We start from the raw sequence: 72,089 nt of genomic DNA on the forward strand, positions 1-72,089 counted from the left end.
CCAAAAAGGTAACTGGGGGCCATAGTCTTGGGGATTCAAACAGACTGTCTCTGACCATTAATTCTCGTCATTTTTGTGTTTTTGAATTTTGTTCCACATTTTTCCTCCAATTCTATCCAGGATCCAGGATCAAAACTGATCTCTTTCTGAGCAGTTGGCATTGGTAGCCAGGCACCATCTAGTTCTTCTCGACTTGAGGTCCATCATATCCTTGGACTAATTGTTTCCAGATGCCTTTGATTTTCTTCAGTCTTCTTTGCTTCAGATGAGAGGAGGCCAATACTTACATCTTAGATGGCCACTTGAAAGCTTTTAAGACCCCAGTCATTGCTCACCAAAGCAGGCTGTGGAATGAGATTTTTATGTACTATGTTGGACCAATTCAGCTTGCTGTCCCCCAAGACTATGGTCCTAAGTCAGCAGGCTCAATGATTCTATCTCTCAAAGTGTTTGGTTGTCTCTGAGAGGTAACTCCAACCCTGTGTTCTGTTGCTTCTGTAATGTGTGTGGCTAATTTTCTAGCACATGTGTAAGATCATCTTCAGCTACATCTATCCTTGGTCTAAGGTATATTCCTGTTCACTAGCCTGCACCTGATCTTCATACTTGTCAATTCATTTATCTGTAGCCTGGTATTTGGTGATAGTGGTAATACAGTATTTATTGTGTATACACTATTATTTGCCTCTGTTGTCTATATCTTATGTGCATGTCCTTCCTTTCCCCATTGTCATCATGCTGGTCACAGATCTTTCTATATCATCCCTCCCCTCACCCAAATTAACATGTGACCCCCAGTTATCCAAGATTTTCCCTCCTGTTCCCTCTCATCTCTGGTACCTACAAAGTGAGTTTCCTTCCCTAAATAAACCTTTCCTTGACTTTTTACAATAATGGGCTCATACAATACTTGTCCTTCTGTGACTGACTTATTTCACTCAGCATAATGTTCTCCAAATTCATCCATGTTGTGAGATGATTTGTGAATTATTCATTATTCTTTAATGTAGCATAGTATTCCATCATGTGAATGTACTGTAGTTTGGTTATCCATTCTTCTGTACATGGGTATTTAAGTTGTTTCCATCTCTTTGGAATCATGAATTATGCTGCAATGAACATGGGTGCGCTTATGTCTGTTCATGTCCTGTCTCTCACCTCTTTAGGATATATTTCTAGCAATAGAATTGCTATATCAAATTTCTATTTTCAGTCATGTAAATTTTGGAGATAATTCTTTTGTCAGACATGTCATAGCCATATATTTTTTTCCGAATCTGTAGGTTCTCTTTTTACTGTTTTGGAGAAGTCTTTCAATGCACATAAGAATTTAATTTTTATAACGTCCCAGTCATCTAGCTTTTCTTTCACTGCTTATGCATTTTGGGTTATACTTAACAGTTTATTTATGCCACAAAGTAGGGCCTCTAGATTTGCACCTATTTTATCTTTGATGAGCTTTATAATTTTGGGTTTTACATTTAAGTTTTTGATCCAATTTGAGTTTGTTTTTGTGTATGGGGTGTGGTAAGTGTCTTGTTTCATTTTTCTGCAAGTGGATATCCAATTATCTCAGCATCATTTGTTAAAAGTTGTATCTCCCCAATTTAATAGGTTTTGGTCCTTTGTCAAAGATCAACTGTCCAGAAAAGGATGGGTCTATTTCTGGGCATTTAATTCTGTTCCATTCCAACCCATAAGCTCTTGAAAAAGGATAAGTGTTATTTCACTCTAATAAGTTTGGATGTGATTTGTTATACAGCAATAGATAAATAATAGGTACAAAATGCTATCAAATCTCTTTAAGGGAAATTATGGAAATCTGTGTCCTAGATTTCTTTTTTGTATAAAACTCACAAATTCTTGTTATAGAAATTAGAAAATTTCTATTAGACTGTAGATCCTGACTTCTACTATTCTTTTGGAATTAACTCAACATAGTTTTCTCAGGTTTGCCAACTAAGGTGTAATATTACTGTTATTACTAGAAGAACACACCCACTCAAGACATTGCTAATATTTCATGCTATGATCACTGAAAATATCTTCCAGAGTTGGGTTCAGTGTAATGACACAAAAATTTGTTAGCAGCTGTTGGGCAGTAAGGTGGTGAGATGAGGAATCTGAAGTCTGGTTGAATTGAAAATAACATGATGAATATATTCTGGTATTTCTCACCTCAAGCAGTAAGAAGGGCTGAGCCAACTCTCACAATAAGTACTAACATGGGGACCATTTCACATTGAACCACCTTTCTAACTTACTGCCCCTGGAACTTTATTGTTGGTGCTAGGCTTCTCTTCTATGAGAAAGAAGGTGCAGTCCAACTATATTTGCCTTTATATTAGCAATTCTACCTCCTTTGTTGAGATCTGAAATTATAATCAGGAAGGGGAAAGACAACTGTCAGCAACCAAATTAAGAAGTTGGTATTTTGCTCAAGAATTGTGATAAGGATTAAAATGTCAAGCTGAAAGTCAATGTCAAACCAAGTGACATTTGTTAATGTTGAGCACTTCCTCTTGAAGAACTCTTTCCTCCTTCAGCTTCTACAAACATCTCTGACAATTATGATGTCCTTCCCACTTCTCTGGCCATTCTTCTAAGTACCTGTATCTATCAAGTACTCTTCTTTAAATGCTCATCCCAGAATTGTTGGTGTCAGTCAGTGTCTATTCTTCTATCTCTACACACTCTTTTTCAAGGGTTGAATTTGCTGCTGTGGTTTTAATTACTGGTGCATTCCCAAATTACATCTTGAGCCCCTGAGTTCCAGAAGAAAAAGTCATTTTTCTTTTCTCTCTCTCTCTCTCTTTTTTTTTTTTTTTTTTGGTTAGCACTTCCTTTTTTGAAATTATTTTTATTTTCTATTGTGATTTAGGTGAAAGTTTGAAGAGCAAATTTATTTTCCATACAGCAGCTCATACATATTTTATTTCATGACATTGACTGGAATTCCCCACAGTGTAACAACTCTTTCCCACTTCCTCCCTATAGCTACCTGTTCCCTGTGCCCTTCACTCCTATGTGCTTCTGCCTCCCCTCCCCCAGTCTCCCTGTGCAAACACTGCCCTCTGTTCTCCCATGATTGATTGAGCTGAGGAGTGTTACCTAATGTAAATATACACCCTCTATGCCTGTCTATGGGAGCTCTGGTAGCGTAGTGCCTAAGGCACTTGACTGCTTATCAGAAGGCTGGTAGTCAAACCCACCAGCCACTCCTCGGAAGGAAGATGGGGCAATCTACTTCTGTAGTGATACTGCCTCAGAAACGCAAGGAGAGGTTGCTATGAGTTGGGTCTGACTCGACGGTACATAACAACAACCACATGCCTATCTATTATATGGCTGGAAGCCATAGGATTGATTTCCATTCCAGACCTGAAAGGTAACCAGGAGCCATAGTCTGGAGGCCCTCACCATGCTCTATGAGACCAGCAAACATGATCTTTTTTGTGATTTGGAGTTTTGTTCCACATTGTTCTCACATTCTACACAGGATCTTCTGCACTGTTCCCTTTCTGAGTGGTTGACAGTGGCAGTTGGGCACCATCTAGTTCTGATGTCATGGTCATATAGACTGGTGATCCCATGGTCTACTAGTCCCTTGGACTAATTGTTTCCATGTGTCTTTGGTTTTCAGAAGAATAAGTCTTTTTTTTTTTTTTTGGTCTGTCTTCCTTTCTAGAACTATGCATCTTTCAAGAGTAGAGATTGCTTTTTGTCTAAGTAATTCTATTACTTAATTTAATGCTTACATCCTAATAGGTGATTAGCCCATTGTGCTCAGCATCCAAATTTCTACTGGATATCTTCATCTAGATCTTCCATAGGTTCCATAAACTCATTATGGTCAGACAAAATTTGTTAATTTGTTCCACAGATCCATTTCTCTTCCATTACTTCCACACAACTCTTCTTCTCAAACTTTTTCCCTCATGTCTATTTAACTTTTATCCATTTGTACTCCTTATTATTCTAAGATAACCATCAAGTCTGTTCCCTCCTGACACAGTACATATGGCTGTTCACAGTCTATGGCCTATTGCAGTGTAGTAAATTACTTAGTGTGGCTTTTCTACCCATAAGTCTTTGTAAACTCCAAGGTGGGATTTTCTATGAGCAACTAAGGAGCTATCCACCTGGGTTATTTCTGTTGGGCGTGGCACAATACAATGTTCTGGGAGGTTCCCACTCTCTCTCATGTGCTTAGAGTTCTGATGCTGTGATTGGCTAGTTTGACCACCCTTCCAGGCTCAAAAGGAGGCCTCCTGGAGGCAGAACTCTCTCTGATTGCTGGTGGAGGAAGATGTGCTGCTGAAAGAGACACGCGCCCCTGAAAGAGACACATGCTGCTGGGAAAGAGACGCGAGAGACACGCATTGCTGAGTGAGACACCGAGGGACCAGCACTGCTGGGAAAAAGACTGTGAGAGACTATTGGCTGAGGGACGTTGGGCTGGGAGAGAGACTGAGCGTTCTTCCTGAACTTGAGTTGTAGCCTGGTGCTTCCCTAATAAACCCCATAATCTGTGAGTTCTGTGTGGCCACTGCAGTGAATTACCGAACCCAGGAGAGAGGTGGTGGGTGCTTTGGGAGGAACGGTTGGAGAAAGGGCTGGAGGGAGCAGCATGTCTGGCCTTGCAGTAATAGGCCTTGGGTTACTGCTGGTAATCCTGTCTTCCTCTCGTGGGATTAGAGGAGGTCGGAACATGTGGCCTCTTTGCCATTTTTGCACCTATGTACCTCTACAGATACTATCTGAGATATAGTTATATCCCTTGCATTTCAGACTGTAGTGTGTCTTCATGTCTTCCTACATTTGTATGTACAGCACCCCCTAAGCAAATGGTCTTCCTTCTAGGCAACACCATCTCATTTTACAAAATTCAGTTCAGAGAGATTTATTGGAAGAGATTTTCCCAACCTCTCTTTCCTGTAGCTGAGGGAATTAGGTGCTCTCCTCCCATAGTGCTTTATGCATAGCTCTGTCATTCCATTTTCCACACTGCTTTGCAATTTTCTCTTTTCCCATTTGTCTTCCTTTTCACAATTCACCATTTTCCAAGGCCAGACACTGTGTTTTTTTAATCTAAATAACTCTATTACCTAATTTATTACTTAGTGCCTAGTAGGTGCTCAATACATTATTGACAGAATAAATGTATGTGCTGTAGCCAATCCACAGGACAGATATCATTGTGAAAGCAGGAGAGAGAGGTATTACATGAGTGTGAGTATACAGCATAAGCAGGATAAATCACAAAGGTTCTAGTGTAAGACTAAGTGACTCACAATGCATAGAGTTCAGTCTGTGTCCAATCTAGGGACTTCTATCCTTGGCCAAATAAACACATGAGTATGACTGTGCTAGTCCCATTCAAGATATGACAAAGGGATACTACCTTAACACCCCATTGTAGGGTCAGATGCCTCATTCCTTTCAAGTCACTGGTTTTGCACCATAGCAATACCTACCACTGCTATGCATTTTTATGACATCAATTCAACAGAGACACTTGTCACTTGAATATGTGGGAACCTGCTGGTCACTACTTCTCCTCATAATCCAGAGACCCTCAGGTTTTCATTCCAAGCACCTATTAGGAATTGTCCTGGATAGCTTCATTTACTCAAATAAAAATAAAAATTTGTATGCACAACATCACGAGGAGAGTTCTTCAAGGCATACTAAATCCTTTCACTTATGGTCTTAATCTCTTTCCATCCTGAAAAATTTTCTCCTTCTGGCCTAACTGTAGGGACAGCCATCTAAATGGGAGGAGTGCCAGAAGAAAATATCTTCCAGTACTCAGTGTTTCTCCTCTCCACTGCATGTGCCACATTGTGATCACATACCTGAACCAAAAAGATATAGCATATGTTTGTTGTTGTTGTCATTATGTGCTGTTGAGTTGGACCTGACTCATAGCGACCCTTCTTTGGGTTTCCGTGGTGGTATCACTAGGGAACTAGATTGCCCAACCTTCCTTCCAAGGAGTGGTTGGTGGGTTTGAACTGCCAGTCTTCTGGTTAGCAGTCAAGTGCCTTAGGCACTATGCTACCAGAGCTCCTGCATATGTTTGTAGGCTGCACCTAACTCTAGGACATGGCTCTGCCCTTTCCACCAAATCCATTTACATTGATTAAAACATCAAAATAATAGTCTACACTACCTGAGCAGCTAAGATTTGCAAAATATAAATATAGGTTTTATAAGGTATGCTGTTATTAGGTGCTGTCAAGTCATTTACACTTTTTAGCAACCTCATCTGACAGATTAGAACTTCCCTCTATGGTTTCCTAGGCTGAAATCACAGGTTTAAGCCTAGGAAACCATAGGGGGAAGTTCTAATCTTCAAAGATCACAGGTCTTTCTCCCTCAGAGCCACTAGGAGCTGGGTGAAAGTTTCTAGGGGCTGGATGAAAGCCCCTCAACCTTGGGGTCCAGCTGTGCATCGTGCTCATGGCCCACTGGAGCTAGAGGCATTTCTTCACTCAGACAGCTGCTAACTGCTGAGGCTAAGAAGCCCAAGGTTGACAAGTAAAAAGGCACAGTCCCAATGTTACCAAACCACATGGCAGGCCATTAATTTAAGTCCATTTTAAGTCCCAAGGTCGGCAGAGCATAGCAGGCAGCTGAACAATGACACGGCTACATGCAGGGTCCAAGCGTGCCATAGGCTCGAGACCATTCCCCAAGGCTTCTGCTTACATGCAGGAAGCAGACCACATTCCCTAAGGCAGCTACTCAGCTGCTCCCAGTAGATTGCACCATGGAGTTGATTACCAGTCTCATCATGGAGAATACTACATCCAACATTTTGGTTAGCAACCAAATGCTTAAGCTTTACAACCCCAAGGATCCCTGTTATGTGGCACAAGCACAAGGAAATAAGACACGTGACACTGATGGAACTCAAAGGAACCCAAGGATAAAGAACGCTGAGTGAGTTAACATGCTTTGCTATTAACTGAAAAGTTGGAGAGTTGAGTCCACCTTGAGGTGCCTAGGAAGAAAACGGTGACAATCTACTTCCAAAATATCAATCACTGAAAACCCTATGGTGCACAATTAAATCCTGACACACATGGGATCACCATAACACATATAGGATCAACTAAACAATAACTAGTCAACTGAAACCAGATAGGACAGCATATGATAAATTGTTTGAGCATTTATGGCTTAGGTCTTTACCCATGACACACATTTTAAATTTAATCTTTATAACAATGTTATGAAATATATGTGAGGAAATTTAGAAACAGAGATAGAAGATAACATTACCAGCAGCACACAGCCAATATGAATCACAACTGGAAATAAGGCCTAAGCCATGATTTAGTCACTGTATTTTGCCTCCTGGAGTCTGAGGAATTCCAATTCCAATTCCTGCAAATTGGAATACTCAGCTGCATCTTTACTGAGGAGGTGAAACAGAATCTAGGCCTTAAAGAATTGTTAGCATTTAGAGAAATGGAAGGAATTATAAGAACATTTGGGAAATATTATTTATAGCACCCTCTTTTAGAACTAAGATGTCCTAGAATTCCCTCTTCCAAAAGAAGGACTCCCTTCAAGCTGTAAACCAACCAACAGGCTTGTGCTTTTGTCTTGTGTAGAATCAGGTTCACCTGGAAATCCTGAGGTCCATAAAATGAGATGATATTTGCAACTTACCTTCCCTATGATAACTCTGTTTACTTTTGAGCCTGTCAATTTGACATCCCCCACTAACCCTGAGCAGGATTTAAAATAAATGTGTCAGATCGCCATTGCTTCATGTTTATGCAGTATAAAAATAAAATCCTCTTGAAATAACACTGGCTGAAGAGACCAGCCATTAAATAAATAGAAATGCTTCTTTCTTGAACAACAAACATGGCATTGAGCTATGAGAGAGCTTCATTAACGTGAGTCCAAACTTGACTGATGGTGAAAGACCTAATATTTAGCTGATGAGACTTTTGTCCATCATGGAGGAGGTCTGAAAGGGTTACCCTGTGTTGAGCTATTACACCATTTGTTTGGTGGAATGAGTTCAGTGGCAATATCTTCCTGTGAACCCTTTGACAATGAATCTGAGTTTTCTTCAAATACAAGTTGTGGCCAAACTCTACCACACACTGCTGATACTCTAGGTGGTAATGTAGAAAGCTGACAAGGTGGTTGTTATTATTTAATTGCCACTGAGTTGATTCTGTCTCATGGTATGTCCATGTGTGCAGAGTAAAACTGCTCTATAGGATTTTCAAGGCTGTGATCTTTCATAAGCAGATCAGAGACCTGTTTTCCCAAATGTTTCAAGTTGGCTTAAACCACCAAATTTGCGAGTACTTAACCATTAGTAACACCCAAAGACTCCAGTTAGGTGGTTAGGGAATTAGAAGGATTAGTGACTTAGGCTGGCCATGACCTTTATCTCTGTGATAGTTGGAGCTGTGTGTCAACTTGACTGGACCACAATTCTGTGTGGTTTAAGCAATTGTGATGTGGGTTGTTCCCATGATGGGATCAGATGTACATCTTTTGAGCAGCCAATCTGTTGAAAGGGAGTTTCCCTAGGGGTGTGGCCTGCTTCCAGTATATTTATGGACATCCTGGGAAAAGAGACTCTCTTCTGTGGATTGGGATTCTGTTGTGCTGTCTACAACTGTCCATAAGCAAACAATCCACCATTCATCCTTGAGATCTTGGATTCATCATAAAGTTGGACTTGCACAACAGCACTCCATCATTAAATGGAAATGGTATATCAGAGACAGGGCTTGAGGAGGACCTGATGGCACAAATAAGTTGCATGAGGAAGTGGCCCAAATGCCTATGGTCTCCTCTCCAGTCACATTAGCTTCCCTGTCCCACTCTGCACCTATGGCCTCATGGGGAGTTCCTTATGATCAGTTGACTGAGGAAGAGAAAACTCATGCCTGGTTTACAGATGGTTCTGCATGATATGCAGGCACCACAAGAAAGTGGACATCAGTAGCACTGCAGCCCCTTTCTGGGACTTCCTTGAAGGACAGTGGTGAAGGGAAATCCTCCCAATGGGCAGAACTTCGAGCCGTGCATATGGTTGTTCACTTTTCATTGAACACGAAATGGCCAGATGTGCAATTATATACGGATTTGTGGGCTATGGCTAATGGCTTGGCTGTATGGTCTGGGACTTGGAAGGAGCATGACTGGAAAATTGGTGACAAGGATATATGGAGAAGAGGTATGTGGGTAGATCTCTCTGAATGGCCCAAAGGAGTAAAGATATTTGTGTCTCATGTGAATGCCCAACAAAAGGTGACCTCGGCAGAGGAAGACTAACAATCAGGTTGATAGAATGACACGTTCAGTGGAAACCAGCCATCTTTTCCCCCAGCTACTCCTGTCATTGCTCAATGGGCTCATAAACAAAGTTGCCATGGTGGCAGGGATGGAGGTTATGCATGGGCTCAGTAACATGGACTCATAGTTACCAAGGCTGATTTGGCTACTATCACTGCTGAGTGCCCAAACTGTCAGTAACAGAGACCTACACTGAGTGCACAATATGGAACCATTCCTCAGAGTGATCAGCCAGCAATGTGGTGGCAGGTTGATTACATTGGACCACTTCTATCATGGAAAGGACAGTGTTTTGTTCTTACTGGAATAGATACTTATTCTGGATATGGATTCACCTTCCCTGCACGCAATGCTTCTGCCAAAACTATCATCCGTGGACTTAGAGAATGCCTTATCCACTGTCATGGTATCGCACACAGCATTGCTTCAGATCAAGGGACTCACTTCACAGCAAATGAAGTGTGGCAATGGGCCTTTGTACATGGAATTCACTGGGCTTACCATGTTCCCCATCATCCTGAAGCAGCTGGCTTAATAGAATGATGGAATGACCTACTGAAAACACAATTACAGCACCAGCTAGGTGGTAATACCTGGAAGGGCTGGAGCAATGTTCTCCAGGAGGCTGTATATGCTCTAAACCACTGTTCAGTATATGGTTCTGTTTCTCCAATAGCCAAGATTCACAGGGCCAGGAAATGAGGGGTGGAAATGGGAGTGGTATCACTCACTATTACCCCTAGTGAGCCACTCAAAAAATTGTTTTCTTCCTGTCCCTGCTACCCTATGCTCTGTGGGTCTGGAGATCTTAGTCCCAAAGGGAGGAACACTCCCACCTGGAGACACAATACTGGTTGCATTGAACTGGAAATTAAGAATGTCATCTGGCCATTTTGGCTTCCTTATGCCTCTGGATCCACAGACAAAGAAGGGCATTACTGTACTATCTGGTGTGATAGATCCTGATTACCAAGGGGAAATTAAATTGACTTTACATAATGGAGGTTAAGAAGAATATGTCTATAATACAGGAGATTCTTTAGGACAGCTCTTAGTACTACAATGCCCTGCAATTAAAGTCAATGGAAAATTACAGCAACCCAATTCTGATATGACTGCTAATGGTCCAGACCCTTCAGGAATGAAGGTTTGGGTCACCCTACCAGGCAAAGAACCATGACCATCTGAGGTGCCTGCTGAGGGAAACGGAAATGCAGAATGGGTGGTGGAAGAAGTTCTCAATATCATCTATGACCACTTGACCAGTTGCAGAAACAAGGACTGTGATTGTTATATTTCTTCATTGTATATGTGCATCAAATATTTTTGTTTCCTTCTGTTATGAACTTTGAAATGCAAATAAGGTTAATGCATTTCAGCCGTATGTGTGTTAGTGTAGCTTGTTAGGCACAAATATGACTTTATAATTATCCTTATTTAGAGATTATATATGGTTAAGAAGATGTGTACAACTGCCAAATTGACAAGGGGTGGACTGTGATAGTTGGAGCTGTGTGTCTACTGGGCTAGACCACAATTATGTGTGGTTTAAGCAATTGTGATGTCAGTTGTTCCAATGATGGGATCAGATGTATGTATTTTGAGCAGCCAATCTGTTCAAAGGATGTTTCCCTAGGGGTGTGGCCTGTTTCCAGAATATTTATGGACATCCTGGGAAAAGAGACACTCTTCTGTGGATCGGGATACTGTTGTGCTGCCTACAACTGTCTGTGAGTGAACAATCCACCATTTGGCCTGAAGATCTTGGATTCATCATTTGTTGGAGTCAACAACCTGCCAACCTTGAGCTCCTCAACCCCTGCGGCTGCATGAGTCGGGAAAAACCTCTAGCTTGACGTTTGATCCAACAACTTTGGACTTGCTAGCTTCTATAAGTGTGTAAACCATTTTCCTAAAATAAAATTTCTCTTTCTCTCTCTATATAAGCTTTACTGGTTTTGTTTCTCTAGAGAACCCAGTCTAGCACAATCTCTTAGGAAACTGGAGTTTCATCTTACACGTGCCTTTCTTTATCTCTCTTTGCTCTGTTTTCCAAACTTTGCTTCAGTAAATGTTTTGTTAGTTCTAAAAACAATAATTGAGAATATCCTTTATTCCCTGTTCAGGTAAATAAGAAACAAAAGACTTGAACCCTAAGTAGTTTATTTCACTTTCTCTCCAAAACTCTTGAACTTGGCTGCCATCTATCCTTACATGCCTTCATGTCTTTTTCCTGTGTAGAAAAAGTCATCAAGAGACAAGATTACAGGGTTTGTGCTGTCTCAAGTGCCTGTACTGACTGAACCCATGATACTTGTGCCACTAAGGTCTTCCCAGACACAAGTACCACTCTGATTTTCTCTCAAGCCAGTCTTTCCAGTCACACAGGCAAACATCCCATGAATATGAGCATAAAATATGAGATTGAACCTTGAAAACTTCATGCTGAATGAAAAAATCAGTTATGAAAAGAAAAAATATTGTATGATCCCACTTTTATGAAATATCTAGAATAAGCCAGCATATAAAAACCTAAGTATATTAGTCATTACTGGGAGTAGATAGGAGGGAGGAAGGAAGATGTATTGCTTAGGGGACACTGAACTTCCCTTAAGTGTGATGGAGAACTTTGAAATTGGATAATGGTAATGGCTGCATAACACGATGTATGCAATTAACATTTCTGAACTGTATATGTGAAGAATGGTTAAATGCAATACTTTTGTTATTATTTGTGGTGAAATGCCTAAGGCATTTACTGCTAACCAGAAGGCTGGCAGTTCAAACCCACCAGCCACTCCTTGGAAGGAAGACTGCAATCTACTTCTATAGAGATACAGCCTTAGAAACCCAAGGAGGGGTCGCTATGAGTCAGATCTGACTTGACGACAGTGAGTTTGGTTTGGTTCTTTGGTATTGTGATTTTGGTGAAATTTTACAGAATGAATTCATTTTCCATACAATATTTCATACATGTTTTGTTTCATGACATTGATTGTAATCACCATCATGTAATGTCTGTCTTCCTATTTCCTCCCTGTGTTTACCTTTTCCCTATGTCCTTCTTTTCCTATGCATTCCTGCCCTCTGAGCTATCTCCCTGTATAAATACTGTTCTTCTGATGCCTCATGGTTGATTGTTCTAAGGTATGTATCTACCTGGTGTAAATGTTCACCTTGTATATATCTGTCTATTGTTTGGCTGAAGCAATGAGAGTGAGTTCACTTCCAGGACTAAAGGATGACCAGGGGCCATAGTCTCTAGGGTTTCACCATCTCTGTCAGACAAGTAAGGCTGGTATTTGTTACAATTTTGAGTTTTCTCCACATTTTTCTCCCACTCTATCTAGGCTTTCCTACACTGATCCTTTCTGAGTGGTTGACAGAGGTAGCCAGGCACCATCCAGTTCTTCTGGTCTCATGGTCATGTAGGCCATGGTTTCCATAGTCCACTAGTCCCTTGAACTAATTTATTTCTGCATTTGGTTGTCTTCATTCTTTTTTGCCCTGGACAGGGAGACACCAACTGTTGCATCTAGATGGCTGCTTGCAAGATTTTAAGATACCAGTTGCTACTCACCAAAGCAGGAAGTAGAACAATGTTTTTGTTATGCCAGTTGAGTGTGATGTCTCCCACAACCATGGTCCCAAGCCCATGGGCCCAACAATTTGCTCACTCAAGTTGGTTGCCTGTGGCTAACTTGTTCCCCTGTTAGCTCTGTTATGTATATGAACATTTTTATAGCACATACAAATGCATGTGAAGAAATACTGTCTCCCAAAGTTTTATGTGGTCATGGGTATACTCCCTTTTGCCTAGATGCAACTGATCATTCAGCCTGTCTACCTATGCATCCACCAGTAGATTAATATTTATTATTACTGATCATGAAATGTTGTGTATATAAAAAAATTTATCTTTGTTGTCTGTCCCTCTCATGCACCTCTCTGTGTCTCCTTTTTTCTTAGCGTTATTTATTGGTTACTTGTTTTTGGTATATTGCTTTTCCATTCACCCAAATAAATACTTCTCTTAATTATCTAGCAATTCCCCCTCCCATCACTAGTAATGAACAAAGAAAGTTTCCTTCCATGTGTAAAACTTTCCTTAATTGTTTGAAATAATAGACTAATACAGTATCTGTCCTTCTGTGACTGACTTATTTCCCTCAGCATAATGTTCTCACAGTTCATCTATATTATGAGGTGTTTCTTGGAGTATCCATTATTCTTTAGTGTTGCATAATATTCCATGGTGTGTATGTACCTTAGTTTGGTTATCCATTCTCCTGTTGATGGACATTCGTGTTATTGTCATCTCTTTGCAATTGTGAATAGTGCTGCAATGAATATGGGTGTGCATGTTGTTGTTGTTGTTATGTGCCGTCGAGTCAGCCCCGACTCATAGCGACCCCTCCTTGGGTTTCCGAGGCAGTATCACTACGGAAGTAGGATTGCCCAACCTTCCTTCCGAGGAGTGGCTGGTGGGTTTGAACCGCCAGCCATCTGGTTAGCAGGCAAGTGTCTTAGCCACTATGCTACCAGAGCATATGGGTGTGCATATATCTATTAATTTTCTAGCTCTCATTTCTTTATGCTATATATTTAGTAATGGGAATGCTGGATCAAATGGTATTTCTATTTCTAACATTTTAAGGAATTGTCATCCCGATTCCCACAGTGGTTATATCATTTTACAGTCTCACCGACAGAGCATGAGAGTCCCAATCTGTCTACATCCTTGCACACATTTGTTATTTTCTGGCTTGTTGAACTTTGCTGTTAGGGCTGGGATGAGATTGTATCTTGTTGTTTTGATTTGCATCTCTCTAAGGGCTAATATGTGCAAACATATCTTCATATGTTTCTTGGTGGCTTGAGTATCTTTGGTGAAGTATCTGTTCATGCCATCTGCCCATTTTTAATTTGGATTGTTTGTATTTTTGGTGCTGAAGTGTTGGAGTTTTATATAAAATTTAGACATAAGTCCATTGTCAGATATGTTGTTGCTGATTTCCCCTCCCAATTTGTAGGCTTTCTTTTTATTCCTTTGAAGAAGTCTTTTGATATGAATAAGAATGTAATTTTGAGAAGGTCCCATTCAACTAGTATATCTTCTGCTGTTCATCCATTTTCACTTATGTTTAGTAGTCTATTGATGTCATAAATTAGGGCCCTATGTTTGCTACTATTTTTTCTTTGATGAACTTTATAGTTTAGGGATTTACATTTTAGCCTTTGATCCATCTGTAGTTAGTTTTTGTGTATGACGTGAGGTATGGATCTTGCTTCATTTTCCTGCAAATGAATATCCAGTTTTTCCAGCACATTTGTTAAAGAGACTATCACTTCACCATTTAATGGATTCCAGCCCTTTGTCAAATATCAGCTGACCACAGGTGGAGCTTGATTACATCTCAGTGATTTTCTTTTGGGGTCTATCCTGTTGGGGGTTCATTGAACTTCTTGGATCAATATCTTCTGACCTTTCATTATTTTAGGGGAATCCTCTTCCAACAAATCTTTGACAATTTTCTCTGTGGTTTTATTTATCTCTTTCTCTTCTGGAATTAGGGTCACATGCAAATTATTCCTCTTGATAGCATTCCACATGAATCTTAGTCTTTCTTCATTTTCTTTTGATATTTTTTCTTGATTGATCCCTTAACAAAGTAGTATTGAGACATTTTTTTTTTCAGTCTCCTGAATTCTATCTTGCATTGATTCGATTCTATTCCTTTGCCGATTCAATGTGTTGTCTATTTCTGAAAGCTTATTAATCTTCTGCATTTCTATTTGCTGTTTTTGTATGATTTCTTATTTTTCTTTTTTTTTTTTTTCAAAAAGCAATAGGAAAGTTTATTAGCTAACTTAAGTTAGGGTCCTTGCTTTCACCCTCGCAATGGGTTGAGCAAAAGACCGATTTCTTATTTTTCATATGTTTTGTCAGTTTTTTCTTGTATTGTTTTCCTAAATTGCTCTCCAGTTTTGTCTTTGTTTTCCTTAATTTCATCAGTGTTTTCCTTGATCTTTCAATAAGCTGGGAGAAAAACAAAACAAAACAAAACAGAACTCACTGTTGTTGAGTCGATTCAACTCATAGTGACCCCTCCTTGGGTTTCTGAGGCAGTATCTTTAAGAAAGTAGATTGCTCAGTCTTCCTTCTGAGGAGTGGCTGGTGGGTTTGAACCACCAGCTTTCTGATTGGCAGTCACTCAGGCAGTTCCAATGCTGCATATAGCTCATTGAGGTTTTCTGGGCCTGTATCATGACCCCTTTTTTATACTACTTTATCTTGCTTCTTTGTGTGAACTGGAATGATCAGTTGTCTTTGAAACATTGTGATGTCATTTTATTTATATTTAATTAATGGCTTTGTGTTAGTGTGATTTGTCCAGTTTTTTTTTTTTTTGGCTTTATTCTGTTTCGATATATCTCAATTAGCAGGGCTAATACTTTCCTCTGTTTGCTTGTTTGTAGCAGTTAGACACTCACTATCTGTGTCCTGGTGAGTGTGATTAATATTTGCAATGTGTGCACAGATCTTTGTTAGCTGTTCTTGAAGAGCAGTTGAGGGTGTGTTTGGCTGGCTTTAGTCACTGACTATCATTGATCAGTTGGTGCAGAAGCAAGAGGTGGCACTTACACAGTGGTGAAGTTCCAGGAGGTGGGGAAATTGTTGGCTCATGTGCCTCAATTGCTGTCTTCCTCTCAGTTAGACCAAAAACAACAACAATAAAAAATAAATAAAAAACAAGAGAATAGAAACACAAACCACAGCAACAAAAACATAGAAGGCAACAAATGAAAAGAAATTAAAAAATAAAACAAAGCATACAATAGCAAAAGAGGAAAAAATACACCCCACAATATTAGGGGAGAAGGGAATAAGAGAAAAAACAAGAGAAAAAGAATAATTTTTAAAAAATGAGGGGGGGAATAAAAAACAAGAGATGGGAAGAACCAAAAGAGAAAAGAAAGAAAGTAGAAGGGAACCAGGAAAAGGGAAAAAAAAAAAAAAAAAAAAAATGAACCAGAGAAGGGAAAAAGGAAAAAGATAAAGGAAGAAAGGAAGGAGAAAGGAAGAATAACTTACAAACAAACAAAAACTATACTGGGGTGTGGACAGGGCACCCAGGCTATGTCAGGGCACCCAGACAAGGATGGAATTACTGCTGGACTGGAAGGTGGGTAGAGAAGGGAATACCTCTGTTCACCAAGAAGGTGTGGGTGTAAGAGTAACAATGGGATTTTTGCATCTTTTTAGTCATCAGCCTTCAGTGAGGTTGCCTGTGCTGTCCTTGGCAAGTGTAGCCTATTCTTAGATTACTTCCCATATAGAAACACCACTTGCAAATATTAAAAGTGGCTGTGCTCTCTTGAAAATTCTCAAAATGGCCATGCCTTCAGGACAGCTGAGAGTCCACAACTTTGTTTGTCTCCTTCACTGTTTTCCTTTCTAGTTGTCAGCCACCAGTGTGGTTGCCCACACAGTCCTCAGCAAACAGAGCCAATTCTTAGAGTGCTGCTCAGAACACCACTAATAAATATTCAAATTGGTCGTGCCAGTACAGTTGACAGTCTGCAGCTCCATTTGTTTCATTCACTTTTTTTTTTTTTCCACTCAGAATCTTCTACTAGTTGGTGTTTAATCCACTTCTTTATTCTTCCCTTCAAAGGTGAGGGTTCCAGGACTATCTTCTGTATCTGTTTAAATCGGTTTCTTATTTCTTTGTTGCAGAGTGTCTGTGTGACTTGTGTACTTATTCCACAATCTTGGCCACAAATATTTTGTTAAATATGTATTTACCACACACAAAAATATAGGATGTACTTAAATAAGATAGCATTTATCCAACATTTAGCACCAGATCTAGTGCATAGATAGATCCTACTTATGAGGCTTAGATGTTGCTGAGAATTACTTGAGGAAATAATGCACGTGACCCCACAATGAATGTAAGATTCCATCTGCATCCACCTGCAGCCTACACTTACTTGCCTATCTTATTGTATGTTAGTTACCTCAGGTCTAGAAAGTCTTATACTATTCTCAAGTCTCTCTATAGAAAACTCACTTCCAGACATGCAAGAATGATGACCAGAATTCAGCCACTTGAACTTCCTTAAGAGGCAGACAAACATCAAACTCAATTTATAAGACCTATGTCCCTTAAAATTTCCAGTGTTATTTCTATCACCAAGGCCATATTTTGTCACTACCAGTGATTCTTCTTTGTTTCCAACTTTTGGATTCCGATCACCAGTAATAATCAACACACTTGATTGAATAATTGGTTAAATTCAGACTCCAGAAGTTGGTAAAAATCTTCAATTTCCTCATCTTTGGTTTTGGTAGTTTGTGTATTCATTTGAATAATAGTAGTGTTGATTGTAGGCATATGGATATTATCTTATCACTGACTGCATTGTACTTCAGGATAGATCTTGAAACATTATTGGTGAAGATGAATGCCATGCCACTCCTCTTCAATTTATCATTCCTGGCATAGTAGATCATATCATGTCTGATTCAAAATGGCCAAAAGCAGTCCATTTTAGCTCACTATCTTCAGTCAAAACAAGGCCAAGAGCTGACTGTGGAACAGACTATCAACTTCTCATAAGCAAGTTCAAGTTGAAGTTGAAGACAATTAAAACAAGTCCCCAAGAGCCAAAATATGACCTTGATTATATCTCTCCTGAATTTAGAGACCATTTAAAGAATATATTTGATGCATTGAACATTCTATCCAACAAAAGCACAGTTCATTCTTCTCTAGTGCACATGAATACTTCTCCAGAATAGATCATATGTTAGGCATAAAACAAGCCTGAATAAAGTAAAAAACATTGAAATACTGCAAAGCATCTTCTCGGACCACAATGCTATAAAATTAGAAATTAATAATAGGAAGATCCAGAAATAACATCAAACATGTGGAAGTTGAACAATATACTGCTTAAAAACTACTGAGTAATAGAAGAAATAAAAAGTGAAATAAAAATATTCCTAGAAACGAATAAGAATGAAGATACATCATACCAAACCTATGGGACAGAGCAAAACCAATACTTAAAGGTCAGTTTATAGCAATTAATGTATACATCAAAAAAGAGGAAAGAAATAAAATCAACACTCTAACTCAAAAACTCCAATAATTAGAAAAAGAACAACAAAAGAATCTTACAGTATCTAGAAAGAAATAATAAAGATCAGAGCATAAATAAATGAAACAGAAAATAAAAATAATAAAATCAACAAAACAAAAACTGGTTCTTCAAAAAGATTAACAAAATCGAATAACCATTGGCAAATCTAACAAAAGAAAAGACAGAGAAGATGCAAATTACAAAAATAGTAAATGAAAAGAGTGTCACCACAACAGAACCAACTGAAATAAAAAAGATACTAACAGAATATTACAAAAAACTGTACTCCAACAGATTTGAGAACCTAAAAGAGATGGACAGGTTTCTAGAATCACAAGACTTACCTAAACTATACCATGCAGAGACAGAATACTTGAGCAGACCTACAACAAAAGATGAAACTGAATAGCTCATTAAAAATCCCATCAGGAAAAACCCTGGTCCCGATGGCTTCACTAGAGAATTTTACCAAATATTCAGGGAAGAGTTGACACCTATACTACTCAAGATATTCCAAAACATAGAAAAGATGGAATACTCCCAAACTCATTTTATGAAGCTAGCATAACACTAATACTAAAACCAGGGAAAGACACCACTAGAAAGGAAAGCTACAGACCAATATCCCTCATGAAAATAGATGCAACAATCTTCAACAAAATCACTTCTATTTAACATTGTATTGGAAGTCCTGGCCAGGGCAATAAAGCAAGAAAGAAATAAAAGGCATACAAAATGGCAAAGAGGAACTAAAACTAACTCTATTTGCAAACCTTGGGACTTACAATGGACTTGAGGCCTCACACTCCTGGATCTTAAAACCTATTATACGGCCACTGTAGTCAAAACAGAATGGTATTTGTACCATTCTGGATATGATCCTGGACATAGAAAACCAAAGGACTCAACAACAACAACAACAACAAAACTACTGGATTTAATAAAGAGGTTCAGCAAAGTGGCAGGATATAAGGTCAACATACAAAAATCAGTTGGATTCCTCTAAACCAACAAAGAGACCTCTGGAAAAGAAAAAGGAAAACAATACCATTTATAATAGCTACTTAAAAAGATGGGAGTTCTGGTGGCATAGTGCCTAATGCATTTGATTGCTAACCAGAAGCCTGGTGGTTCAAATCCACCAACCACTTCCTGGAAGGAAGGTTGGGCAATCTACCTCCATAGTGATACTGCCTCGGAAACCCAAGGAGGGGTCACTATGAGTCAGATCCAACTCAACAGCAGTGTTTTTTTTTTTTTTTTGCATTACTAAAAAAGATAAAATATCTAGGAATAAATCTTACCAGAGACACAAAAAACCTATACAAAGAAAACTATAAAACACTGCTACAGGAACAAAAATGGTTCAACATAAATGGAAGAACCTGCCTTGTTCATGGATAGGTAGACTGAATATTGTGAAAATGTCAATACTACCTAAAGCAGTCTACACATTTAATGCAATCTCAATCCAGATCCCAACAAAATTTTTTAAGGAAATGGAAAAAACAATTACTAACTTCATATGGAAAGGAAAGAGATCTCAGATAAGCAGCGAACTACTGAAAGAGAAGTACAAAATGGGAGGCCTCACACTCCTGGATCTTAAAACCTATCATACAGACACAGCAGTCAAAACAGAATGGTATTGGTACAATGATAGACAGATAGACCAATGGAACAGAATCAAAAACCCAGAAATATACCCATCCATCTATGGACATGTGATCTTTGACAAATGTCCAAACCCCATTAAATAGGGAAGAGACAGCCTCTTTTACAAATGGTGCTGGGAAAACTGGATATCCACTTGCAGAAAAATGAAACAAGACCCATACTTCTCCCCATACACAAAGACAAGCTCAAGCTGAATCAAAGACTTAAATGGAAAACCCTAAACTATAAGACTCATCAAAGATAAAATAGGGGCAAATCTAGGAGTTCTACTTTACAGCATAATGACTATCAAACATATTCCAGAATGCACAGGAGGTAGAAGAGAACTAGATGACTGGGACCTTTTAAAAATTAAATTCTTATGTGCATCAAAAGACTGTCAAAGGGTAAAAGGAGAACCTACAGATTGGGAGGAAATATTTGCCTATGACATATCTGACAAAGGACCTACTTCCCCAAAATCTGTAGAAAAGTTCAACACCTCTACACCAAAAAGACAAACAGCTCAATTCAAAAATGGGCAAAATACTTAAACAGACATTTCACTAAAGATGACATGCTGGCAGCCAACAAACACATGAGGAATTGCTTGTGATCTTTAATCATTAGAGAGATGCAAATCAAAACAACAATGAGATACCATCTCACCCCAGCAATCATAGCAAAGTTCATCAGGACAGAAAATAACAAATGCTAGCAAGGTTTTGGAGAGATTGGAACTCTTGTGCACTGCTGGTGGGATTGTAAAATTTTACAACCATTGTGGCAAATCATATGACATTTCCTTAAAAAACTGAAAATAGAAATACCATTTGACCCAGAAATTCCATTACTAGGAATATATCCTAAAGAGGTGAGAGGTAGGGCATGAACAGACATGCACACCTATGTTCATTGAATCACAATTCACTATAGCAAAGAGATGGAAACAACCTAAATGCCCATCACAGATAAATGGATAATCAAATTATGGTACATTTACACAATGGAATACTATGCTACATTAAAGAACAATGGATACATGAATCATCTCACAATGTGATGAGCCTGGAGGAAATTGTGCTGAATGAAATAAGTCAATCTCAGGACAAATACTGTATGAGCCCATTACTATAAAAAGACAAAAAAGGGTTTGCTTAAGAAAGGGAACTCACTTTGTAGGTTACTGGGGTGGGGAGGGAAGGGGAGGGATTAATTTTGGGCTAGGTGGAGCCCACACATTGACATGGGTAAGGAGAGGGATATATGGAAAGAGTCTGTGACCAGCATGATAACATTAGGAAATGGCAGGACACTGAATTGTGCACATAAGATAAAGACTACTGATGCTAATACCAACCAGTACATCCATAACACTGCATTACCATTAACACCAAACACCAGGCTACAGATAAACACATAAACATCTGAGAAGATCAGATGCGGGTCAGTGAACAGGAATATACTCTAGACCAAGGATAGATTCAACTGAGGTTAATCTTGCACAGATACCAGTGATACAAAATACCCGCAATCCTTACAGAAACAATGGAAGATAGAGATAGAATAATCCTTCACAGACAGCCAGACACTGTAGGAGAGAGATCCAATGGATCTAGCAACTCAGGACCATAGTGCTGGGGGACACCAGACTCAATTGGCACACACACAAAAAAAACACATAAAAACCTTGTTCCTCATCCTACATTGGTGAGTAGTGACTGGGGTCTTAAAAGCTTTCAAGTGGCCATGTAAGATGCAGCTAGTGTTCTTCTATTGTTGGAAGTAAAGAAAAGTGCAAAAAAACCTAGGACATTTGGAAGCAATCAGCCCTAGGACATGAAGGACATGGAAACCAGAAGAACTAGATGATGCCCAGCTACAAATGCCAGCCACTCAGAAAAGGATCAAATCTTGAGATCCTGAGTAAAGTGGGAGGAAAAACATGGAACAAAATCCAAACATGCAATAATGACCAGAATTACTAGTTGGATGGAATCTGGTGAGGCCCCTGATACTATGAACCTGGGATACATTTGGGGCCTGGAATAAAACTCACTCCCAGGGGTTATCTCTCAGCCCAATAGTAAACAAGATGTACATGCAGACCACTCAACCCAGGGTGATGCTTCCACATACTCTATGGAGATGCATCCCTTGAAGCAATTGATCACAGGGCCCCAGAGGGGCAACATTCGCACAGAGACAATGCAGGACACACAGGAGTGCATAACTATGAGTAGCATGGTGGGGTTTACTGGGCAGGGAGGGGAGGAGATTGGGTTAGGGTTGGGGATGGTAAATGGGGAGTGAAATTAAATGTACATGAGATGTTAAATGTAAAAATAAAAAAAATAAAAAAAAAAATTGAATAAAGCCAGAGGAATTGTGGGATGACAAGAGAGCATCATATTTGAAGAAAGAAAAAGATCATTAGAAAGACAGAAAAGTAAGAAAAGACCAATATGGGTGTCAGAAGAGACTCTGAAACTTGCCCTTGAACAGAGAGTAGATAAAGCAAAAGTAAGAAATGACCAGATAAAAGAGCTGAACAGAAGATTTCAAAGAGCATCTAGAGAAGACAAAGTCAATTATTATAATGAAATATGTAAAGACCTGGAGTTAGAAAACCAAAAAGATGTGGAAGATGGCTTCATACTTGCAGCCCACATGTTGTTCCCTCTAGCATCTTAACTCCTGAAAAACTAGGTATAGCAGATAGAAAGAGTGATACTGGAGTTATGAACAGTTGAGGAGGAAAAAAGGTACCAGATTTAGTGGAGGTGGAGAAAAAGAGCAGATTAAGCAGATGGGAAAAATAAACAAAACTGCCTAGCTGGTGGGGAGACAGAGAGATGGAGAAGCAGAAACCTCATTAGCAATACAAAAGAGAGCAGTGGAGAGAAGGAGAGGGAAAACAAAAACAAACAAACAAACAAAGAAAAAACATGGAACCCACAGAGGAGGCAAGAGAAAGTCAATAAGACGTAATAATCAAGCTCTTCAAAACAAAGACAATGAAAGAATCTTGTGTACAGCTCAGGAAAAAAGAAATGTCACCTACAATGGACAAGCAATAGACTAAGTTCAGATTACTCAGCAGAAACAATACAGGGAAGAAGGTAATGGGACAGCAAATATAAAACACTGAAGGAAAAGAACTTCCAACCAAGAATTCTATATCCAGATAAATTGTCCATCAAACATGAGGATAAAATCAAAACATTCTCAGACAAACAGAAATTAAGGGCATTTGTGAAAACCAGACCAACCCTATAATAAATGCTAAAGGGAAACCTTCCAATAGAGAACCCACAACAGAGAACAACAAATTAAAATCAGTACACTTAACATCAACATTTGAAAACCAAACCAGGAAAAAAGAGAAAACAACTAATTGCCATCGAGTTGATTCCCACTCATAGCAACTCCTCCTTGGATTTCTGAGGCAATATCTACAGAAGTAGATTGCTCAGTCTTCCTTCTGAGGAGGGGCTGGTGGGTTTGAACATCCAGCCTTCTGGTTAGTAGTTAAATGCCTTAGGCATAAGTTCATAAAACATTGTACACAAAGAAACAAGGGAGTCAATCTGCAGATGACACCAGCAAAAAAGTAAATAGAGAGAATAAAAGTTCTAATTACAAAATTTCCAAATAGAGTGGAAGATAGGACAATACATTTATAGAACAGACTGTTCCAAAATTAGGGAAACAAGAATTCACTTCAGGGTAACCACAGAAAAAATTAACAATCCCACTAAGCAAACCCAGAAAGAAGAAAAGCATATGGCTTAGTATTCATAAAACCAATAATAAAGAAGAAAAAGTAGAAACACTTGATAACAAAATGAGCTCAGCATAGAAAAATATTTTGACCAATGAAAACACCACCAACCCAACAAACACAATAGAATGACAGCAATAATTTCATACCTGTCACTAATTACACTAAATATGAATGGACTAAATGAACTAGTCAAGAGAAAGAGAGTGGCAGATTGGATAAGAAAAGAAGAGCCATCCATATGCTGCCTACAAGAGACCTATCTTAGGCACAAAGATGAAAATTAATTAAAAATTAAGGGCTGAAAGAAATATACCAAGGTAATGATAACCAAAATAGAGGAAGAATGGCAATATTAATTTCTGATAAAATAGACCTCAAGGTGAAAATCAGCATAAAGCACAAAGAAGGACACTATACAATCCTAAAAGTGTCAATTGACCAAGAAGATACTACCATAATAAATATCTATGCATCCAATGGAAGTGTTCCAAAATGTGTGAAGCAAATATTAACTGAATTGAAAGGAAAAATAGACAACTCTACAAGAGTAGTAGCAGACTGTAACACACCACTTTCAAGGAGGGCCAGAACAACAAGAGAAAACTCAATGAGATGCAGAAGAACTCAAAAACACAATCAACAAACTCAAACTCATAGACATATACAGAGCACTCCACCCAACAAAAGCAGAATACGCATTCTTCTCCAGTGCACATGGATAATTCTCCAGAAAATACTATATATTAGGACATAAAACAAGCTTCAATAAATTAAAACAAACAAACAAACAATGAAATACTACAAAGCATCTTCTCAGATCACAATGGTATTAAGTTAGAAATAAATAATAAGAAGATCAAGGAAAAAATAGCAAATGTGGAAATTGAATAATACATCACTCAAAAACTACTGGGTAACAGAAGAAATAAAAAGTAAAATAAAAAAAATTCCTAGAAAGAAACAAGAATGAAGACAAATCTTACCAAACCTATGGGACACAGCAAAAGCAGTACACAGAGGTCAATTTATAGTAATAAATAATAATAAATGCATACATCAAAAAAGAGGAAAGAGACAAAATCAACACTCAACAACTCCAACAATTAGAAGAAGAGCAACAAATGAAACCTACAGTATCCAGAAGTAAGAAAATAAGAAAGATCAAAGCAGAAATAAACAAAACAGAAAACAAAATTAGAGAAAATCAACAAGACAAGAAGCTGGTTCTCCTAACAGATTAGTAAAGTTGACAAATGACTGGCAAATCAAACAAAAGAAAAGAAAGAGAAAACTCAAATAGCACGAATAATAAATGAAAAGGGAGACATTACAACAGAACCAACTGAAATAAAATAGACATTGACAGAATATTATGAAGAACTGTATTCCAACAGATTAGAGAACACTTCTAGAAGTCTATGACTTCTATCTCTTCTAAGATAGAAATTTCTAGAAACACAAGACCTACCTAAACTATCCCAGTCAGAGTTAGAATATTTGAACAGACCCATAACAAAATAAGAAATTGAGTGAGTCATAAAGAAACTTCCCACAAGAAAAAGTCCTGGCCCAATTGACTTCACTGGAGAATTTTACGAAGTATTCAGGGAAGAGTTCACATATGTACTACTCAAACTATTCCAGATGGAGTATTTTGAAATTTTTTATATGAAGCAAGCATAACACTGATACCAAAATCAGGGAAAGACACCACTAAAAAAGAAAACTACAAATCAGTATCCCTCATGAATATAGATGTAAAAATCTTCAACAAAATCCTAGCCAACAGAATCCAACAACATATCAAAAAAATAATACATCATGACCAAGTGGGTTTCATACCTGATATGCAAGAATGGTTCAACATCAGAAAAACAATCAATGTAATCCACCACATAAACAAAACAAAGAACCATATGATCAACCAATTGATGCAGAAAAGGCATTTGATAAAATCCAACACCCATTCGTGTTCAGAACTCTCAGCAAAATAGGGATAGAAGGGAAATTCCTCAACATAATAAAAGGCATATATTTAAAGTCAACAGCCAACGTTGTTGTTAACAGAGAAAGATTCAAAGCATTCCTCTTGCAAACAGGAACTAGACAAGGATGCCCTCTATCATCGTTTCTATTTAACATTGTACTGGAAGTGCTAGCCAGGGCAATAAGGCAAGAAAGAGAAACAAAAGACATCGAAATTGGCAAAGAGGAAGTAAAGGCTATCCCTATTTGAAGATTAAATGATCCTATACATAGTGCCTAAGGCATCTGACTGCTAACTAGAAGGCTGGTGGTTCAAACCCACCAGCCACTCCCTAGAAAGAAGGTTGGGCAATCTACTTCTGTAGTGACATTGCCTTGGAAATCCAAGGAGCGGTCGCTATGAGTCAGACAAGACTCAATGGCAGCAGGATACATAGAAAACCAAAGAGACTCAGCAAAAAAATTACTGGAACTCATAGAGAGGTTCAGCAAAGTGACAGGATACAAGGTCAACCCCTCCAAAAAAAGAAAAAAAAAAATCAATTGGATTCTTCTACACCAACAAAGAGGCCTCTGGAAAACAATACAATTTACAATAGCTACCCAAAAGATAAAATATCTAGGAATAAATCTTACCAGAGAGATAAAAGACCTATACAAAGAAAACTATAAAACACCACTACAAGAAACTACAAGGGATCTACTTAAATGGAAGAACCTGACTTGTTCATGAATAGGAAGACTGAATATTGTGAAAATATCAATACTACCCAAAGCAATCTACATATTTAATGCAATCCTGATCCAGATGCCATCAACATTTTTAAGGATATGGAAAAAACATTTATATGGAAAGGAAAGAGACCTCAGATAAGAAAACCACTACAGAAGAAGAAAAACAAAGTGGGAGGTCTAACACTCCCAGATCTCAAAACCTGCTATACAGCCACAATAGTTAAAACATCATGGTATTGGTACAATGATAGACAGACAGACCAATGGAGCAGAATCAAAACCCCAGAAATAGACCCATCCATCTATGAACAGCTGATCTTTGACAACAGCCCAAAACCCATTAATTTGGGGAGAGATAGCCTCTTTAACAAATGGTGCTGAAAAAATTGGATATCCACTCATAGAAAAATGTATCAAGACCCATACGTTACCCCATACACTAAACCTAATTCAAGTTGGATCAAAGACTTAAACATAAAGCCCCAAACTATAAAGCTCATCAAAGATGAAATAGGGGCAAATCTAGGGGCCCAAATTTATGGCTTAAATAGACTATCAAGCATAATCCAAAAGGCACAGGTATTGGAACAGAAGCTAGATGACTAGGATCTTTTAAAAATTAAATTCTTATGTGCATTGAAAGACTTCTCTAAAAGGTAAAAACAGAACCTACAGTTTGGGAGGGAGTTCTGGTGGCATAGCGCCTAAGGCACTTGACTGTTAAGCAGAAGGCTGATGGTTCAAACCCACCAGCCACTTCCTTGGAAGGAAGGTTGGGCAATCTACTTCCATAGTGATACTGCCTGGGAAACCCAAGGAGGGGTCGCTATGAGTTGGGTCTGACTCGATGGCACATAACAACAACAACAACAGAGTTTGGGAGAAAATATTTGTCTATGACATATCTGACAAGGAGGAGCTCTTGTAGTACAGTGCCTCAGGCATCTGACTGCTACCCAGAAGGTTGGTGGTTCAAATGCACCAGACACTCTGTGGAAGCAAGACTGGGCAATCTACTTCCATAAAGGTTTACTGTCTTTGAAATCCAATGGGGGTTGCTGTAAGTTGGAATCAACTCAAAAGCAGTGATTTTTTTTTTTTTTTCTTTTTCAATCTGACAAAGGACTTATCTCCAAACTTTATAGAAAAATTCAACATCTTAATGCCAAAAAGATAAACAATCCAATTGAAAAACTGGGAAGGGACATGAACAGACACTTTACTAAAGATGAAATACTGGCAGCCAACAAACATATAAGGAAATGCTCACGATCACTAGCCATTAGAGAGATGCAAATCCAAACAATGATGAGATATCATTTCACCCCAGCAATAATAGCAAAGTTCAACAAGGCAGAAAATAACAAATACTGGTGAGGTTGTGGACAGATTGGAACTCTTATGCACTGTGGATGGAACTGCAAAGTGGTACAACCATTGTGGAAAATGGTATAGCATTTCCTTAAAAAACTGAAAATTGAAATACCATTTGATCCAGAAATTCCATGACTAGGTATACATTCTAAACAGGTGAGAGGCAGGACATGAAGAGACATATGCATACCCATGTTCATTGCAGCATAATTTACTACAGCAAAGAGGTGGAAACAACATAAATGCCCATCAAGAGATGAGTGGATAACCAAACTATGGTATATTCACAGAATGGAATACTATGCTACATTTAAGAATAATGAAGAATATATGAATCATTTCACAACATGGACGAATCTGGAGGACATTATGCTGAGTAAAATAAGTCAATTGCAGAAGGACAAATATTGAATGAGCCCATTACTGTAGAAAGTCAAGGAAGGGTTTCCTTAGGGAAGGGGACTCACTTTGTAAGTTACTGGAGATGAGAGGGAAGAGGAGTGAAAATTTTGAATTAGTTGAGGGCTACATGTTGATTGGGGTAATGGAATGGATTGATGTCTGTGATCAGCAAGATGACATTGGGGAAAGGAAGGATATTGAAATATGCACATAAGATATAGGCAACAGGGGCAAATAGTAGTACATGCATAATACTGCATTACCACTAGCATCAAACACTGGCCTACAGATAAATGCACAGACAACTGAGAAAATAAAATGAGGGTCGGTGAGCAGGAAGGTGCCCTAGACCAATGATAGATTTAGCTGACGATGATCTTGCGTAGATACTAATGATACAAAATAACCACAGTCATTACAAAAACAACAGAAGACAGAGTTGGAGTAATCCCTCAGAGACAACCAAGCTCCTCAGGAGAGAGAACCACTGGGCCTGTTGACTCAGGATCATTGCATTGGGGGACACCAAGCTCAATTGGCACAACATAGTACATAAAAATCTTGTTCTAAAACCTACTTTTGCGAGTAGTGACTGGGGTCTTAAAAGCTTTTGAGTGGTCATCTAAAACTCAGCTAATGGTCTCCTCTTGTCGGAAGCTAAGAAGAGTGAAGAAAATCAGGGGCATTTGGAAATAATTAGTCCAATGATACGATGGACCTCAAGACCAGAAGAACCAGATGGTACCCTGCTACCAATGCCAACTACTCAGGAAAGGATCAAAACTGGAGATCCCAGATAAAGTGGGAGGAAAAATGTGGAACAAAATTCAAAAACACAATAATGACCAAAATTAATAGGCAGATAGAATCTGGTGGGACACCCAAGACTATGGCCCTGGGAGACTCTTTGGGCCTGGGATAAGACTCACTCCCAAGGATTGGCTCTCAGTCCAAAATATAAGGACTTACATGCAAAAGACCCAACCCAGGGTGATACATCCACTTATCAGGATTGAAGGGAGACTCGTTAATAACCTGAGATATGCAGACAACATGACTTTGCTTGCTGAAAGTGAGAATGACTAGAAACGCTTACTCATGAAGATTAAAGACTACAGTCTGCAGTATGGGTTATACTTCAGTATAAAGAAAACAAAAATCTTACAACTGGACCAATAAGTAGCATCATGATAAATGAAGAAAAGATTGAAGTTGTTAAAAATTTTGCATTGCTTGGTTCCACAGTCAATACCCATGGAAACAGCAGTCAAGACATCAGACGACATATTGCATTGGGAAATCTTCTGCCAACAACCTCTTTCAAATGCTGAAGAGCAAAGATGTCTCCTTGAAGACTAAGGTGTGCCTAACCCAAGCCATGATATTTTCAATCATTTCATGTGCACGTGAGAGCTGGACAATGAATAAGGAAGATCAAAGAAGAGTTTATGCTTTTGAGTTATGGTGTTGGCAAAGAATGCTGATAGTACCATGAACTGCCAAAAGAATGAATAAATCTGTCCTGGAAGAATCCAGAATGCTCTTTGGAAGCAAAACTGGCCAGACTTCGTCTGATCCACTTTGGTCATGTTGTCAGAAGGCACCAATCCCTGGAGAAGCATATCATGCTTGGTAAAGTGGAGGGTCAATGAAAGAGTGAAATTCCCTCAATGAGATGGATTGACACAGTGACTGCAACAATGGACTCAGGTATAGCAAGTATTGTGAGGCTGGTGGCATAGTACCAGGTGTTTCGTTCTGTTGTCTGAGGCATTTGTGCAGTATAGAGAGAGATGGATGGGATAGTGGTGAAATAAACTTTCTTTAAAAAAGCATCCAAAAGAGGAAAATGGGTGGTTGAGTTGGGAGAGCTGACGTGAATGCTTTCAATGTGCATTGACAAGCACACAGTCTGGTTTGCCCTTAGTGGCATACTTGCTCTGTAACTTTAGCCATCACAATATCCCATGAGCATGTTTTCTCATCTCATAGGGTCCCTATGAGTCAGAGCTGACTCGACGACACCTAAAAACAACAAATGTCTCTTAAAAGAAAATTTAAATCCATGGTCTAATCTTCATTAAGTCTCCAGGTACTCACTGTCTATTCTCTAGACTGAAGAAGTAACAGGGCTCTTTCTGGTCTGGCCTGCTGCCTGCCCTCTCTTGGACACTGTACAGTAACCATTTGCTGAACTGTGCTCTATAGGGTTTTCGGTCATAGATTTTTCAGAAGTTTTTCACCCGGCCTTTCTTCCAAGGTGCTTCTTAGTCAACTCAAATCACCAACTTTTTAGTAAACAGCCAAGCATATTAACCCTTTGTACCCCCCAAGGTCTGCCTGGTAAAAAGCTGTCTCTAGTCAATGCCTTTGAGTTAATTCTGACTCATGGTGGTCCCATGTGTTTTAGAGTAGAATTGTACTCTGTGGGTTTTCAATGGGCATAATCTTAAGGAAGCAGATCTTCAGTACCACTGGGTGAATTCAAACTGCCTACCTTTTGGTTAGCGCCCAAGAGCAAACTGTTAAATCAGTAATTAAAAATAAAATTTTCTGAAGAACACAGGGTGATAAGCAGGGAAGCTAGAAGCCAAGTTTCATTTATGTTTAAATCTTTGTCATGTATGGACTTCTTTCTACCCTCCTTTCCCCTCTAGCTCATGATTTCCATTGCAGGCATGTGACTGTGTGTAAGAAGGATGCTTTTGGTAACTGGATTGGGAATTTTACTGGATCTTTCTGTCTGAGGTATTTGTGCAGTATATAAAGATAGATGGGATAATGGTGAAATAAACTTTCTTTAAAAAAGCATCCCAAAGAGGAAAATGGGTGGTTGAAATGAGAGCGCTGACTTGAATACTTGCAGTTTACCTTTCAATGTGCATTGGCAAGGACACAGTCTGGTTTGGCCTTAGTGGAACCCTTGCTTTGTAACTTTAGCTGTCACATGATCTCACGAGCTTGCTTTCTCATCTGTAAAATGGGGTTCATTCTTTGTAGGGTTGTAGTGAAAAACAGACACCACAACAGACAGCAGATTCTTGTTGTGTACTAAGTGCAATAAATATTAACTCCTTCCTTCCTGAGGCTCAACAACAACATTCGTGAGTGTGGTTTTTGAAGAAGATCTAACAGCACATATCAAACTCTGCGTCTTCCACTAGAATGCCAGCATGCTAGTAAATGCAGTGTATCTGTGCAAGGATAATGAATTGAAACGGTTCATGCAAATTCTGTTGAGATTAAAAAAAAGAAAGAAAGAAAAAAGCCACAAGCAGGATATACAAAGATGATGATTTCTTTAGATCTGAAGCCTGACCAAAAAAACATTTTCATTGACTTTGGCTTGAAAGAGCTTAGGAAGTATAATACAGAACATCTGAAGATGATTGGAAGCAAAATAGACTTAAGGAAACTGCAGAATAAATCATTTCATTTTTAGATCACATGTAGGATGGAAAACAGAAGTGGTTTAGTCAACCATTTTATTGTAATTGTACATGTATAAATTAATTTTACACCATTTTCAAAGCCACATTAGAAATATTTGTTATATTTTAATAAATTTTCCAAGATGTGCCTATCTTCAAAATCAGTATAGATTTTACTCTCTTGCTCTCAGACTCTGGTCAGTATAAGAATCACTTTAGCACTATGTAAAAAATATATATATCCAGGAAGTTTGCTGTAAGACCCAGGATCCCCAGGGGAATCTATTGAAGATGAAACAAAGATTCAACTTTGAGAAAGACGCATAACTTGTTCCTCTAATTCCAATGCAACAACGAGTGCATGAAATTTTATTTCAAGATTCCTTTTAAAGACGTGAGGAAAAAATAAAAATTCACACTTTGATCTGTGATGTTCATTTTCTGATGACTGCTCTAGCTGTCTTGTATGTTGCACACACACACACACACACACATACACAGAGTGTTTCCATCACCCCATCCCATCATATTATACCACAGAAACAAGCTGTTTTAATATTTTAGATAGTGCATAACTAACAGCTGTCAAATGAACCTGAATATTATATAAATTAATTTGGATATTGTCTTTTATTTTTGGCTAGCAACAATAACAAAAGGGGGAAATGCAAATGATTGAAAGATTTATTTTTGGGTTGTGCTATAGACTTGTTTCCTACTTCTTTGCCTTCTTTCTCCAGCCTTCTATTGTCATTATATTTTTTCCTCCTCCTTGTATTTGGGATAGATTGGAGGTATTTATCACACTAGGAGGAGCATTGGCAGTACTGTTGTTATAGCATTCATAGCAGTTCAAACCTGTCAGCCTCTCTGTGGGAGAAAGATGTGGCAGTATTACTTCCATAAAGATTTATAGCCTTGAAAACTCTATAGGACAGTTATACCCTACCCTTTAGGCCTGCTACATAAGGCATTTGACTTGTAACCAGAAAGCTGGTGGTTTAAACCCAGCCACTCCTAGGAAGGAAGGTTGGACAATCTACTTCCATAGTGATACTGCCTTGGAAACCCAAAGAGGGGTCCCTATGAGCCGGATCCGACTCGATGGCAGTGAATTTTCTGAGTTACAATTGACTCAACAGTAGTGGATTTGCTTTGGGTTTATAGTATGGTAGAATGGGCTAAGGGCTTTAGATCAGCCTGTCAGGGCTCAGGTTCCAGTCCAGCCTCTTATTCAATGTTGTCTAAACTTCTCATGATCTACTTTCTTTAGCTTCTTTGTGTTTTACAAAACATAAACTTAAGTCAGGAAAATAAAGAGAATGTGGAAACAAAAGAAAAAGGAATTTAGTTTGCTAGTTTCATTTGGGAGCTCTGGAGCATAGTGCCTAAGGCACTGGACTGCTAACCAGAAGGCTGGTGGTTCAAACCCACCAGCCACTCCTTGGAAGGAAGATGGGGCAATCTACTTCCGTAGTGATACTTCCTTGGAAACCCAAGGAGAGGTTGCTATGAGTCGGGTCCGACTCGATGGCACATAACAACAACAACAGTTTCATTTTTACCTTGAGTCAAAATTGTATCTTTATTCCAAGTATGCTTCCATACATTTGCTTACAGTGGGTTCCATTTCGATTATTGCATATAAGCAATCTTTTATCCACTTTAATATCTATTATGTCACGTTTATTCTCTAACCTGACTATGGCTTTAGGAAGGATCATCTTACCTGCAGATATTTTCAGAATCATTTAGTCATGAAGAACATGGCACATACTGTTTTTGCTAGTTGCCCTTGAGTTGATTCACATTCAGGTGTCCTTGGGCAGAACAGAATGAAACATTGTCTGGTCCTCTCTCATCCTATCAATCATCAGCCTGTAAGAGTTCATTGTTGTTTCTGTTGTGTCAGTCCATGTCATGGAGGGTCATCCATGCCCTTGTTGGTTCTCTGCTTTACCAAATGTGATGTCCTTCTCAAGCAATTGATTCCTCCTGAAGAGGTGCCCAAAACAAGCAGGTCAGACAATGTTCTGCAGTGATCCATAAGTTTTCATTACTTAAGTTTTGGAAGTAGATAGCCAGGTCTTTCTTCCTTGTCTGCCTTGGTAACAAATACTCAATGTCTTGCATGGGCCCTGGCACATAGCACTCAAAGATACTTGTAGAAGCAGATTTTGAACCTTTAAAGTAAGCTACCACCACAATCTCCATCCCTTCATTTTATGTTTGGAAATTATGATTCAGGAAGTATAAACTGCTTGTAAGTTTGTTTTTCTGCTGAATGGATAACTATCCTCATGTCTATCCTTATAGAAGGGAATGCCTTTCAGTCCTCATGTGTTTAACAGCTACACCATTTGCAGAGGCTCCTGAATCCATCTTTTATCTTTCTGGCTTATTGTCACTTAAGAACAGATGTGAATTCTTTTCCTGCTTGAAATTTCATGGCTGGACTCAGTAATTTGTCACTCTGTTAGATTATTTAGAATTTACTTTTGGGAAATTGTGATATATTTTGGCAAGATAATTTCTGTTTATCAAATTTCATTTACTTTCAGATTCAGAGGGGGAGATCTGTGAAGAAGAAGATTTAGTTTGCATCGATACATAATGGAAACTTCACTGTATTTCTTTCTTGAGTCCCTTCTCATGATTCATAAAATAATAGTATAGCATCAGGTCTTTAGTTTTGTCTTTGCTAATATTTCTCATTCCAGTCAGGCACTGCTATAAAAAATGTGAGCTCACACTGATAAGTGCTCAGGAAGTAAATAGATAGTCAGGCTCACCCTGCTTAAATGATCTTTTGCTGCAGGGTAGATTTGTCTGTATTTCTGGGTTTTTTTTTTTTTTTTTACATTCTTCTAAACAGAGAATTACTAAGTTATTTTGTTCTTTTGCTTTTATCCCCTAATCTTATATTGTTAGACTTGCTTCTATCTCTAATGTGGTACATTTAAGTTTTTATAGAAAAATTAAGTTTTTATAGAAAAACATTGGAGATATTATAGCTTAGTATCTATCCATCTATCCACCTATCTACCATCTATCCAGTTTAAAAAATATCATGAGCCTGAAAACATACTTTTTATTTTATCTGTTTCTAGTGAATGGGGGTTTGACTTTTTTTTTTTTTTCTCAGTTTCCATTGAACAATTCATAAATGCCTCCAATTCATAATGGATAAACCACTTTTGAATCATCAGCTATATATAGAACAATAGCTTGATTCTTTCCATTTTATTTAGGAAAATCAATGAGCATATAAACATACAGATATAAAACATAAAAGTGTACCCATTTAGTTTTGCCTATTTGGTTTAAAAATATGATATGTTTACTCAAGAATAAACAAGTATCCCTTTCTCCTTTCACATATTGAGGAGACTATGGAAGTATTAGGAGCTCTGGTGGTGTAGCACCTATGGCATCTGACTGCTAACCAGAAGGCTGGCTGTTCAAACCCACCAGCCACTCCTCAGAAGGAAGGTTAGGCAATCTACTTCCATAGTGATACTGCTTTGGAAACCCAAGGAGGGGTCGTTATGAGTCGGGTCCGACTCTATGGCACATAACAACAGCAACAACAACATGGAAGTATTGTTGTAGTTGCTATTAGAGGTATTCAGAAATGTGTGTTGAATGAATGAGTGAATTGGCAAGTCAATGATATTCAACCCTTTCTTGTGACCTTAAACCAAAACCAAACTCACAGTCGTGGAGTTGAATCTGACTCATAACGATCCCTCCTTGGGTTTCCAAGGTAGTATCGCTATGGAAGCAGATTGCCCAATCTTCCTTCCAAGGAGTGACTGGTGGGTTTGAAATGTCAGCCTTCTGATTAGCAGTCAATGCTTATTTTTTTCTTTCATGTTTGAGCTCTAGATAAGGACTAACATGACTGACATGCTTCTCCTCTATTTATAAATTTTCCGCTTTATTGCCTTTCAGAGCTTCAGCTTATGGAAGGAAGACAAATTTGCCTACTTTGTGACAATGAGTGCCTGATCATCTAGAATGTTTCCAAAATTATTCTTAGGAAGACAATGAATTAGGCAAACTAACTATGGACTAGTATATTGTGATACAGTGCCTCAGATATTTGACTGCTAACCAGAAGGTTGATGGTTCAAACCCACAGCCTCTCTATGGAAGGAAGATGGTGTAATCTATTTCTGTAAAGGCATATCGCCTTGGAAACATGAGAGCCAGTATGAGTCCGAATCAACTCAGTGAGAGTGGGTTTGGTTTTAGTTTTTTAGAACATTGTAGCAGAATTCTTGCATTGATAAGAAGCAAGTATTTGAGAAACAGCTTTCCAGGCTGAGAAGATAGCAAAGTCAGGAAGTGCTTGAAACCACTGAGAAATATGGAGAAGGCTATGTGGCAACAGCTTGGTGAGTGATAGGGTGGAATGGCAAATAAACTTGGTCCTTTTGGGAGTTATAAACTGGACTGCTGAATTGGAAAAATACACAGGAACACTTACATTCCTGACAATGTAGTGGATTTAAAAACACTGAAAAAAAAAAAAAAAATGGAAATATCCTTAAATCCTTTTAAATATAGTTAAGCTTCCAAGAAAGGAAAGAGAGTTTTCAGAGGCTAGAAATGAACAAGGAGCCAGAAATAAGAAATGTAAGCTAATGAGTAAGCCACTGCTTCCCTGTGGGAGCAGGAAGGGAGAGGAGGATGGAGCCCATGAGTGGGTAAGTACTGTTTGCTGTAGAGGCCTCATCAGGCCCTGAAGAGGAAGGCTTGGCCCACACACAGTGGGGAGCTGAAATTGATAAGTACTATATTGCCAGAAAGAGTTCTGTAGTGCCTAAGGCATTTGACTGCTAACCAAAAGTCTGGTGGTTCAAACCACCAGTCACTCCTTGGAAGGAAAACTAGGCAATCTACTTCCGTAGAGATGCTGCCTGAGAAACCCAAAGAGGGGTCTCTATGAGTCGGATCCAACTTGATGGCAGTGAGTTGTTTTTTTTTTTTTTTTTTTTTTTTTTATAGTGCCAGAACCTGTAAGGATCCCACCCTCAATGAAAAGGTAAGCTAGTAAAAATTCTGCCCACTGATAAAGGAAGGCAACTTGAAATTCATCTTTACCTGGGTAATGAGGAGTTAAATAAAGGCTCTGAGACTTTATAACCACAAATGTGCCTCCAGGATAGCCCATGGTACGTTTTTTATTACAATGTTATCTGGGAAAGCACAACTAGAAAATTTAAAGTGTCACTGAGTGTTTATCTCTGATGGGGAAAAAGGGAGAAGGATAAGGAGAGATAACCAAAGGGTTTCAAATGTATCATTAATGTTCTATTTCTTAGGCAGAGTGATACTTAATAAGAATTTATAAGATTACTTTTGAAAAGTTTGTCTGAAATTCAAATAGTTTTTTTTTTTAATATTGTAACAAAATGGAAAACTTTAAAAGTAATGAAGTCTATAGTTTGAAGACAATTCTAGAAATCAATCAACATGATTTTCTCCTCATTGCCAATATGCAAATATTCTTGGATTGAATATCTTATCCAATATAACCTTCAAATTTTCTCAACCCAACAGCACACTGTTTCTTTCCCATTCCCTCTATCCTCTTCTTGTTGCTGTTAGTGGCCCCATGAACAATGGAACTAACTGCTTCCCATGACTGTCCCAGCCCCATGTTTAGTTCCAGATCACACTATTGTAATTCATGTGGTTTCCATTGGCTGATTTTTGGAAACAGATTACCAGGATTTCGTCCTAATTTATATCAATCTGAAAACTCCCCTTACACTTGTTCAGCATCATAGCAACCCACATTCAGGAATCAAATTTGTGTCTCATGCATGGAAACTAAAAGTTCTAGCACTAAACCACCAAAAGCTTTATACCCTCTTGTTAGCAGTTTTCAACATCTCCGCCAGCAGCATGTCTAGCTTAAATTATGTCATGAGCTTTTGAAGGAAAAAGCTACATCAAATTCATTGCTGTTTCCCCACAATGCTAAGCCCAGCACTTTGCATACTGTAGACATCACAATCATCAATAACCCTTACTATACCCTACTTGGTGGCATAGTGCCTAAGGCATTTGACTGCTAACCAGAAGACTGGCAGTTCAAACCCACCAGCTGGTCCTCAGAAGGAAGATTGGGCAATCTCCTTCTGTAGAGATACCACCTCAGAAACCCAAAGAGGGGTCTCTATAAGTGGGGACCCACTCGACGGCAATGAGGTTATTTCATTTTTTTCTTTTTATACCCTACTTGTACCAAGCACTGAGCATATTAAAAAAAAGGGGTGGTGGTGGTGGTGAAGTGGGTGGTGAGATGTGGTCTGACCTAGAGGAGCTGATAATAGAGGTGGATAAAGAGAATACATGTACCAGAGCAAAAGAATGGCATCTTAATAGGTAGGATGAAATTTCTTCTGGGAAGGAACCGTCTTTTGGAGGAAAATATATGATATTCTGGGATAGAAGGAGATCCTAGTGGCAGGAATATCCAGAAGCCAAACCCACAAAAGTAAAGGCTAGATAGTCTGCATGAGAAAAGGAGAGAAAATTTATTCTGTTTGTGAAAGGAAGGAGAAAAAAGAGTTGTAGGGAAAAGAGAGGACCAAAGCAGCTGGTGTGAGACTAGGACATGACCTAACCTGAAAACAACAGCAACAACAACAAAACTCATTGACACTGAGTCAATTCTGACTCATAGTGATCCCATAGGACAGACTTAGAACTGCCCCCAGGGTTTCCAAGGCTGTAATCTTTATGGAAGCAGACTAACTTATCTTTCTCCTATGGAGTGTCTGATGGGTTTGAATTGTTGGACTCTTTGTTTGCAGCTCAGTGTTTTAACTACTGTGCCACCAAAGGTCCTTGGAGCATGACCAATAAAAAGTCCCTCAAGATGAGATAGCTGAAGGAACTGCTTGTTCCATATTCAACTTGAAGTGTGTTGCTGTGAGTTGGTCCCTCCCCTATTATCCTTGAGTCTTTTAGTAAGGGCTACTTCATTGTAAATGCAGCCAGGAAGAGAGTGGGGGCTCTGTGGAAATTAGGAGCTCTGGTAGCATAGTGCCTAAGGCACTTGATTGCTAACCAGAAGGCTGGTGGTTCAAATCCACCAGCCACTCCTCGGAAGGAAGATGAGGCAACCTACTTCCTTAATGATACTGCCTCTGAAACTCAAGGAGGGGTCGCTATGAGTCGGGTCCGACTCGACGGCTTATAACAACAACAATAACAAATTTTATGTTTAGATGAATCCAAAAAATCTAAGATAGTACTTCTTGAGCAATAAGACTATCTATAAACTGAACTATTTCAAGAAAGACCTGAGCCCATAGCCAGAGGTAACCATAGGAAATATGAACCCTGAAAGAAATTGAGAAATCTTGGGGAGAACTTGGTATTTCCACTAAGTGTTCAATGGAGTTTAACATTGATATTGTTTAGATCTAAAACTGCCAAGAGACACTTGTTAACATCTGGGATACATTTGCAAAATGCAAATAGCAGAATAATATAGAAAATATTAAGAACTAGTGGTACTCAGTGTTAAATAAATGTGGAAAAAGGAAATACTGAAGTCTGGGAGAGCTGAGATGGACTTCTAGAAGAGACAGGACTTGAGCTAGATCTCCAAGAAAGATCAAAATGAGAAAAAGTATAATAAATAAATAAATAAAAACAAGGGGAATGTATTTAAGCAAAGGGAATAGATTGAACACAGTCATGGAAATGAGAAGACTGGCCATTTAATAGCTAATATGCACACAGGGCACATAAACACATTTTAATAGTAGTCTAAGCAAAACATAAATTATTAAAAGAATCATATAATACATCCCAAACCAAAATATTAATGATAGTTCTTATTTCTTAGCCTTTTGGATTAACTACTCCATGTTGTTGTTATGTGCCATTGAGTCAGACCTGACTCACAGCAACCCCTCCTTGAGTTTCCGAGGCAGTATCACTACAGAAGTAGATTGTCCCATCTTCCTTCCGAGGAGTGGCTGGTGGGTTTGAACCTCCAGCCTTCTGGTTAGCAGTCAAGTGCCTTAGGCACTATGCTACCAGAGCTCCTAACTACTCTATGGCTGCCCTCATTAGTACATATTACTGTTCCTGTGACATATGAGGGGGGCTCTCAATGTGCACACACAGGTATACCAGATGTGGCAAAGTGTGTATGTCTGTGTATGTTGGTATGCATATGCCTGTCGGCATGTGTATATGTCTTGACATGTACATATGTTGTTGGCATGTGTGTGTTGTGTGCATGTGTGTTGTCATGTGCATATATATTGGCATGTGCATATGTATTGGTATATACATATATGTTAGTGTGTGTGTGTGTATGTGCATTGACTGTGCACTTGTCAGTCATATATTTTGGGCAGAAAGAAAACCAGTCTATTTACTCACATTACCTCAGAGAGTGATAGTATTTAGGAATGGATTGAAATACTAATGGTTGTGCTCATAGGTGCATTGTTTCAGTAGGCTGCTCTGTGGTGGCAGTTCTTGTCAGATGTGCAGCTGATACATTCCCTTTCTGACAGTGGATAATTTGGAAAGGGTTGCTGTGCTCCTGATGCTGGGAGGAGGGTAACATGATCCTGGTGTCTGAGAGGTTGGCAACAGAGAGGCACTCAGGGAGGATTGAGTAACAAAGGGATATGTGCATCATCACTGAGCACATGCCAGTAGGCTCCCACTGCAAGAATAATAAGACTACTTAGCATTTATATGGAACTTCTCCATCATTAATTAGTTCATCCATATAACTCCCCCATGAGGAAGGTAAGTATTTTTAGTTCTTTTTCTTTCCAGATGAGGAACCTAGGACATAGTGAGGTTAAGTAGCCCAAAGCTAAACACCAAGCCATTAAATAGCAGAGGAGAGGAGGAAACACAGCATTCCTGAATTCCTACTTGGCCAGCTCAGTCTTGGGGGAGGACAGTCAAGGTGATCCTCAGAGAGAAGAGACCTTCACCATGGCAATTGCTATATTTTTCTGTTTTAGAGTTGATTCTTATTCTTCGCTATGAAACAATACATTTGAACTAACACCCACTGAAACAAGGTATTTGGGGTGTGCCCAGCTGGCTGGTTGTGTGTTGTGTCTGCCTGGATCCAAATCCATCCATTGTTATGCATAAGGGTTTCTGTGTTGTACTTTGTGAAAGAGCAAGGAATATTGGCTATAGGAAGAGGCTGAATGGAGAGGGGAAAAAGAGGGAATGGAATGGAGTCTACTTTTTATCTGCCCTCGTGAACAGAGTTTGTCCCCCTGTGGTTTGAAGATGGGGACCAGAAACTGATGGAGGGCTCGTGAGAGTTTGTGAAATGCTGGCACAGCGAGAACTGCTTTGAGGTCATGCTGACCAGGTGTGGTTCAGAGAAAGGAAAAGCCCCTTCTACCTCTTACAAAATATTGGAAGCTTTGGAAGTAGTGGCATTGGCATGGACAATTGGCCTTTTTATGATGGTACCACTAGTTGAGAAAATAGCAAGGCTTCTTTCTCCCAAGCAGCTCAGGATAGCGAGCCAAGAAAAGGGAGTAAAAGTCATGGAGGAGAAAGTGTATAGAATTCTTAATGACTCTAGCTAATGAACTACTTTGTGAGGTGCTCTTTGGAGTATTTCCAGAAATACTAGGCCTATTGGGGATGGGCAAATTGATCACTTAGAATCAAAGCATAAAAGTAATCAAAAACCTATTTTGTAGGCACAGGCTGGTAAGGCCAGGGGTCATTTGAAATTTGTGACTGTAATAGTTCCTTTTTCCTTTTGCACCACATCTTACCTTTCTTCCATCCCAATAACTTCAATAAGTTAACTATTTTTTTTTTCAGTGTTAGAAATGATAATTAGGTGTTTATTGGTGATACCTCATTATTTAAGTAAAACTGAAAAGGTCAAGGATCAACCCAAACAGGATTTCTTGGTTAGAAATATTCCTACAGTGAATTGCAGAAAGAAGGATATGGCTTTGGCCTCAAGACTCCTGGGTTCATATCTTAAATTTGCTATTTACATCTTTAACAATGCATAAGTTACTTAATTCAATTAACTTCAATATCCTCATTTATTAAGAGGGAACATAAAAGCATCCCCCTCTTGTGCATGTTCTGAGGACCAAATGAAATGTAATATGCAAAAATGAGTTTCAAAATACAGAAGAGTATAGTGACCAGTTTATAATCATTACTTTTAATGAATATTTGCTACTACAGGGAGCTACGACACATAATAACAACAACATAGGGAGCTCTGGTGGCATAGTGCCTAAAGCATTTGACTGCTAACCCAAAGACTAATGGTTCAAACCCACCAGCCACTCCTCGGAAGGAAGATTGGGCAATCTACTTCTGTAGTGATACTGCTTTGGAAACCCAAGGAGGGGTCACTATGAGTCAGATCTGACTTGAGGGCAGTGAGTTTTTTTTTTTTTCTTTTGGTTTATGTGCTTTCCATGGATTGTTTCAATCAAGAACTCTAGAGGTCAGTACAAATGCTCTATGCATTTGTGTCAGTCAGGGTCCTGGCAGTAAAGACTGAGAAGACTTTAATAAAAGAGCTATTGATAAAGGTGTGGGCACAGTACAGGGAAAACAAAAGGGATGCTGACGTACCCTGGGGATACTAATGGAGGGCACAATTACCATCCTAGACCTGAAGGGGTAGGGAAGGAAGGAGTTAGTGGAACCTAGATAGAGCTGCCTGGAGAAATCTACCTGACAGCTCTGTGACCTTGGGTTGACAGACTTAGTAATTCCTGGCAATGACACAGAGAGAAAGCCAGGGAAATAAATACTTTGGCATCATTCTCTTCTTCCAATCTCTGGCCAACCAATAGAAGACTGAGGGCAGGTGAACCCACTGACATAGGCCACTTAACAGATAACCATATTTCCAAGTTACTTGGAATAGTACCAGTTTATATTCCTTTTTCTGTCATAAATATTAATAAATAGTGTCTCATTTTGGATAATAACTTAAAGTATCCATAGTGGTAGGGTGTCTGGGGTTGGTAGGAGGATGGAGAAGGATGGCCAGAAGATCTGGAAGGGGAAATGGAAGAAATCCCATATTTTACGTAAGAAGAAATCCAAGATTGTTAGGGATTGAATTGCGCCTCCTCAAAAAAATTTGTTGGAATCCTAACCTCCATATCTGTGGATGTAACTTAATACAATGTAATCTTCTTCCATATATGTTAGTGTGTGTGTGTGTATGTGCATTGACTGTGCACTTGTCAGTCATATATTTGGGGCAGAAAGAAAACCAGTCTATTTCCTCACATTACCTCAGATATATATATCTCATATATCAAGAAATATATGTATCTCATATATCAAGAAATATAAGTATCAGGGTTGTATCCTTTCACCATGTTTATTCAATATGTATACTGAGCAAATCTAATGTAATCAGTCAGTTGAGGTCATACCAGTAGAGAATGGATCCAAAATCTAATCATTTCTGATTTTTTTTTTTAAGAGAAGCACAGACACAGAGATATCCCAGATTTTACATAAGAAGAAATCAAATCCAAGGTTGTTATGGACTGAATTGCCCCCCCCCCCAAAATTTGTTGGAATCCTAACCTCCATACCTGTGGATGTAACCTAATATAATGTAATCATCTTCCATAATGCAATCTAATATAATCAGTCAGCTGAAGTCATACCAGTGTGGAATGGATCCAAAACCTAATCATTTCTGAATTTTTTTTTTTTTTTTTTTTAAAGAGAAGCATGGACACAGAGACTCATGGGCACATATTGGAGTAAACAAATGCCATGTGAGGACCAGCAATAACCAAGGAATGCATGAAAAGGAAAGAATCAACATGATCAAACCCTGATTTAGCCTCCAAAACTGTGATAAAATGTTTCTTTTCTTTAAAGCCACCCACTTGTGCTATTTGTGTTACTGCAGCACTAGATAATTAAGGCACAACTTCAACCACCTGCACTAGGTTGCTTAGCTAGTGAAGGATAGTTGTTGTTGTTGTTACGTACCGTCAAGTTGGCCCAGACTCATAGCGACCCTTCCTTGGGTTTCCGAGGCAGTATCACTACGGAAGTAGGATTGCCCAACCTTCCTTCCGAAGTGAAGGATAGAGAGGTGTTGAATCCAGGCAATATAATGGCAGTCACAACACAAGCTAATCTCACAAGCACTGCTGCAAGAGGCAGTTGGCCAGCAGAAAATATTCACCCAGAAGTGGAAACCAAGGTTGGCTTTAAGGATTTGTAGTCATGCCAGTCAGGATTACTGGAGGAACTTTGGTTGTACAGTGAATATAGCATAGCCAGATTTTATATTTTATTCTTATTATCACTTTCAAGTGACATAAGACTAACTCCTTACAAGGGGAGCATGGAGCTGAATCTGTTAGAACCATGTCGGAGTACCAGGATGCTTCCTTAAAGGAGTGTACCAAATCTTTTCATTTCCACAGACCCCTTAGATGTCCTAATTCAACACTCATAAAAATAGAGAACCTTCACTTCACCCTATGATTTTGCTCGATTTCAGTCAATTCTCCGTGGTCCTTTGGTGGAGTGAATCTTCCCAATGACTTACACTTATAGCAATAAGTGGAAACGAAGGCAATAAAGAAAGCCCAAGGACATTTTATGGCTTTGGCTGTTTTAAAATGAAGTCCTCTGAAGATGAAAAAGTTGGGCCTTACAAGGTAATCTAAGAGCCCCCTCCAACCTTTTAGTAGGCTCTGCTTTCTGCGTCTGCTAGAGTCAGAGCAGGCTGTCCATGCTCAACCACAGCTCTTGGCAGGAAGTTGTGGCCTATTTGAAAACTTGTTTATTTAAACTAAGTACAACAAGATTGAGCATAAAATTGCTTTGGAAACAACTCACCACCATCACCAGAAAGAATTAACAAAGCACTTAATACTCTTGGCTTAGAGGAAGTTAACAAAATATATAAGGCCTGCACTTTGGAATTAATTAAAAAATTTATTTTGTCATATATGAAAAGGACATATGGACATGAGAACAAGATATGGAGGAAGATGTAGATGGACTCAAAGATTAATATGTCTACATCTACAGATGTATATATATGGAGATACACACACACATACACACACACAAATATATTCATACCAAACCAAAAATGAAACCTAGTTCCGGGGAGAATTTCCAAGGCTGTAAATCTTTTACGGAAACAAACTGCCTCATCTTTCTCCTGCAGAGTGGCTGGTGGGTTCTAACCACCCATCTTTTGGTTAGTAGCCTAATCCACTACTTTTCTCTCAGTTTATCGTACTGTGGTGACTATGTTACTGTGATGCTGGAAGATATAGCACTGGTTTTTCAGATACCAGCACAGTTGCCCATGATAGACAGGTTTCAGCAGAGCTTCCAGACTAAGATAGACAATGAAGAAAGGCCTTCTGAAAATTAGCCAATAAAAACCTATGCATCACAACAGAACGTGGTCTGATGTAGTGCGGGAAAAAGACTGCCTAGCTTGGGAGGCACTTAAAATACATATTGGCCCCAACAATGGACTGAAGCATATTCACGATCATGATGGTGCAGGACCAGGCAATGTTTCATCCTGTTTTATGTGGAGTCAGAGCCAGATCGACTTCTAAAAAGTCAGCCATTACAAACTTTATGGAGCACAGTTGTACTCTGACACACATGGTTTGCCATAAGTAAGAACTGACTCGATGACAGCTGATACTGGTATATGAATGTGTGTGTGTGTGTGTGTGTGTATGTATGTGAATCAATTTAGGAGTGGACAATCAGGTCAAGTTGATAACAGAGAAGATATTGAAGTCTTATTATATGGACACCAATGTCATATTTCCAACTGCCTAAGAGCATCTGGTTACACCAATTTTAGCATAACTAAAATCAAACTCTTCCTCCCCCTTTAACCAGCTGTCCTTCCAAGTGACCTCCAATATTTCAGAGTTGGAGGAATTTTTTTTTTTTTTTGCCAAAGCATCATTCCGTTTATGTTGAACTCTTTACCTCTCAAATAGTTCATTTCAGCCTAGACTCCTAGGCTCTTTAATCCTCTCCAGGGCAAACTGGGCCTAGAGTGGATTCGTAGAGATCTTTGCTGAGAGAAGTGGGAGAAAGTAAATTGGGTGACAATGTGAACACTATGGAGTTCAAGGTGATCTCAGAAGTTGTTCCCAAGGATGAAAATAAAATTGAAAGCCAAATAGACAGTCCAATGGACTGTTAATTGAGGGGCGAGGAGCCAAGACTGAGGCAATGGAATTGACGCAGAAAATACAACACTGGATTGAGTGAGTAGAAACTGTGGGTCACAGCATATAGCTGAGTCACTCAATTTGGCTCACTATACACAATTTATATAATATTATGTCAGGGTCCAATAATCCTGTTAGAAACTTAAATGAGGTTAGTCTAACACTGCCTGACAGGAAAAATGAAAGTATATATGTGTTTTTCTTTTTTGCTAAAGCTAACCTCTTGAGTTTGCTTTTGATGGTTTTATTACCTATTTCTGCTTCATCAATTATCCTCATATGTCTTCTGTATCTTCAATATCTTTTCTCCATCGATTTCTCCCCCTAGTTGTATAAAGTTGCTAAGAGTTCTTAACACATCCGTTTGCTACACAAGCTAGCATGAATCCCCTTTGTCTTTTCCAATACTAGATAGTTTGAAAGAGTCGTTTCACCCCCAATGCCTTTCCTGATTTGCTAGCTATCTTTTGACACCTGGTGCAATTGACTTTCACCTCCACAAGTCTAATTAAATCTATGCTAAACTATACTAAAGTTACCATTGGCTTTCTGAATGCTAAATGCAACAGTAGTACAGATGGCCACGTCCTTCATCCAGAAAGCCTTTCTCCATCTGACTTTAATAATACCATGCCCTTGCTTTTTGTTCTCTTTCTAACTCTCCCACTCCTTTAATTTTTTCTTTTTTTTTTTTTTATTCTCACTAAATGTTTTTGTTATCTAGGCTCACGTGGAACCTGTACATAGACCAAGAGGTCTTTTGCAACAAATTTGCCCATTGTGATATGTCATTTGATTTCTTGACTTCTGCTTCTGTTTCCATGACATTGATTGTGAATCCAAGTAAAATGAATCCTTGACAACTTCAATCTTCTTTCCATTTATCATGAATTCTATTGTGGATATTTGAGTTTGAGGAGCTAATAGTCATCCTATGGAAATGTCCAAAAGATAAATGAAAATATTTACTTGGAAACTGGAGGAGAAGTCAAGGTTACATGTGTAGACATGAGTTTCATCCACAGACAGGTATTAACATTGAATCTGTAGCACTTAATAAGATTACTCAAGAATGATAATGTACAACTATATGGACCAAGGATCACACCTTGTTGTGGTGGTTATTTGGTGCAGTCGAATCAGTTCCAACTCATAGTAACCCTATTTACAACAGAGCAAAACACTGTTGGTCCTGAAACCATCCTCATAATCATTGTTATGTTTGAGCCCATTGGTGCAACCACTGGGTCAATGCCCCTCACCTCCTCTCTTTTTTGCTATCTACTTTACCAAGCCTCATGTCCTTCTCCCGGGCTTGTCCTTCCTGATAAAATGTCCTTTGGAAGATGAAATTTCAACTCCCTCACTTTTAAGGAGTATTCTGGTTATACTTCTTCCAAGACAGATTTTGCTCATTCTGGTAGCCCATGGTATAGTCAATATTCTTCACCAACACCACCAATCAAAGGCTTCAATTCTTCTTCAGTCTTTCTTAACTCATTGTCCAGCTTTTCTAATAAAGTCCAAATTTTCTACTTGAGATTTAACAAAAAAACAAAAACAAACTCACTGCCATCAAGTCGATTCAGACTCATAGCAACCCCATTTGGGTTTCTGAGGTGGTAAATCTTTATGGAAGTAAATTTCCCAGTCTTCCTTCTATGGAGTGGCTGGCGGGTTTGAACTACCAACATTCTGGCTATCAGTTAAATCCCTTAGGCTTTAGACTTCCTTAGTTTTTTACCCTTTGCACGTCTAGTCTCATCTACATCTCCCATCTTCTTCCCTGAACCAAACTTGTGTCTTAAATTCCAAAAGCCTTTCTTCAAACCAAGTCCAGCCCAAGTTTCTCTTTTTCTGTGAACCAGTTTTTCACTACCATTCCTCTATGTGTGGCTGTTGTACTTAAAACCAGTATCCCAGGTGAACAATCATTTTCTCACTACTATAAGTAAATGAATCAGCTTTCACACTCCAACTAGAATGCAAGCTCTGTGAGGCCAGCTGAAGTACAAACACTTCTCCATCCTTGGAAGCACTTTTATGAATACTGGTGAGCACATAGGGTTACTAATTAATTAAGAATAGATGGGACAGGGACTTCATCCTTTAATAATAATGAGGCAATTAAAATTCATATAATATTCCAGAAAATTTCAGGGTATTTTTTTCAAACATATTTGAAGAAATGTCTACTTATTTAGGACCATGTGCATTGATATTTTCAGTTAGTCAACGTGGTAGTTAAGATTATGTGTCAATTTGTCTGGCCTGTGATTTTGAGTGGCATGGCAGCTGGATGGAGTTATTCCCCATTGTGAGATTGGATATGGTATAATTAACTCCATGGGAAATCTGCTATGAGACATTAGTCAGTGGAAAGAGAGTTGCCTTTGGAATGTGGCCTACTTCCTGTACATATGGAAAAGCTTGGGAAAAGTCTCTGGATTTTTGGCATATCTGGACCCTACATTTGACTGAGTTTTCATCTCTGCTTCCTGGACTTGAACTCGTGGGCTGTCATGTTGCCTACCAATCTTGGAATTATTCCTGGACTTGAACTGGTGGCCTGTTGTGTTGTCTATTGATTTGGGATTGTGCCATTTTACCTGCTGATCTGGAGTTTGTCAGCCTCAGCAGCCAGCAGCTGTCTGAGTTAGGAGATGCTTCTAGCTCCAGTGTTCCTGGAATAAAAGGCAGAGCTGAAGCCAAGGTTAAGGGACCTTCACTCAGCCTCCATAGTGAAGAGATGAGAAGCCTCTTAAATCATAAGAGAATAAATTCCTGTTTGTTAAATGATCCACTTGTGGTATTTCTTTTACAGCTGGACTAGAGAGCCAAGACTGTCAACAAATGTTCACTGAGCACCTACTATGTATTAGGCACTGCTGCAGGTGCTGCACACAGTAAGTGGATTTTGAAAGGGCTGCTGAGAGGTAGGCTGGGATGCCGCTTCCAGTTGTGACTCAGGTGGGTACAGCTAAGGACCAGAGAACCAGGCTGGCAAAGTCTGCCAAACTCAGCGAGATAGTTTTTTGTGCCAACCTCATTCTGCCGATCTCATCAACTCTAATTATAAGAAACTAATTCTATTAGCTTCTGAAACCTATTTCAAGAGAGAGTGTATTATACCAAAGCAACCATCATCACGTAATAGAATTATGCTCTTTCTACATCAGGCCCCATTCTAGCCAGCCAAGCAGAAAGAACATTTTGCATTAATGTTCTCAGAGAAGTGTACAGTTTTCACTTTTTCAAACTTTGCTTCTTTGTTCAATTATTTGGGATTGCAAAAGCCTGAAACAGGTATGATATTTACGTGCTGATTTTTAAGAAGGATGGGCATTATGCCATAAAAGAACATTTTATTTCAAGCTGTCAGAGAAAACCAACCATGATTCTACAAAGCTTATTAGCTGGTGGTAATAGAGAAGGAAAGGGGTTGGAGTGCTGTAATTGCTGCCTTTATGCTGTTATGCAGAACATGGTGCCTTCGGCTATTTAAAAATATTTCTCCAATCCAGAAAGACACTGTAATTTTCCATTCCCCAGAGTTCGAGTGAGTTTACATTAAATTTAATATAAGTATTAGGATGAGATTAAGCTGCAGGAATAAGACAGACAAATACACTGTTTATTTATCTCCACCCAGGCAGGTGACGCTGGTGTCACAGACGCTTTCCAGAAGTGAACTCCAAATCTGCAAACAAGAAGAAAGCAATAAATGATGATTTTCCAAAATTGTCAAAACAGGACTTATATGGATAGAAAATGAGCATGTGCTAAAGATTATATTTAACTAGTTAATGAGAGAATTGGTCAGATACTACAACCAGTTCAAAGCAGAATCCAAAGAACAGATGCATTTATAGGCCAAGAATAGTCAGATTAATCTGCAAATGGAAGTGAAACTAACTCATCCTTGTTGGAGGAGAGAAGTCAATTGGACCTCCACCAGATAGAATTTGTTTGTTTATAAGAAAGAATGGTTTTCCATTGCTGTCAGTTATCTACAATGTACAGGGTTGGAACACAGCTACACTAGAGCAGAATCACATAGCCCAAAAAGGTGTGATCTAGATAATATATACTTGTCCACTGAAACACAAAATTTTTCCTACAAAAGACTTTTAGGGCTATAAGTGAACTACAATGTGCTCTTTTTTGAATTGAGGAATGAGACTGTCTCTGATACATGTATATATAGGAGCTCTGGTGGTGTAGTGCCTAAGGCATTTGACTGCTAATGAGAACACTGGAAGGTCAAACTCACCAGCCACTCCTCAAAAGGAAACTGGGCAATCTACTTCTATACAGAAACCTAAGGAACGGTTGCTATGAGTTTAATTGACTTGACTGCAGTGAGGTTTATGTGTGTGTGTGTATATATATATATATATATATATATATATATATATATACACACACACACACATATGTATGTATGTATATAAAGGCAGGAAAATATATTAGAAATTATCATTGATGTACCTCAGATGTCCATCTAATAGTTGAGAGACTGGTGTGAACTTTATCCCTAAGAATAAGGCCTGCACCCCAGGTCTGAAGGAGACTTGTAGTGGATGGGGTGACTTAACGTGCTTTCTATGTCAACATTTAGGTTTTTTTCTATTTCTTTTTATTTTAGTTGCTATCCTTATTTTCTTCCACCTTAAAATAAAAAAGGCTGCTTTCATACAGAGACCATTTGGCCTGCAAAACCTTGAACACTTACTATCTGTCCTTTACAGAGAAAGTTGTTGACTTCAGGTTAGTGTCTCTGCCACTTTATCATCCCAGTGACTTTAGACAAGTTACTTAGTCTCTTAGGGCCTCAGTTTCCTCATCTGTAAAAGAGAAAGAATAATTACAGAATTCCATTATTGGTTTGTCCTGAAGATTAGAAAGCTAGTATACATAAAGTACTTGGCTGAGTGTCTGGCATGTAACAAATGCTTTATGAGTATTGTTGTTGTTGTTGTTGCTATGTGCCGTCGAGTCAAACCCGACTCATAGCGACCCCTCCTTGGGTTTCCAAGGCAGTATCGTTACGGAAGTAGGATTACCCAACCTTCCTTCCGAGGAGTGGCTGGTGGATTTGAACCGCCAGCCATCTGGTTAGCAGGCAAGTGTCTTAGCCACTATGCTACCAGAGCTCCCCCTTTATGAGTATTAGGTATTATTATTGTTTCTTTTATTATTATTTATTTATTTATAATTGACCTGATTCTCAATTATGAGTACCTTCTATGTGTCAGATACTGTGCTAACAATTTTACACAGGCTTTCTATAATTAGGAGGAGCTCTGCTGGCACAGTTCCTAAGGTTTTTGACTGCTACCCAGAAAGTTGGCAGTTCAAAACCACCAACCTCTCTGTGGAAGGAAGATGGGGCAATCTACTTCAGTAAAGATTTACTGCCTTGGAAACCCAATGGAGGTGACTGTGAGTTGGAATCTACTTGATGGCTATGTTTTGTTTTCTTTCTCTTACTGATGTGTTGTCTGTTTTCTCCATTTTTACAAGTGAAGGAATAAAAAACCAGTGAGCTTAAATAACTTGCTTATAGTCAGGCAGCAAGTAAATAGGATGTTAAGATTGGAATCCAGGTCTTACTCCAAAACCCAAAATCATTCCATCTCACTAGTGCCTTTTATCTTTTTTCTCTGTAGTAGAGTCCTAAATTTCCCCCAATCAAGTTTTATCCAGGATCCTAATTTTGGACAGTTGTAAAAGTTTCTACTCTGGTTGATTCAGAGTCTACCACTCTGCCTGCCCCTTACTCCCAGCTGGACCCTAAGTCAACCTCAGGGAATTATGGGTTCTCTTGAAAGCAGTGTGACAGTGACTGCACAGGCTATCAAGCCATACCTCTTTCAGTAGCACAGAAATCTTGGTTCTTTTTGTAAGACTATGGCTCAAGGGCATAAAGCATGAAGGTTAGAGTCCCTCATCCTACCTGTAGACTCCTTAAACTCAACTGAGATAGATAATGATGGCCAATGAAACTTTGGGGCCCCCAATGTTTATGTTCAAATCACCACTCTACCAAGTTCTTGCTCTGTGACCTTGAACAAATTATTTAACTTCTTTGTACCTTGATTTATTTTTGTAGATGTCTATCCCTAACATTTGTATAGTCTGTGGGAAGGATACAAATGGAAACCCATTTAAAATGGGGTTTGATTTAACAGTGGTAAATCAAGCTTGTTGTTGTTGTTGTTGTTATGTGCCATCGAGTCGACCCCGACTCATAGCGATCCCTCCTTGGGTTTCCGAGGCAGTATCACTACGGAAGTAGGATTGCCCAACCTTCCTTCCAAGGAGTGGCTGGTGGGTTTGAACCGCCAGCCTTCTGGTTAGCAGTCAAGTGCTTTAGCCACTATGCTACCAGAGCTCCTAAATCAAGCTAGTGCTGTTATATCTTCTATCATCCTAGAAAGGCAAAGTTCAAATTTAGAAGTTTGAGGGTACCAAGTTAGAAAGTGACAGCACAAAGAGAGTTGGCCAGTAGGACAAACTCCTTTCTTCCATCACATTCTTCCTTTACCATGAAAACCTAATCAAACCAGATTCTGATTCTTGGAAACCCCATGTGTTTCAGAGTGGAACTGTGCTTCACAGGGTTTTCATTGGCTATAATCTTTCACAATTAGATCACCAGACCTTTAGTTTGAGGTATCTCTGGATGATTCAAACTGCCAATCTTTAAGTTAGTAGTTGAATGCTTAACCATTCTGACACCCAGGGATTCTTCCTTTACCATGAGTGGCTTCAAATGCATTTTATTCTTGATTAGACCACCCAACCTGTCAGCCTGAGTTCCATCATGATCTACACAGACAACTTACTTTTGACCATATCTCTGGCTCCAGGTAAGCTTGTCCCCTTAGGCCCATATACTCTTTGCCTTGTAAGGAGGGCCATGACTGGAAGAGGGCCAGAGAAGCACCCACTGAAGCACAGGGTGCAGGGCAGGGGCTCTTCTTTCCCAGGTCTAAGAATGGTACTATTTATTAGTATATTGAAGATAAAAATGCAACATCCACTGCTGTGAAGATTAATAAGTTGATATGCATAAAGTACTTAGAATAATGTCTAGAAAGTGGCAAGAATCATACGTACATACAATTGTTGTGGTAGTTAAGTTGTGTGTCAGCTTGGCTGGGCCTGCTTTTGAGTGGCTGGACAGCTGGATGTAGTTATTCCCCATGCTGAAACTGGTAATCAAATCCATGTTGGAATCTACTGTGAGCAGCTGAGTAGCTGCCTTAGGGATGTGGTCTGCTTCTACTATATAAAAAGACAACTTCAGGAAGTTGCTGCCTGTCTTGGACATCTGGATCCTGCATTTGACCAAATGATCAGTGGTCTGCCATATTGTCTGCCAATCTTGGGACTTTAACTAGTATCCTGCCATGTTGCTTGATAATCTTGGGGCTGTGCCATTTTATTTGTTGATCTTGGGTTTGTCAGCCTCAGCAGCCAGTAGTTTCCTGAGCTAAGAGAAGCCTACAACTTCAGTGGCCTGGGAGCAAGAGGCAGAGGTGAAGCCCAAGGTCATGGGGCCTTTACCCAGCTCCTAAAGCTGGCACTTTAAACTCAGACTTCTAGCCTCCTTAACTGTCAGAAAATAAATCCCTGTTTGTTTGAGTCATCCACTTGGGGTACATTTTTTTGGTGAAGCATCCATAGATGACCAAGACAATTGTTATTACCATTAAATTCCCAGCACTTATCTTTCAGTTTATCATAATGTGGTGGTTTGCTTGCTGCAGTGATGCTGGAAGGTAGGCCACTGATATCTCAAATGCCAGCAGGGTCATCCATGGTGAACAGGTTTCAGTGAAGGTGCTAGACTAAGATAGACTAGGAAGAAGGACCTAGAAATCTACTACTGAAAAAATGGCCAGTAAAAATGTTATGAACAGCAATAGAACATTTTCTGATACAGTGCTGGAAGATGAGCCCCTAAGGTTGGAAGGCACACAAAATAAGACTGGGGAAGAACTGCCTCCTCAAAGTAGAGTTGATCAAAATGATATGGATGGAGCAAGGCTTTCAGGACCTTCATTTGCTGATATGACATGACTCAAAATGAGAAAAACAGCTAGAAACATCTATTAATAAGGGGATGTATGCAGTATGAATCTAGGAAAATTGAAAGTTGTCAAAAATGAAAGAGAAGAATTGAAGATACATATCTTAGATATTTGTGAGCTGAAATGGACTAGTATTGTCAATGTTGAATCCTATAATCTACTATGATGGGAAGGACAAATTGAAGAAGGAATAGTGTAGCATTCATCATCAAAAAGCACATTTCAAGATCTATCTGTCGGTGATAGAAAAATATCCATATACCTATAAGAAAGACCAATTAATATGACTATTACCCACATTTTATGTACTAATCACTAACTCAAAGATGAATAAATTGAAGAGTTTTACCAGCTTCCACACTCTAAAATTGACCAAAGATGCAATCAAGATACATTACTGGTGATTGGAATGCAAAAGTTGGAAACAAGGAGTTCTGGTAAGATGGCAGAATAGGCAGACAGACTGCACAGACCCTCTTCAAAAAAGAAAAGGAGAATCAATTAACACAGATACAGAAGATAATCCTGGAGCCATGAGCTTTGAAGGGAGGGGTATAGAAGTGGACTAAACTCTAAGTAGTAGAAGAATTCAGATGGAAACACCAAAAAAGGAGACATGCAGAGCTGTAGTCTGGCAGCAATCCTGACAGCACAGACAGCTAGGACATTGCCAAGTGGTGTTAGGACCTAAGAATTAACCTAAAAATAGGCCTTGCTAGCCAGGGGCTGCATGGAGGAATGCACTGGTGACTGGTGAATGAAAGGGGAAGCAGTGAAGAGGAAGGCAGGCTGAGCTATGAACTTTTGCCTATCCAGAGGGACCAGTCATTTTGAATGTTTACGAGTGGTTTGACCATTTTGGATATTTAAAGCCACAATGTTCTATTGGATTCCAGGGGCTTAAGAACAGGCTTCACTTGCTGAGAATCACAAGGACATTGTGGACACCAACTGGAAAGCTTCACTTACTGAGTGAGAGCCACAACTTCCTTATCCATCAACTGGCACATGATAAATGACCACCAAGAAGAGCCTGACTCACTCTTACCTCTTCTTTACAGTTAACAGAGATCTAAATACAACAACATCACAATGTCTTGGAGACAACAGACCATCACAGTCCACACAAAGAAGCAGGATAAAGTGGTAGAAACAAGGGAGCAGGATATAGACCCAGATATCAACCCTGAGGAAGAAGCAGCATTGAAACTCCCTGATTTTTATAGTTCAAAAGAATTATATTTATGTATCTTCAAAGGATTGAGAGACAGATCAAGGAAAACACTGACAAAATTAAGGAAAACACAGAAAAAAAACCTAGAACAATATGGAAGAAAATACAATGACAAAATAAAAAAATAAATGAAAGATTAGAAATGATACAAAATCTACACATAGAAATCCAGAAGATTAATACTAAATTGTCAGAAATAGATAACTCATTCAAAGGGCAAAGGAGTAGAATCGAATCAATGTAGGACAGAATTAATGAGATTGAAGACAAATACCTGAATATTTCTTTGGAAAGGGATCAATCAGAAAAAAAAAAAATCAGAAGAAAATAAGGAAAGCATAAGGTTCATGTGGCATACCATCAAAAGGAATAACCTATGTGTCATTGGAACTCCAGAAGAGGAAGAGAAAAATAAAACCACTGAGAAAACTGTCCAAGATTTCTTGGAAGAGAACTTCCCTGCTATGATGAAAGAGGAAAATATATCCATTCAGGCAAGAAGTCCAATGAACCTCAAACAGGATCAATCCCAAAAGAAATTCATCAAGACATATCATCATCAAACTCATCAAAACCAAAGACAAAGAAAGAATCCTGAAAGCAGCACAGGAAAACCAAAAAGTGACTTGCAAAGGACAACCAGTAATAATAAGCTCTGATTTCTCAGCAGAAACCATCCAAGCAAGAAGAAAATGGGGTGGTATATATAGAAACCTGAAAGAGAAAAATTTTCAACCAAGAATTATATATCTGGCAAAATTGTCCCTCAAATATGATGGTGAAATTAAGAGATTTCCAGATAAGCAGAAACTATGGGAATTTGTTAAAACCAGACCAATCTTAAAAGAGATACTAAAAGGAGTCCTTTGAACAGAGAACCAAAAATAGCAAACAATTGAGAAAAAATAGCACACAACATGACATAATCCAGAAACCACCACTATAGACATATCCAAATGAAAATAAGCTTACAAGATTGTAAACAGGGAATCAGAGACTTCAATTGGCAAATGAGGACAACTACAAACCAAAAGTGGGAAAATACTGTGTAGTTACAGAACTCCTAAATGGTGAGGAAGTCAAGACAGTTGAAAGATAGAGTGGACTGTTCTAATCTCAGGGAGAAAATTATAAATAACAGGGTAACCTCAACGAAAAAGGATAAACCTTCACATCACAATAAAAAAGAGGACAAGCACAAATATTCAGCAAATACTCAACAACAGCATCAAAGGAAATGATAACATGATTCATCAACATAATGACTCGGCACAGAAAATAATATGGAACAAAGAAAGCAGGGATATCATGGGAAAATACATAACAAAATGAAAGCAACAAATTCATACTTGTTGATAATTACACTGAATGTTAATGGATTAAATTCACCACTCAAGGAACAGAGAGTTGCAGATTGGATAAGAAAACAAAAGTCATCAATATGCTGTCTACAAGAGACACATGTTAGAGACAAAGACAAAAATAGACTGAAAATCAAATGTTGGAAAAAGATGTATCAAGCAAATGGCAACCATAAAAGAGCAGGAGTGGCAATATTAATTTCTGATCAAATTGACTTTAAGAAAAAAACCACCATATGAGACAAGGAAGGACATAACATAATGATTAAAGGATCAAATGAACAAGAAGATATAACCATAATAAATATCTATGGACTCAATGATAGAGTGCCAAAATGCATAAATCAGACTTTAAAAGAGATGAAAATGCAAATAGATGACTCCACAGTCATAGTAGGAAACTTTAATACACCACTTTCAATGAAAGATAGAACTGGAAAGAAAGTCAACAAAGATGCAGAAGAGCTAAACAATACAATCCACCAACTTGACCTTATAGACATCTACAGAGGACTTCACCAAACAACAGCACAACATACATTCTTTTCTAGTGTACATGGAACATTTTCCATGCTAGACCATATGTTAGGCCATAAAGCAAGGCTTAATAAATTTAAAAACATTGAAATACTGCAATGCATCTTCTCGGATCACAATTGTATCAAATTAGAAATCAACAATAAGAAGATCAACGGAAAAATAGTAAACACATGGAAACTGAATAACACCCTCTTTAAGAAATACTGGCTAAGAGAAGAAATAAAAAATGAAATTCAAAAATTCCTTGAACCAAATGACAATGATAACACAACATACCAAATCTTTGGGACACAGCAAAAGCAGTGATCAGAGACCAATTTATAGCAATAAAACCATACATCAAAAAAGAAGAACTAAAACCAACACTTTAAATCAACATCTCCAACAATTAGAAAATGAACAGCAAGAAAAACCTACAGTCACCAGAAGAAAGGAAACAGTAAAGATCTGAGCAGAAATCAATGAAACAGAAAATAGAAAGACAGTAGAAAAAATAAACAAGACCAGAAGTTGGTTTTTTGAAAAAATTAATAAAATTGACTATCCACTGACAAATTTAACAAAGGAAAAGAGGGAGAGAATACAAATAACATGAATAAGAAACAAAATGGGTGACATCAAAACAAAACCAACTGAAATAAAAAGATAATATCAGGATACTATGAAGAACTGTCCTCCAACAAATTTGAAAATCTGGAAGAAATAGACAGATGTCTAGAAACACACGACTCACCTAAACTAACCCAGACTGGTGTGGAAAAGTTGAACAAATCCATACCAAAACAAGAAATTAAATAGGTCATCAAAAAATTACCAACAACAAAAAAAAAGTCCTGGCCCAGATGGTTTCCCGGGAGAATTCTACCAAACATTCAGAGTAGAATTGACCCCCAATCCTACTCAAACTGTTCAAAAAGATAGAAAAGGATTGAATCCTCCCTAACTCATTTTATGAAGCAAGCATAACCTTGGATACCAAAGCCAAGCAAAGACATCACTCAGACCAAAATCTCTCATGAATAGAGACACAAAAATTTTCAAAAAAAATCCTAGCCAATAGACTCCAACAACATATCAAGAAAAGCATTCATTATGACCAAGTGGGGTCAATTTGATCAGAAATTAATACTGCCATTCCTGCTCTTTTACGGCTGCCATTTGCTTGAGATCTATGTCTATCTCTATCTCTATCTCTATCTGTCTGTCTGACTATCTATCTATCTATCTATGTATGTATCTATCTATCAGGTATGCAAGGATGGTTCAACATTAGAAAAACAATCAACTCATCCACCACATAAATAAGACAAAGAATCATATGATCATATCAATTGATGCAGAAAAGTCATTTGATGAAATCCAACACACATTCCTGATCAAAATTCTCAGCAAAATAGGAATACAAGGGACATTCCTCAACATAATAAAGGGCACTTATGCAAAACCAACAGCCAACATTATTCTCCATGGAGACAGACTGAAACCATTCCCCTTGTGAATTGGAACCACACAGGGATGCCATCTATCACAACTTCTATTCAACGTTGTATTGGAAGTCCTATTGTTGTTGTTTTGTTGTTATGTGTCATCGAGATGGACCCAACTCATAGCTATCTCTCCTTGGGTTTCCGAGGCAGTATCACTATGGAAGTAGATTGCCCCCATCTTCCTTCCAAGGAGTGGCTGGTGGGTTTGAACCGCCAGCCTTCTGGTTAGCAGTCAAGTGCCTTAGGCACTATGCTACCAGAGCTTCCCTTGGAAGTCTTAGTCAGGGCAATAAGGAAAGAAAGGGAATTCAAAGGCACCCAAATTGGTAAGGAAAAAGTCAAACTATCCTTATTTCCTGATGATATGATCCTATACCTAGTAAACCCAAGAGACTCAGTAAAAAACTCTACTGGAACTAATTGAGAGATTTAGCATCATGGCAGGATACAAGATCAATATCCAAAAATCAGTTGGATTCCTCTACACCAGCAAGGAGATTGCTGAAAAACAAATGAGGAAATCAATACTATTTACAATAGCTACCAAAAAATATATATATATATTCGGGAATAAATTTTACCAGGGACACTAACAACCTGAACAAAGAAAACCATAAAAAACTAATTCAAGAAACCAAAAGAGATCTACATAAATGGAAGAACATGCCATGCTTGTGAATAGGAAGAATGAACATTGTGAAAATGTCAGTTCTACCCAAATCAATCTATACATTCAATGCAATTCCAATCCAGATCCCATCAACATTTTTTAAGGATATGGAAAAACCAATCACTAACTTTATATGGAAAGGAAAGAGACCTCAGATAAGCAAAGCACTATTGAAGAAGAACAAAGTAGGAGGTCTCACACTGCTGGATATCAAAACCTACTATACAGCCATAGTAGTCAAAAGTGCCCGGTATTGGTACAATGACAGACACAAAGGCACAGACATAGACATATGTCTATACACACACACACACACACACAAACATATATATATATATATATATATACACACACACACATATATAGACTTATGTCTATACATGTCTACACATAGACAAACACATGGAATAGAATTGAGAACTCAGAAGCAGATCTATCGACCTATGGCCAGCTGATCTTTGACAAAATGTCTAAATACATTAAATGGGGAAGAGAATGTTTGTTTAATAAATGATGCTGGCAAAAGTGAATATCCATTGGCAGAAAAATGAAACAAGATCTGTACCTCACACCATACACAAAAACTAACTCCAGATGGATCAAAGACTCAAATGTGAAACCTGAAAGTATAAAGTTTCTCAAGGAAAAACTAAAGGGCAAATTTAGGAGCCCTAATATATGGTAGCATAGTGCCTAAGGCACTTGACTGCTAACCAGAAGGCTGGTGGTTCAAACCCACCAGCCACTCCTCAGAAGGAAGGTTGGGCAATCTACTTCTGTAGTGATACTGCCTCAGAAACCCAAGGAGGGGTCACTGTGAGTCGGGTCCGACTTGATGGCACATAACAACAACAACAACAACAATATATGGCATAAATAGACTATCAAGCATAATCCAAAATGCACAAACAGCAGAAGAGAAAATAGATGAATGGGATCTTCCAAAAATTAAATTTTTATATGCTTCCAAAGACTTTTCCAAAAGAGTCAAAAGAGATCCTACAGATTTGGAAAAAATATTTGGCAATGACATATCTGACAAGGGACTTATTTCTAGAATTTATAGAATACTCCAACACCTCAACAACAAAAAGACAAATAATCCCATTAAAAAATGGGTAGACGACATGAATAGACACTCCCCAAAGAGAGTATTCAAGTGGTCAACAAACATTTGAAGAAATGGTCATGATCATTAGCCATTAGAGAGATGCAAATCAAAACAATGAGATACCATCTGGGCCCAGCACTAGTAACAAAGTTCAACAAGACAGAAAATAACAAATGCTGGCAAGGATGTGGAGAGTTTGGGACTCTCATAAACTGCTGGTGGGGTTATAAAATGATGCAACCACTGTGGAAAACAGTATGGTGATTCCTTTAAAAGTTGGAAATAGAAATACCGTTGGACCTAGACATTCCATTATTCAGTATATATCCTAAAGAATTGAGAGCCAGGACATGAACAGATACATGCACACCCATGTTCATCACACTATTTACAATAGCCAAAAGATGGAAACAACTTAGGTGCCCACCAAGTAAAGAATGGATAACCAAACTATGCTACATACTCTCCATGGAATACTATGCCGCCCTAAAGAATAACATAGAATATGCAAAACACCGCATAATGTGGATGAACTTGGAGGACATTATGCTGAGTGAAGTAATTCAATCACAGAAGGAGAAATATTATATTAGTCCATTATTGAGCTCTGGTAGCGTAGTGCCTAAAGCACTTGACTGCTAACCAGAAGGCTGGTGGTTCAAATCTCGGAAGGCAGGTTGGGCAATCTACTTCCGTAGTGATACTGCTTTGGAAACCCAAGGAGGGGTCATTATGAGTCGTGCCTGACTCAATTGCACATAACAACAAAGACAACATTATAGTAAAAAGTCAAGGAAAGGTTTAATTATGGAAGGAAATTTTCTTTTTGGTTACCAAGTGTGGGAGGGGAGAGGAGGGGAGAGGAGGGAACACTATTAGATAGATAGAGACAAGTATTGATTTGGGTGAAGAGAAGGGCAATGTACCAAATGTCAGTGATCAACACGGTGGGATTGAGGAAGGGGAAGACAGAGAGAGATGCATGGGAGGTACAGAAAACAAAGATGAACCCTTTTGCATATACAGTACTGCATTGTCAGTGAAGGCAAACATGGATGGTTGGATAGATAGGTAGACAGGCTGAACTATTAGGTACGTCTATACAGGGAGGAGTATGCCCAAAACCATGTATAGGGTTGGCAGAAAATGATTCTACAAGTGTATTTGTAGGTTCTGTAAGAATTCCCAGGTATATAGTAGAGCTAACAAGGGTTGTAGTCACTTCTTGGCCACAGACAGTACTCAGAGGGAGCAAGGACTTGGACCTGTTTGTTTGAGACCATAGTTGCAGAAACATCAAGCTCAATTGGAATAAACTACTACACAAAACAATGTTCCACATCCTACTTTAGTGAGTTGTTGTTGTTGTTGTTATGTGCCATTGAGTCAGACCTGACTTATAGCAACCCCTTCTTGGGTTTCTGAGATGGTATCGCTACGGAAGTAGATTGCCCAACCTCCCTTCCGAGGAGTGGCTGGTGGGTTTGAACCACCAGCTTTCTGGTTAGCAGTCAAGTGCCTGGGATATTAAAAGCTTGCAAGTAGCCATCTAGATGCAACAATGGATCTCTCCTCATCCAGAGCAAAGAAGAATGAAGAAAATCAAAGATCCATGGAAACAATTAGTCCAAGTGACTGGTATGCCATGTGATCCATAGTCTATATGACCATGAGACCAGAAGAACTAGATGGTGCCCGACTACCCCTGTTAACCACTCAGAGGGAGATCTATGTAGGAGATACTGGATAGATTAGGAGAACAATGTGGAATAATACTCAAAATAAATTTTCTTAAAAAAGGGACCAGATTTGCTGCTCTTGTGGAGCCTTATGAAACCCCTTATGCGACTATGGCCCCTAGCTACCCTTCAGGTCTGGAATTGAACCCACTTCTGTGGCTTCCAGCCAAACAAAAGTCAGGCATATGAGGTGAACATTTACATTAGGTAGATACACTCCTTGGAGAGAACAATCATGGGAGAATAGAAGGGCTGTGTATGCACAAGAAGTCATCTCAGGGGGCAGGAGTTCATGGAGGGAAGGATACAGGGAAGAGGTAACTATGGGGAGGATGTGGGAGGGGAGCTGTTGCATTGTGGGAAATTATAGTCAATATCATGAAACAAAGTGTATGTGAGCTGTTCTATGGAAAGTGAATTTGCTCTGTAAACTTTCACCTAAATCATAATTAAAAAAAAAAAAAGTTGAAAACAAAGAAGAAGAATTAATAGTTGGAAAATATAGCCTTAGTGACAGAAATAACACCAGACATTGAATGAGAGAATTATGCAAGACCAACAACTTAGTCATTGGAAATACCTTTTTTCAACAACATAAATTGTGACTGCACATGTGGATCTTGCTAGATGGAATATACAGAAATCAAATTGACTATATATGTGGAAAAAGATGATGAAGAAACTCAATATCATAATCAGAAAAAGGCCAGGGTACAACTGTGGAACAGCCCATCAGTTACATATGCAAATTCAAGTAGAAGCTGAAAAATTGAAAAGTACACAAGAGCCAAAATACAACCTTGAGTTTGGCCTGGGGAAAGACTATACTTGAACTCAGAGACATTTCAAATATATCCCACCTGAATTTAGAGACTATCTGAAGAAGAGACTTTATATATTGAACACTATTGACTAAAGAACAAAAAGGTTTTTGGATGACATTAAGGATATGATATATGAAGAAACAAAAAGGTCATTAAAAAGAAAAGAAAGAACGAAAAGACTGAAATGGCTGTCAGAAGAGACTCTGAAACTAGCTCTTGAAAGGAGAGGAGCTAAAGCAAGTAGAAGAAATGATAATGGAAAAGAACTGAACAGAAGATTTCAGAATGCCTTGAGAAGGCAAAGTAAATTATTATAATAAAATGTGCAAAGATCTAGAGATTACGGAATAGATTTTCAGTGAACTTCCAGAAATTCAAGCTAGATTCAGAAGATGGCTTGGAGATATGATTGCTGATGTCTGATGGATCTTGGCTGAAAGCAAAGAATGCCGGAAAGATGTTTACTTGTGTTTTATTAACTATAGAAAGGCATTTGACTATGTGGATCAAAACAAATTACAAATAACATTGCAAAGACTAGGAATTCCAGAACACTTAATTGTGCCCATGTAGAACTTGTACATAGACACAGGCAGTTGTTGGAACAGAACAAAAGGATACTGTGTGGTTTAATATTAGGAAAACTGTATGTCGGGGTTGTATCCTTTCACCATGCCTTTTCAATATGTATGCTGAGCAAACGGTCTAAGAAACTTGACTGTATGAGGAGGAATGTTATATCAGTATTAGAGAAGACTCATTAACAACCTGTGATACACCCATGACATAACTTTGTTTTTTGAAAGCTGAAAGGACTTGAAACACTTACTGATGAATATCAAAAACTACAGCCATCAGTAAGATTACAACTCAATGTAAAAAGAACAAAAATCCTCAAAACTTGGACCAATAAGCAACATTACAATAATTGGAGAAAAGATTGAAGTTGTCAAGGACTTCAGTTTACTTTGGTCCACAATCAATGCCTATGGAAGCAGCAGTCAAGAAATAAAATGATGTGTTGCATTGGGCAAATATGCTGTGAAAAACACCTTTAAAGGGTTGAAAAGCAAAAATGTCACTTTGAAGATGAAGATATGCCTGAACAAAGCTGTGGGATTGTCAATTGCCTTATGCATGTGAAGGCTGGAAAATGAATAAGGAATATTGAAGAACTGATGCATTTGAATTATGATGTTGTTGGAGAATATTGACTATACCATGGGCTACTAGAAGAATGAACAAATCATCTTGGAAGAACTATAGTGAGAATGCTCCTTAGAAGAAAAGATGGCAAGATTTCATTTCATATGCTTTGAACATATTTTCAGGAGGAACTATTCCCTGGATAAAGACTTCATGCTTGGTAAAATAGTGAGTCAGCAGAAAAGAGGAAGGCCGTCAATGAGATGGATTGATACAGTGAGTACAACAATAGGTTCAAACATAGTAATGTCTGTGAGAATGGAGCAGGACCATGACATATTTTGTTCTGTTGCACATAGAGTCTCTGTGAGTCACAACTGACTTGATGACATCTAACAACAACAACAGCAATCCCAACAACCCTTAATTTTAACCCCCTTGTTAATGAGTAGAAATCTACACCTTTGCAAATTACCAATGGAGGATGTGACTGGACTGAACAGATCAGAGATAGATTTAGGAGTCCATACCAATTTGAAAAGAAATCACATAAGATGGCATGGACTTAAAAATAAATAAATAAGTGTAGATCTTGGCAAAATCTTCTGGTCAAAACAACTAAAAAAAAAAAAAATTCTATATGAACAAGTGTTTGATACTGTAGCATAGGTAATGTGTATAATGTTTTCATTGAAAGTTTAGAGATTAACCTGAAAATGTTGGTGCACTGATGACAATCTGGTGGTATGTACATGATATTTCTTTTGTCAAATAACTACAAACTGCATGTTTTGAGGTTCTCTGCTGGTATACTTACAAAAGCAGGCCATATCTTGATCCTCTTCTCTTTTACTGTCTTTACTAAGAACATACTAAAACCAAATTTCTCATCTTTTGGAATTGTATGTAGAACAAGTACCAGAAATATATTCACTGTGAGGAAACAGACAGTGATGCTAATATTCCCTGGAACCAATATAGAATCTTTTGGGAGTTAAATAACAATACAGTGATAACTACCATTTGTCATTAGAAATAAGTATCATTATTTCTCTTTTATAGGTGAGGAAATTGGGTTAAGGAAATAAAAGGATTTTCCAAGACCATGTAGACGGTGAGTAACAGAGTTGAGATTTGAATGCAGAACTATCTTGTGCCTATGCCCTCTCTTTTAACCTCCAAACAGTAGCTTAATGTATAATGCATTTGAAGAGAAAATATTATTGTACAGACATCATGGTGCCTAATGGCTGTCACCAGCAGCTCTGGTGGCATAGTGCCTAAGGAATTCGACAGCTAACCACTCCTCAGAAAGAAGGTTGGGCAATCTACTTCTGTAGTGATACCACCTTGGAAACCCAAGGAGAGGTTGTTATGAGTCAGATCCGACTCAATGGCAGTGGGTTTTTTTTAATGGCTGTCACCAGTGAAATCATTCCTAACTCCCAGTGAACTTCAACTCAAGTTTATGTGCCTCTCTACATGTTTCCCTTATGGTTCAGTCTCTGGATTACTTTCATTAATTAGGGGATCTTCACTAATGTATCAGTCATGGCCCCTGGGTTAAATTATTCTATTAAACTTTCATACAAGTGCATAAACATCAAAGGTATTCATTGATATGCATTAAAAAAAAAAAAAAAACACAGTAGAAATGACATTGTTGAATTTGTACATTCTATAGGTTTTCTTTGCCATAATCCTGGTGGAGATATTAGTTTATTTTGGTTTTGGGAAAGGCTGGTCAGGATCATCTTTTGGACTCAAGGTTCTTCACACAGATCCTTTTCTCCTCTACAAAGCCTTGTCCTCTTTCATTCCATATCTGCAGTTTCCCTGCCACCTGGCTGCTCACAGAAAAAGAACAGATTCTAGAACATCACTTCCCAAGGTGAGGTATATCCATTTCAGTCTCTAAATGAAGAAACTGCTGGTGCAGAAAATCACTAAACAAAAAAGCATCTCCTTCAAATGTCCTCACTAAAGGACACAATCCCCAGCAGTGAAACGAGGAAACAAATAACTATTACAGAAGGGCACCAGTGTAAGGAAAATATACCCAATCCAAAGTCCTATGCCTGTTTCCCACCCTTAGCCATTGGGTGGTACACTATGCCAGCAAGAAGGTACTGGCCTGAAGGCAAAGATCCCAGGCTTTGTTGCAGGATCTTGGACATGGAGCCAAGAAAAATCCTGCTTTTAGCAACTATAACCTTGTGGTTCAAAAAACACTGCTTATCCAAGGTAAAGTCACCTCAACTCCTTCACAAGCACAGAATCCCATTGTACCCTGCCATTATCACCAAATACTTTTCTAAATACTGAGATATGTTTTCCAGGAGAAGCTGTGGTAGAGTGGAATAATCTAACTTGATGTAAGATTTTTTTTAAGTCCTAACTTTTGCCTCTTACTACCTTCATAATCCCCATCAAATTATGTGAGTCAGTTTCCCCATTGATACAAAGGGGATCATAATATTTACTTCTTAGCATTCTTGTGAGAATCAACGGAATATAGTATAAAATCTCTTGACAAAACTAAAAACATTATCTAAGTCTATGCTGGATAGACTTCTTTGTGGCTTCACCATTTGAAATTGGCCTTTCAGTTAGAAAGGAAGCAATTACCAAGAGCTCTCAAGAGTCAAGAAGGCTGAGCACCATTTCTACTTTATTTTCTCCTCATCTTCTACCAAGGTTTAATCATAAAGTAGTTGTCACCAATCTTTTCTGATGACAGATAACCTCATGCACAGAGATTGTGTTAGGTGACAAAGAGATATGGGGAGGGTTTATTATAGAAGAAAGGGAAGATTCTTTCACAGCTAGCTTCTGAGATTAAAATTATGCATTACCTTGGCTCTTAAATATTGTCAAGTACTTGAACCGTCATCTATCCACTGTTTACTCCAGATCCCTTTTTAGGACTGTTGGTAGCATGATTATCAACTGACAAGCAAGTCTGAATATTGAGGCTGGTGAATGATTGGCATCCTTAAACATGGTAAACATGAAGACTTTTCATCTATAACATGTTGATTTCACATCTGGCAGTGATGAGGGATGGGCTATGTCAAAACCAAATGAGAATCTACAGTTCTGTGAAAAGACAGATTCCTCAGAAAGGGAAATTCACAGCTGAATCAGTCTTCCACCCTAGTCTGACTTCTCCTTTTTTCTTTTGTCTTTTCTTTAAGAGACTTCATTTTACCTATTCCTCTACTGTCTTGTCTCACATTACACAATAGAAAAAAAAAACACATCTTTAACACATAGCATCCTTACTTGCTGCCAATTAATGTAGCTCCTTAGAACTTGGGTGATTCAAGTCTTAGATCATTGGCTGACTTAGTTGTGTCATCCTGAAAAAACTTAGTTTACTATTCTCTGACATGGAGTTGGTAATGCCATAGGCTTCCTCCACCTGGTCCCCAGGCACATACATGCATACCACACTGGGAACATAGTTAAGAAAGAGCAGATTAAAAACTGATTATGTTCAGAATGGAGCTAGAATTATGTCTTCCAAATGAACAGGAAACAGTTGATCAAATCTAATTAGCTTTCAGCTCAACAAAAGCAATGGAGCTACACAGATGGGCAGGGATGGATGACTTTGAAAGAAAAAAGAAAATAGCTTGAACTTAGGAAAACTCTTTGGGATTAATGTATTTATTTGTTTGTTGATTTTCAAATTTGCAGATTCTGCAAACACTAAGCACATTTTGTGTCAGTCACTTTCTCCTTTATTTAAATTCATTGATATTGATACATAATAAGCTGGTGCACCAAGGTACTTGGTCAAATTTTAGTAAAATTAGAGTTAGAATAGGCCATAAAACATCATAAAATTCTTTCCTCTGGGTGATACAGTTTGTGCTCAAGTTCAAACCTATCAAGAGGCACCATGGAAGAAATGCCTGGTGATTACTCCTATAAAGATTCCAGCCAGGAAAACTCTATGGAGCAGTCCTACTCTGAACACATGGAGTCGCTATGAGTCAGAAGCCCCTAGAAATCTAGAAATAAACTGACTTGCCGACAGTCACATAGTCCACAAGCCTCGAAACTATGTCTGTAGTGTTCTAGTTCATGAATTCTTCCTGCTACAAGGGAGACCCTGGTGCAAATAGCTAACACACTCAGCTGCTAACACTGGAGGCTTGAATCCACTCAGAGGTGCCTCAGAAGAGAGGCCTGCTGATTTACTTTGAAAAACCAGTCATTGTAAACCCAATGGAGCACAGCTCTACTCTGACACACATGGGTCACCATGAATTGAAATTTACTTGAGAACAACTGGTGGTCCTCCATTACCCAACCTTCCTTCTGAGGAGTGGCTGCTGGGTTTGAACCCCTAGCCTTCTGGTTAGCAGTCAAATGCCTTAGGCACTATGACCCCAGAGCACCCAAATATATGACTATGTCCTACTAAATGAATTCTTCCTACTAAACTAAGACTGACAGGCATCTCTCTCAGAAATAAGCAAAGCATTTTAGTGGGACTACGAGTGTTAGGCCTTTTCCAAAGAATGAATTGAACATGGACCTCTCAGCAGAAAATTGCTGAACCTTAGTATCCTTAAATTCCTGTGTAGCAACTTGGCAAATATCTCCTCCTGTCCCAGAAGATTTGTGCTATTACCAACAGGATAAATGGTTGGTTACTGAAAGCATTGCTGAAAGAAAGATACACCACAAGTGTAACCACAGATATCCTTGTGTTGCTTAGCCAATTTTCTCCATGAATTTCACATAGAAAACAGTCTTTCATGAACGGACAGCTGAGCTACAATAGGGATCTAAGAGCTTGCATAAAATTCACAGCTTGCAATCCACAGCTGAGCCTTTGAATTTTAAATTCTGTGATGTAACAGTGACATAAAGTGAGTTTGTTTGTTTCCTTTTTTCTTAAAATCTTAATAAAGATGTTGCACAGAACTCATTATCAAGTCTTGGCTGAAGTCTGAGCTCTAGTGCCCTAAGAGTTCAACCACCACCAAATGCCCACCCAGCTGGTAGGCTGACCTGAAAGGTGAGTCATAGAGCAGGTAGCATTTGCAAATTGCAATAGTTACATACACACATGCTCACTCATGCTTGTGCACACATGCACATGCGCATGCACACACACAGAGTATATCTATGTGTGTATGTACATAAAGCCTACCCTATTCTCTTTAATAATAAGAATCCTTTACCCTCTGAAGAGCTGCAGACATCTGAACTACTACTGTAGCCCTGTTAACAGCTAACTCTTGTGACAAGGGCCTACTCAAAAGAGAAGAAAGTCAATAAACGTAAAGTGTAAGTGTACTCTTAATGACAGGTTCTTGCAGGCACTTTCCCCAAAATTATACCATTCCTATTCAAATACCATCTCAAGAGTCTCAGACAGTGTCAAGTGCAATCATTGTTATTGCAGTTGCCAAGGTAATCAATTGAAATCATAATGAAGGGAACAGAAGGAAATCAATAGAGTCTGAAATTACAAATAAAGAGAAGCTATCGTTTAAGAGCATTTGGCTGAAATCTTCCATATTAATGGAGTCAGAAATGGCTGTGTCATTCAGAAGCAGTGTGGTGCATAATTCAGCTGAGTGCATTAGAAAACCTAAAAGCAATTTCAAAAATTAGGGCTGCCTACCAAGAATCTGTCCACCTTAGAAGGCACGTTGCTAAGTTGTTTATTATAGTTCCAGTGTGTTTTCATATTTTTAAATTTTCAATAATCTCTCAGAGTAGCCTTAGGCAAGGGGAAAGATTAACTTGCTCTAAAACATTAAGTGCAGGTTGTTGGTCCAGTTTGATTTTGAGACTGAGAAGTAAGAGGGGCTAATAATGTATTTAATCCTGGAAGTTTCTTCTTTTAAAAAAATTCCATTGATTTATGCAGAGTAATACAGGTAGTAGAGAAAGCAAGGGATAATGATGAAAATAGATTCTAGGAAAACTGATAACTGCAACTGATCCATCTTCAATCACATACCTGAAAAGTTCATTGGGCTCTATTATAGTGACATAAAATATTTCATTAAATGTTATTTGTAAAGATGAAATGAATACTCCACAACTGCCTAATATTTACAATAAACTACCCATGAAGGAGAAACCAGGAACCAAATGGCAATAAAGATCTAAAAGTGACCCACTTCTTTTATTAGGAAATAGTCCATAAAAGGGATAAAGAATTATGAAAAAATCATATAGACTTTCTTATATTGGCTTATTGTTGGGATCTAAACTGACAGTTTTCTGGATTTTAGGAGAAATTCATTTATTATATTATTCAATATTCTGTGACAGGCTTGCCACATTATACTCCACTGTTTTGCAGGCCTTGATTTCAGGCTATCTGTTTAAGAAATTCTGAACTTTTGATCTTAATCTACATTTGACAGGAATACATATGAAGTATATATGTGTTTGGCATTGATATTTTGATAACACTGGAAATGCATGGATATGATTTATACAAGTTCAATTATACCATTCAGCCAAATATAGCAAAAGAAAGAGGCATAGTGGGTTCAACTTGCCATTTCACTCAATGAAACCAAGAATAAAGATGAGATGGGAGATTAGAAGCTGGTTTTTCTACCTCTATCTTAGCTCCCACATGCTACAGTAGGCAAGCCTCTCACTCCACTGATTGTAATTCTGTGCTTAAAAAAAAAAAAAAAAAAAAAAAAAAGTTTCTATTTTTGTAAACCCCACACCAAACCCACTTTGATCAAGTAAATTCTGACTCATAGTGACCTTGTAAGACAGAGAAGGACTGCCCCACAGAGTTTCCAAGACTGTAAGTCTTTATGGAAGCAGACTGCCTCATCTTTCTTCCATGGAGTGACTGGTGGGTTTGTACTGCTGACCTTTTCGTTAGTGGTCAAATGCTTTAACCACAGCACCATTTATTTCTCTATTTATTATTTATTCCTTGGCCCCTGCATATAAACCAACCCTTCATATATGGTGCTCAACATAAGAATCATCCAACCAATTCAAACATGGACTAATAAACCTAAACATATACTAAATTTATTGCAAGACACTATGTTCTTCTCTGGCATTGATCCTTCAGTGGTAGCATTCTAACATTCCATGTGGAAAATTTGGGTTTGACTCCTGGCCAATACACCTCATGAGGTTTGTTTTCTACTATGATGCTGAATAGGTTTCAACAGAGTTTAGAGACTAAGATGTCTTAGGAAAAAACAGCCTGATGATGATCTACTAATAACATGAGGCAATGAAAACCCTATGCGTCTCAACAGTCTGATCTGCAACCCATTGTGAGGATAGTGAAGGACTGGGCAGTATTTCATTCCATTGTTCATGAGATCACCTTGAGTTGAGCACCAACTCAAAAGCAGCTAACAGCAACATGTGGCACCCTTCTATGATAATTTCAAAGATAATTTTTACTTTATGTGGCGCTGGCTGATTTTAGAACCCACACTTCACATAAGTTAAATTTTTCATGTATACATTTTCTGCTAGGCCCGAGTGTTCATTCTACCCATAGCAATGGAACTTGTTTTCCAGAGCCCACAGAGCAGCATTATTGTCATCTTGTTGGAGTTTATTAGAAATTGTAATACACACCTACGATCTACTGAATCAGAGTCTGCATTTTAACAAAAAGCACAGGTATTTTATAGGCACATTGAAATTAGAGATGCACTATACTGGAGGTCACATGAGAGCAAAGTGTGTGTCATGATAGACTTTTGGCCCATTGGAATCAG

The sequence above is a fragment of the Orycteropus afer genome, unplaced genomic scaffold, assembly GCF_000298275.1.
Source record: "Orycteropus afer afer isolate SDZICR_OR568_19922 unplaced genomic scaffold, OryAfe1.0 scaffold00102, whole genome shotgun sequence".
NCBI classification, from domain to species: Eukaryota; Metazoa; Chordata; class Mammalia; order Tubulidentata; family Orycteropodidae; genus Orycteropus; species Orycteropus afer.